The following is a 70,841-nucleotide window of genomic DNA, read 5'->3' on the forward strand; positions in this document are numbered from 1 at the left end:
GGAGCAGAGGGATGGATGCTCAGCCCACCCCACACACCCTCCACCTCATTCTTACTGAATGCTCTTGGGGTCCTGGTTGAATCTTACTAGGAACCCTTCTACTTTCATGCCCCTGTCAAGAAAGACAGAAATTGCCACATTTTTCTTTGAAAAATCTACTGTCCCACCCCATAATTTCCGTTTTTTCCCAATACTTCCACCATTCTTTTTCAGCTTGGTTCCTTTTTTCTCTTCATCTTGTATTCAAGATCTTTTAAGTAGATTGAATACGGGAAATATTTTGCCCTCCCAAAAATTCTGGGCACAGAAACATTCTTGGAAGGATGAAATACTGAACCTAATAAGGTAGCCCTAATTGGGCAGAACTGTGACAGATAAATGTTGTAAATAAATATTGTAAATAAATACATTCATGTTGTTTTCTGTTTCTCTTGAGGGATTTTTTTAGTGGGTGGGTTGCTCTGTTGCTCTGAAGTAAAACAGCAGGATTTTTAAGGTGCCACTGGACTCAAATCTCGAAGGACTTTGTGTTCCAAATCTCATTTCTCAATGGCATGAAAGGAAAATGCTCGTCCTACAGAGCTCGGGAATCTGGAAGGAGTGATAGTATCTTGTCAGGTTAAGGGGACAAAGCAAGACAATGAAGAAGCCATTTCATGGAATTATATTGTTTTTTTCTGTCTGTTCACTAACACAATCCTTGGCAGCCCTTCCCATGGGAACAAGTTCTGGAAAATTAGCCATGTCTTTCCAGATTCTTGAATCTTCTCAGGGACATCCAGGAAGAAATGCTAAGGAATTCTGATATGACACAGGCAATGGACAATATGACCCTGTCTCTGACAGAGACTTGGTTTAAAAATAGGGGTGAGATCAGAAAAAAAAACCTATGACAGGTCCAGATCCGGGTTTCATTTAAAAAAAAAAAAAATAAATCCAGGATTCCTGTAATCTTGGGCAGATTCACTGGTTCAGGTTAGAGAACCCCCAATTTAACCAGCCATTATCAGAAGATTATATACATACCTTTTGTCAAAGCCAAAAGTGACAGCTGCCCTGCCCCCTTTTCCTGTTGGGTGCCTGAGTGCCCCTAAGTCCTGCCTCCCCCCAGCACGTGGTGCTCTGCACCCCTCCCCCACTGCACCCCCGAGAATTAGGAGCATGTGCTTGAGTGCCCTTAGTCCCCCCTCCCCCCTCCATGTGGTGCTCTGCACCCCGAGGATTAGGAGTGTCTTGGGGGGTTGTGTTGGGGGATGGGGAAAGGGAAGGGAAAAAAATAAAAAAATGTCAGCCGTTGCTTTTTTGTGCCTTTGGGAAAAATGAAACAGGGTGCCTGGTGACTATGTCGGGGGTCTGTGAGCCTGGTGATTTTGCAAAACAGTGTTGGGGGAAGTGGTTTTCTTTCTCTCTCTCTCTCTCTCTCACACACACACACACACACACACACAGAGTTAGAGCAGAGAGAAAAAAAGTTTTTTTAACCCGTTCCCTCCCCCCTGCCTCTCCAAAAAAGAGAGAGAGCCGGCAGCATGTTTCAGCCGGCTTTTGCAAAAGCAGGGACAGAATTCTCCATTCCTCTCCACCCTTTTTTAAAAGCATGCAGCCAGTCTTCCAAAAGCACACACAAAACACACACACACAGACACACACACACACGCACAGTGTTTTAAAAACGGCTTAAAAACAGAAAGTGAGCGAGAGACAGAGAGAGATCCGGAAAAAGCCATTTCTCCTACAAAGCCGTTTTTTAAAGAAGCCCAAAACGTTTTAAGCACACAAAACTTACCAGCCAGAGTTCCCTCTCAGGCTCCTAAAGCCCAGAGAGATAAATTTCCTGTGCAAATTTGGGGAAAAAGCAGGTTTCCCTCCCCATTTTTGAAAAATCCCCTTCCCCCCAGCATGTGTTGCAGAGAGAATGAAGACTGCCTTCTGATATTCAAAAATAGAGTGACAAGCCCGCGCTGGTAAGAAGGGCGGGGCGAGAGCCCCTTAGCCAATGAGATTGGCAGTGTGTGTTTGGAGGGGGAGAAGGAAAGCCTATGAAAGGCTGAAAACGGGGGGCCATTCCACCTGTCTCCAAAAAAGCACCCCTCTTCTCTCTGAATGGGGCACACAGTGTGTGAAGTCTTCCGTTGCACCCCGTTTTTGCTTCCTGCCTGCTTCACACCCCTCCCCACTGAGAGTTGCTGAGTCCGGGAGGGACCATTAACGGTCACTTCCGCCACCCCTTCTGAGGCAGGGAGCTGTGTTCCAGCGGGTCCGTTTTAATCATGCACCTCCCCACACTCTTGCCTGCTTGATCCAGGCTGCATCCTGTTAAAAAAGCACCCGGATAAAATAGTAAATTTGCACCAAATACCGGAGATGTCAAAGACATGTTCAGACATGTATTTTATGATGAAATTATCCCCCCCCCCTTGCATTAGGATTACTTCTGAATAAAAGATACAGGGGTGCTTGTATTGCGGATAGGGAGGAAAAATGCCCAAAGTATTTTCTGTGTTGTGTTATAGAGGGGTGGCCTAGAGAGCCCCAATCTTCTCAAGAGAGGTGGGGGAGACCCAGGAAGTGATTTTGGGTTGGCAGGAACCATTTCGGCAATTTTGAGGCACGCCAACCTTGCAGGGTGGGACTGGTTATGGGGTAGCTTTTTGCCGGTTTCGGGGTATGTGTGAGGTGTCTATCAACTCGTCTCGATGAGAGGAACGTGTTGGTTCCCTCCCCCACCCCGCGGGACATATCCAGCGTCTTTTAAACGCACCAGTGAAGGCAGAGGGGCATGAACGGAGTTTCTCTTTAAAAATGGCAGCAGCATCCAGCATCCTGGAGGGCGTCTGCTGGTGTTGCTGCTGGGCAAGCTGTGCCATGGAAGAAAATGGAACCTGTGTTGACCACTCCCGCTGCTGTTTATGAGCTTGTGAATCCCGGGGCACCGGTGAAGAAGAAGACCATGTTGAGAAGACGAAAGCTTAGCAGGGACTCTGACAAGGAGAATGAACTGCCCGGTCTTTCCAAGAGGCTTTTTACTTCAGAGGATGAAAAGGAAGAGGAAGGAGTAGAAAGTCACGCATCAAACAAGAGAAGGTGTTTCTGGGATGCTGAGAAACCCACTACCTCGAATCAGCAATTGCAGGAAGCGTTCCAGGTGTGTATAAAAGAAGTTCTCACAGCTTTGGGTTTTTGTGTATGAAGAGGGTTTTGCGTATTGCTCACTGGTTTTTGTTGTTGTTGTTGTCTATCTTGTTTATTTTTTAGAAATGTCACCTCGTGGATTTGGCAGGGAGTCCTGATCCCATTCACGCAGCCTTGCAAAAATATGCAGGATTGGCTGAGGAATACATCTCTCCGGTAGCAGGACAAAACCAGCGATCGGCCATGAGGATGCTGGTCCTGGCGAGCGTCTGCGGAGTTGTGAAAAAGTGTTTCTACGATCTGTGCTACTCTAAATGTGAAGGCTGCGTATTAAATTGTGGGGGGCAGAAATCTCACGAGTGTTTAACATGGACCCAAGAGACCTATGACCAGAATTTAAAATACGTGTGCTGTAATCTGAACACAGGCCCCATGTTGTATGTGATAACTGTGATAGCGTGTTCCCTGCAATGTTTCAGTATGAACAAGAATCACCTTCTAACTCTGGGTAAATTCCTTGAGTCCATAGCTACAGCTGACAGCCCAGGACATTGTTTCAGAACCCTTTCTCTGAAATGTGACCCATCCCATACGCTCATTGTAGACCAATTTCTATCCAGTGCATTCCAGACTAGAGATCTTTTGTCAGTGTTTTTGTGAATCTCTGTAAAAAGATTGATCATAAGTTTATGGGGGGGGGGGGTTACTCTGTATATACAATTTAAGAAAATATTCAGAAGTCTTGTATTGATGTGTGAAAATAATAAAAAATCCACAGTCTGCTTCAAGTCCTGTGTTCTGTATCTCTGTAGAAAAAAGCATAGCTTGCAAGCAAGCATTTTTTAGACACCACTCTACATTCATGGGGGTGGAGCACAGTGCTCCGTGGTTGATAAAGGGGGGGGGCGAGTACCAGGAGTTAAGAGTGGGGGGGCACCCTGTTTTATCAGTACAGGTGTTAGTCTGGATAGGTTTTTACAAGAATTTTATCAATGGCCAGTATAACACTTTGGTCATATACCCATGATGCTGATAAAGAGCCAGGAGCCAAATGAGTGCTAAAGGAGGTGAAAAAATGATGCAATATACACGAGGACTGCAGCTCTCTGGAAAAATGTGTATAAAAGTCTTTAGAAGGCTTATTTTAATACAGTAATTCAACGACCACTAATCTGTTCAATATATGTATACAGGGGTGAACCACGAAACAGCTCTTGATAAGCCCGTGCTGCCTTAAAAGAGGAGAATGTACAGCAAAAAATCCCCCTATTTAATTCAACTAAAGCATACATCTATACAGCGTATCCCTAATTTTGCCAAATATTTTTGTGTGTGTGTGTGTGGTAGATCCCCCAATGAGGTTTTTTCTCAACAGGTGACAGCTCAAATGATGACTGAGTATACAGCTCAAGCCAGGCCAATGTCCCTAAGTATACATCCGGGTAAGATTTAAAAAATGGTCTTTTAAAAAGTAATAAGCAGACATTTTGTCCCCCCCCCCGTCTTTTCTAGCTTGCCCCCTTTAAACCAACTGCTAGTAATATAAGAGTGGGGTCAGAGGTTATGGGCTGTATACGAGCTAAGGTATAATTCTAAATCATGATATTAATAATGTCAGCTGTTGATTTTAGATATGCAATACACAGAGGTGTATTTTGATGGGGGGGGGTTATTCATATGTTCTGGTATATTTGAAACTCCCTTAAAATCCCTTGTAGAGGGAGAGTAACTTATTTAAATTTAATATCTACTAAGAGGAAATGGAGGGAAGGGGAAATGTTTATTGTTTCTATGGTTTTTTTTTTCATAGATGCAGTGCCAGGGACTTCTGGGAGACAGGGGGCTGGTAATCTGCAGAGGCGCCCGGCACCATCTAATGGACAGAAGAGTGGGCCTAATTCAAAAAAGAGGAAACCAGATGCAGCAAGAGTTGATGAAGAGGCAGACTATAAAGAGAGGCTGGAATACTGCAAGTGTATTGGCAAGACATGGAAAGAGATAGAAAAAATGGAGGCTGATATAGTGAAGATGCAGAAAGCTATTAAGGCTCATTATAACACACTTATCAACTATACTCAAGAACATGAAAACAAAATTAAACATTCTGGACCTTATTCTGAATGTACTGACCCCCTTGTGCAGGGTGGAGGGGCACTACCTGAGAACTCCTCTGAAGTAAATGAGCCCTCAGAGAGGTCTCCATCCCCACAAGCTGATAACTCTGGTGGGGAAGGAGAAGAGGGAGAGAGTGTTGTAGCCTCCCTTGCTGGCACCGATGGTGCGGGGGTAGAAGAGGAGGAGGGAGGGTTGTTAGAAGGGGGTCAGAACAGGAATGCTTCCCCATCTCTTCCTGAAGTGTATGTAGAACATGTCAGGACTTCAAGGGCATGAATGAAAGACTGAACCCTGTCTAAATTCACAAAGCGGAATTCCTCACTAATAACCAGAGAACGGAATCGGTTCTGGGTCTCTCCAATAATCTGTGTACTCAGTCATCATTTGAGCTGTCACCTGTTGAGGTGTTGGCACTGCTGGAACAGCCACGTGCTGAGGAGTTCTTTCTTCCCCCTCAGACAGAATCTCTGCCAGAATAAATAAAAATAAGAAAAAAAATTAATCATAACATCAGACACCTCTTTTATCACGTATTAAAAACATCTTCAATAAAGTTTACCTATTTCATCAACTGGTATGATATTCTGGGGGTTTGCATGAATTATGGCCTCAGTTTCAACAACATGCTGGAATTCTCCTACCATATTGCCATGGGAGATGGGCTGAATGGGCATATTTCCATCCATTTCTTTATTTAAAAATTCTGGGGGGGGGAAGGGGGGACATGGAAGAGGTCTCTTGTTCTGATATATATTAATATAAAGTATTTTAACATAATCTAGCTTCTTACCTGTCAGATCTTCTAAATCGACGGTATTCATTCGGGAATTCTTCTACACAAGGTGACAATGAAACCCCCGCTGCGTTTTCTTTCAAAATGCACCGTCTTCACATCCACATGGTGCTGACCTTTTATCCCTGAAGGCTATCACGTTATCTATTTTGTCCGGAAAGGGTGGGGAAACCCTTACTTATCCCCCTCCCCCTTTAAGAAAAAAACATCCTTTTAAAATCCATTAGAGCAGCCTCTGAATATTCCAGCAATGATCATAACTAAAAAAACCTCATTGGGGGATCTACCAGCTTTTAATTTTGGAATCCCTACATACCTAACCTCATCAACACACGCACGCACGCACGCACGCACTCTCTCTCTCTCTCTCTCTCTCTCTCTCTCTCTCTCTCTCTCTCTCTCTCTCTCTCACGGATATTTGGCAAAATTAGGGATACGCTGTATAGATGTATGCTTTAGTTGAATTAAATAGGGGGATTTTTTGCTGTACATTCTCCTCTTTTAAGGCAGCACGGGCTTATCAAGAGCTGTTTCGTGGTTCACCCCTGTATACGTATATTGAACAGATTAGTGGTTGTTGAATTACTGTATTAAAATAAGCCTTCTAAAGACTTTTATACACATTTTTCCAGAGAGCTGCAGTCCTCGTGTATATTGCATCATTTTTTCACTTCGATGTATTGTCGAAGGCTTTCACGGCCGGAGAACGATGGTTGTTGTGGGTTTTCCGGGCTGTATTGCCGTGGTCTTGGCATTGTAGTTCCTGACGTTTCGCCAGCAGCTGTGGCTGGCATCTTCAGAGGTGTAGCACCAAAAGACAGAGATCTCTCAGTGTCACAGTGTGGAAAAGATGTAGGTCATTTGTATCTACTCAGGAGGGGTGGGGTTGAGCTGAGTCATCCTGTAAGAGTTTCCCAGGGTGTGGAATGCTAATGGCGGGAGGCTTCACTGTATCCTGAGGAGGTTCTTTTGCATATGGATTGGTACTTGATGTGCTAATCTTCTCTGCAGGGCTATTGTCGGGTGTAGAGTGTTTTGTTAGCCTGGTGTTTTTCAGAACTGGAAACCATGCTCTGTTCATTCTTAAGGTTTCTTCTTTCCTGTTGAAGTTTTGCTTATGCTTGTGAATTTCAATGGCTTCCCTGTGCAGTCTGACAAAGTAGTTGGAAGTGTTGTCCAGTATTTTGGTGTTCTGGAATAAGATACTGTGCCCTGTTTGCGTTACGCTATGTTCAGCCACTGCTGATTTTTCAGGTTGTCCAAGTCTGCAGTGTCTTTCATGTTCTTTTATTCTTGTCTGGATGCTACGCTTTGTGGTCCCGATGTAAACTTGTCCACAGCTGCAGGGTATATGGTATACTCCTGCAGAGGTGAGGGGGTCTCTACTGTCTTTTGCTGATCGTAGCATCTGTTGTATTTTTCGGGTGGGTCTGAATACTGCTTGAAGGTTATGCTTTTTCATAAGCTTCCCATCTGATCAGTAATTCCTTTGATATATGGCAAAAACACTTTTCCTGTAGGAGACTGTTTTTCCTTGGTTGTTTGATTCATTCAGGGCACAGTATCTTATTCCAGGACACCAAAATACTGGACAACACTTCCAACTACTTTGTCAGACTGCACAGGGAAGCCATTGAAATTCACAAGCATAAGCAAAACTTCAACACTTGATGTGTGACTTTCTACTCCTTCCTCTTTCTTTTCATCATCTGAAGTAAAAAGCCTCTTGGAAAGACCGGGCAGTACATTCTCCTTGTCAGAGTCCCCGCTAAGCTTTCGTCTTCTCAACATGGTCTTCTTCTTCACCGGTGCCCCGGGATTCACAAGCTCGTAAACAGCAGCGGGAGTGGTCAACACAGGTTCCTTTTTCTTCCATGGCACTTGCTCCTAATTCTGGGGGGGGGTGCAGTGGGGGAGGGGTGCAGAGCACCACGTGCTGGGGGGAGGCGGGACTAAGGGGGACCCAACAGGAAAAGGGGGCGGGGCAGCTGTCACTTTTGGCTTTGACAAAAGGTGTGTATATAATCTTATGCCTTGTGGGGGGACTAAGGGCACTCAAGCACTTGCTCCTAATTCTGGGGGGGGGTGCAGTGGGGGAGGGGTGCAGAGCACCACGTGCTGGGGGGAGGCGGGACTAAGGGGCACCCAACAGGAAAAGGGGGCGGGGCAGCTGTCACTTTTGGCTTTGACAAAAGGTGTGTATATAATCTTATGCCTTGTGGGGAATAATGTTTAGGTCCTGGGGTATGTGTTTTAAAGTTGCACACTTTACTCTGGGAGATAAAAAATACAGATGTGTCCAGGAAGATGCTTTCTGCTTCCCTCTCTTCCTTATTCACAATTGAAAAATCGTTACCCACAGAGGTTACAGTCCTATAATTTTCTTTTGTGACTTCCCAGTAGAGAGCACTTCTGGCCACATCCAGTGGAGCCAATTTCTCCTGTATGAAGAAAACATTCGCCTCATCAAAGGACAGTGGAGGGGGGGGGGCTGAAAGAAGGCATTTCCCATTTAATCTTGTGTTTCTATAATGAAGTATTTAGGGAAGGCACAGACCCTAAAGGCTAGTAATTTGAGGACAAGGGAACAGACCAACTAATAGCAATAAAATTAAATGTGTTTTTTTCCAGACCACCGAAATATTATCCTTCAAGGACGTAGTGTCGTCATGCAGTACTCCAGCTTAAAATGTCTTTGTTTGAAGAGGAACTCTGTGGTAGTCTAACAATGCGATCCAAAGCAGTCACAACGATTTCAGAGCTCTCTTAGCCTCACCCACCTCACAGGTTGATTGTTGTCAGGATAACAATCCTCACAACAATTGTAAACCGCTTGGTAAGCTGCTCTGAGTGGGCGATAAGTCGCCCTGAGGGGTGGTATATGAACCAGGAAAAAAAGAACAAACGAACAATTTCCCCCACATGCTCTCTTCAGCCAGCCCCCCTGCCTTCTCTTTCGTGTTTATTCCCTCTTTTCAAGCAGATCTTGCCCAAGAGCTCTTTAGGAAATCTGGAATTCCCCTTTCCTGCAGTCAAACAAAAGCCAAACTCTCCCTCCATACAGTGACAAGGAAAGACCCTGTTTAATCCCTCCGATACAAGGGGAAGGTAGTCAGGGCTCCTGCGCTCTTGAAGGATAGCATTCAGTCCCCTCAAGGCGCCCATTGTGGAAACTACAATTCCCCGAAGGCACCGCGAGCATCAGGGAGGCCGAACCTGCGTCTTCCAGGTGGCGAAGGGGCGTTTTTTTTCCCAGAGAGAGGGAAATTGGGACGCCATGGAGTTCAATAAGGACTTGCCTCTTCCCCCTTTTCCTCGGCTGGAGGGAGACTTCGGTGCGTCTGCAGGAGAGGTGAGTTTAGGATTGCATGAAGTTTTGCTTTGGCAAAGAGGGCTGTTTCCCGCCCTCCCCGTCTGTGCTGCCTCCATCTTCCTGGCCTTTAGAGAGTAAACTATACACGCAAAATAGCGAGTGTGGGTCAGGATGTGGCGATTCCCTTTATTTTTGACACTGCCTGAAGCTGGTGGCCCATTTTGAGGCTCCTGATTTTCAGTTTATTATTATAGGTAAGAATAATGCCTCCCGAGTAGTAATGATTCTGGGAAGAAATTAAAACACGGATGTTTAGCCGCATGGAAACTCCCTAGTAGGCCAATACCTGCATCAGCAGGCAGTGCCCAATTAATTGCATAGTGTTCAGTCCTTGTCCCCACCAAGGCATCTCTATGAGTTATTCCAGGGCTTTTTTTCTGGGAAAAGAGGTGGTGGAACTCAGTGGGTTGCCAGCAGAGGGGGGGGGCAACTCCTGGCAGGAGGTGGTGCCCCTGATACCGAATATGTGTATGCGAAGTGCACACATGCTCCCAGGGCCAATGATGTCACTTTGGGTCTGTTGGAACGAGGGGGGGGAGTTTTTAAAAGTTTAACTCGCCCTTGCTGAAAATGGTCACGTAGCCGGTGGCCCTGCCCCCTGATCTCCGGACAGAGGGGAGTTTAGATTGCCCTCCGCGCCACAGTGGCACAGAGGGCAATCTAAACTCCCCTCTGTCTGGAGATCAGGGGCCGGGGCCACCAGCCATATGACCATTTCCAAGAGGTGCTAGAACACCCTTCGATCATGTTCCAGCTGAAAAAAAGCCCCGCTTATGAGACATGTAATCTGGGTAGAAAGCCCTCCTGGATAATTCAGTTTTGCATAGTGTGCATGGTAGTTAAAAGGCATGGATTTCCATGTGGCTGCCCTACAGATTGTCTTTACTGACTGAAGGATCTATGGGCTGTTGATATTGCTGCCCTCCTTAGTGAATGTGCCGTGACACCTTGAGGCATTTCTGGACCTCTGGCTTTCTATGCCACAATTATGTACCCCCTGATCCAGCTAAGCATGGGAATGGACACTGTCCCAAGGAGGACCTCTTGAAAGTCACAAATCATGTCTCAGACTTGCAGATCTATTTAGTCTTGTCCAAGTAGAAGTTCACGGCTCTGTGCACATCTAGGCATTGTCACTCCCTTTCCTTCTCATGCTTCGGATTAGGACAGAAGGAGGGCAGCACTATCGCTTCCATCCTATGAAAGGCACAGTTTACCTTTGTAATGACGGCTGGTTCGGTTCGTGATATTACTGCGTCATTTTGACAGCTTTGATACTTGTCTAGCTGGGGTGATTCCCGCCAGAAAAGATGGTCTTTAATAGTCAATTCCTTTAGAGCAGGGATCCCCAACCTTTTGGCACATGGGGGCCGCATTAGAGTGCCCAGTGCCTAAAGAGGGCCACAGCTTAACTCAAAATGCAACAAAATTGCAGGGTGATAGGAGCAAATAAGCAGGTTGGAGGGCCGCACAGAAAGAGCTTGGGGGCCGCATGTGGCCCGCGGGCCGCAGGTTGGGGATCCCTGCTTTAGAGGATGTGAGGCTATAGGCTCAAAGGGGTCTTTGGATAATGCTCTCAGTACTCATTTAAGATTCCACATCGGAAACCAGTGAACCCTTGGAGGATGAGGCCTCCTTTTAGAATTTCTTGATTTGAGGGTGATGTACTAGGGAATTTCCTAGAATCCCCAATTGTTAAAATGGCCCCACATGCCGTCTAACAGCATTGGTGCTAAGACTTTTAGCCAATGCTTCTTGAAGGAAGGATAGTTTCTTCCTAACTGGCACTGATAAGGGTTCCATGTCTCTATCCATGCACCACATCTGGAAAACTTGCCAGTTATTGTTAGAGTCTCTGTGGAACTCTTCCTGGAAGCTTACATGGTACTAATTATGCCCTAACCTAATTTAATTAGTTGTTCACCCTCAGGATGTGAGGTTTAGCATAGCTGGTTGAGGGTGTGGGATTGTTTCCTGCATTAACAGGTACTCCTTCAGAGGAGGCACCAAGGATTCATGCTTGATAACATCTTCAGGTCATGAAACCATGTTTTTCTTCTGTACATTGCTCTATGATCTTCTGAACAACTCTATGCAATAATTGTTTCGGGGGGGACTGTACAGGAGCTGTGGAGGCCACTTACAGCTCAAGCTGCCTACCCTGTGGCTTGAGGGTTTCTTCTTCTTGAAATGAATCTCAGGACCTGACAGTTTTGAGCATTTGTGAATAGGTCCACCTCTGCCTTGCTGAGTCTCTGGAAGATCAGTTGGAAAATGTTTCTGGATAGCATCCATTCCGATAGGTTAATCACTCTCCAGCTTAGCTAGTCCATCAGGGAGTTGTCCTGGCCTGCTCCATGGACTGCTTTTAGAGATTCGAGGTGATTTTCCACCCTTTTCACCATGATGCATGCCTCTTTGCCAGTTCACATATTCCTTGGCTGTCTTATTATCCATCTGTATGGTGACCTGTGAGAAGATCTTGGAATGCCACCGGACTCAGTCTGATGGCTTCGAGCTCCAAAAGGTTTGTACTGTTGACCTCCTTCTCACAGGTGCCCTATGTCATTCTTGCCTTGGCATGGATTCCCCAACCCCATAGACTCACCTCCATGGTCATCAATGTTCTCTTTGGTTTCCTGAGTTGGGTGCCATCATGGAGCTGGACAAGGTTGATCCCCATTTGAGGATCGCTGGCAACTAAACTCACTTGGACCTCGTGTGTTACCACCTCTTGTTATGGTAACAGGAATCTCTGTCGTGTACAAGCCTAGAACCTTGCCCACTGGAGGATACTTTCATCCCCAGTAGCTGAGCCAGGAGCATTACTTCTTCCTCCCGTTTGCTTAAGACCTCTCTTGCCATCATCTGACTCTTTGTTTCCTGTGACAGAAAGACTCTGTCTTGAGCCATGTCTATCAGAATTTTCTTGTTCTGATGTGGCTGTTTTATTTGACCAATTCTTTTGGATCTGGAGGAAAAGCCCAGGTGGCACAGAGTTGAATTCAAGTAAATACCCATTGGTCACTGTATCTAGCTGCCACCTGTTGCTTATTGACTGTTGCCAAAGGTTTGCAAAACATTGTAAGCACCCTCCAGTCCCAGCTGTGCCTGCTGCCCCAGCATAGTCACACCGAGGTTCCCATCTTTGGCCCCTTGATAGTCCAACCAGATTTGTCTGCTATTTTCCCTTGGATGAATGGGCGTATTCTGTATTGGAAGGATTCTTGGACTCTCAAAAGGACTGAAACTTCTTTCTCGAATTCCCTTCTTTTTTTTTAAGGGAAGGACCTTTTCTTTGTCTTCAAGCAGGTATTTATCCAAAGCTTCTCCAAACAGGTTAATGCCTTTGATGGGGATCATGGTTACTTTGACGTGGGCCAAAGGGTCTGCATCCCAGCTCCTAAGCCCAGCGTTGCTCCTGGCTGCCACACTGAAAACCATGGATCTTGCTGATAATAGCAGAGCCTCCAAGAGTGTGTTCACTGCAAAGGCTGTTACCAGTGCTGTTTTCTTGGTTCTGTCATTCCGCCCTTTGAGAACTTTGCTGCTCACTGCAGTCAGGTCTGAAAACCCAAGAGAATGCGTCTCTAGCCAAGAGCAAAGCTGCTGCCGATGCTCGGAGAGATCTAGCAGAAGCTTCAAATTGATGAGCAGAGCTAGTTAGATATGCCTGACAGAGGAATCCTTGGGCAGATTGTCCGTGTCAATGGGAAGCATGGGATTAGCTATGAGGCGGATCACCAAATGGTTCACCAATTACAGTATGATCCTCTTAGTATAGCCTCTGGAACCAGTGTACAAGAGAGAAAGAAATAGGGTGGTTAACTTTGGGTTTTGCTGGAGCTTCCCACTCAGGCTTCACCAAGGCATAAAAAACCGCTGGGAGGGGAAACCCTGAAGGAGTTGTTCCGGATTTTGGGAGGGGGGGCACTCTCCAACCCCTCTGGGAAATCTAGGTCTGGTTCCTCCTTCCCCTTGGCCTTATAGGAAATCTCTAGGATCCTCAGCACCTTAAGGAGCAGTCTAGTATATGGCTGCTGGGCACAAAGCCTTGTTCGCATCAGGGTGACTATGTTGTACTAGGGAATTTCCCCTCTTCTAATAGTTTTCCTAGCATCTGGCCTTCCTTGCTCTTTGCTGACCCTTTTGGGTCAGTAGCAGGTGGCTATTGGAGTCTCTCTGTTGCTGGGCGGGTTGGGGGCAGGGTCTGCCATGGGCTGCTTTGTGTAGTCTACCCCTCTGTGTTATGGGCAGGTTGCCTTCGAAGGCCTCTGCCCATTTGCCTGGGACTGGCTCAGCAGGGCCAAGCCAGGCTGTTGCTTCCCAGGTGGTGCTCGCTGGCACTTGCTACCCTTTTCAATGGGGGTGTGAGGCTGGTGTCCAGCAGAAACTTGTCTGTGTAGCGTCTGTAGGCATGGAGTTGGCATGCCACACAGCCTGCATTAATTGACTCTTTACATTCCTGGTCTCCCGGTCAGTTGGCATGCCACACAGGAAGAATCAGGGAGTAGTTTAATATGTTTCATCTAAGTCTCTCATCCTTCACAGAGCACAATACTCCCATACACTCTAAGTAATATTCTCATACACTTTCAAGCTCATGATGTACCTTTCGCCATGCTTCACAGATAAGACAAAGCATGTTCACAGCATATTTGCTTAGTGGGCTGTGACTGGTTTGGAATGTGTAACTGTTGCTATAGACATATTTGGGCATTGCTCTTTTCCGGGTTCCTGAAAACTTCTTAATTAAAGCTCTCGCCTCCATGTTGGAGGGCCAGACTTTGCATCTGGACCTCGGTCTCCTGTCGTCACTACAGCGTCAGGCTGGAGAAGCGGAACCCAAGTTTTGGCGAGCCGACGTGTGGTTCTTTAAACCAGCCCTGTAAATAGTGTGTGCAAGCACGGTAATGTGCAATGTTTGGGGGGTGTTTTAGGAAGTCCCTCCCCCTTTTGAAAGATATAAGCTGTTTTTGCAAAGCAGGGATGGGAGGGGGCCCTCGGAGTTTGCAGGAAAAGCTTATCCCAGTGTCAGTGATACCAGTTCTTGCATATCACCATTCACATGTCAGGACCACTTGAGAGTTGGGCATGTGATTTCTGCGAGAGGCTAGAAAAACTATTGCAATTGGTTTGATGTATTGGGTTATTTTAATCACTTCACTGCCTGATGGGATTCTTCTTTTTTTATATTTCTTACTTTAAAATGTATTGGGAAAAAAAGAAAATTAAAACAAGCCTGGTGGATTTATGAGTTAGGATCAAGGGTACCAGCGGGTTTGAATCAAGACTGGGCTCTTTCTTGTTTTATTTAAATGTTATCCAGCTTGCATTGATTTAGTGTACGGTCCCCTTAAGTACGTTGGTATTTAGACCTGTGTGTGCTTGCTTAGCTGCGGCAGAGGCATCCATCAGATGAAAGAGCAAGCGCATCTGGTGTATGAATGAAAGTACCTTAATGTAAGTAAATGAAAATCATCCTTTATAGTATGGTTTATTGGATGCAGTCTGGGTCATGCTTGTAGATAACTGCCCACGAGGAAGCTCATTAGAGCAAAACAAACATGGCTAGCAGTTTGTTGGGCAACTTCTGTCCTGGGTGGGAGTTCCACGGCTGGATACTAACCTTGAACATCTAAGATTACAAGAAAGAAGAACACAGTGTTTGTGAAGGACTTTCAGTCATACAAGGCCTTTATAGATTGAATGAAGCCGTGGAGCCACAGAGAGAAGTACCAGGAGTGACTGTTTAAATGTACACGGATTATATGCTGGTTTATATTTGGCTATTATGCAATTGATTTATTGATTAAAGAGTGGTTTGATGGCTGTAGATATTCATTATATAGATACTATTTATTACCATGTATTGTGCACTATTTATTCAAAGCACGCAGCACTTTCTACACTGTTTATAAAAATGTTCTAAAAATTTCCTCAAAATTTTTTGATACATATACAGTGCAATCCTAAGCAGGTCTACTCAAAATCCCACTTAGGTCTATTTAATGGGACTTACTCCCAAGACAATACATTTAGGATTGCAGTAATAGTGTGGGGGATTTTTTTCTAGACCTATAGGAGCACCTTCTCCAACAAAGAGCCTCTTTGTCTGATACAGAAGACACAGAATACCTGCAAGGGACAGCGAATCTGACGGTTAGATAGATGGTAGAGTGGGATCCTTCTTTCCTCTTCTTTTCTGTCCTTGCATATCTCAAGATTAGTATTCTTCGGCTACTTCCTGTTTCCTCCCAGATATTCCCTCCTCCCTGTTTACTGAGGTAGTTACATGTCTATTCTGTTTCTCTCCTTTCTGTCAAAGTTGTAGTTCCTGAATAAACTCTCTTCTTTCACTCCTTAATCAGGATCATTCCTAAGATATACCAGAGCCTGCAAATGGAAGACGGGGATTCTAAGATAAACAATAAAAGATGACCTGCATATAGGATACTTTTAAATTCCAAAGAGTTACGTACAGAGTAAGTCAGGGGTTACAAACACAGATCAAAAATAGGATGAGGAAGAGGACAACCTTGTCTGGGAGCTCTCTCAAGGGGGAATGGCACAGAAAAAACACCATTCGTTGGTAGGTCTGGCGGTATTCTAGTCCAAAAATTGGTGAGGAAAGCCAAGTGTATTCAACATAGCAAAAATAAATTCCCAGTATATTTTGTAAAATGTTTTACAGCATCATGTGAGAGAACAGAAACGTGATCAGACCTCTTCCTAGTTAATGCAAGTCACCTCAACTTCTCAGACTCTCAGACCCTTGACATGGACCAGGGTCCTTTTAACCACAATGTCAGTTAATACCTTGACATTTGTATTCATCAAAGAAATGGGCTGGAAATATACACACTGAGAGTGGTTCCTGCATCTTTTAGAATCACAATAATATGATCCTCATAAGGCAACACTGGTGTGGCACCAAACTCAAAGATCTCATTGAACACTTGATAAGTTTTGGAATTTAAAAATCTGAAAACAGGCAACACCTGAAGACTGCAAGACCAGATGCAATGCAATTTTCTTGACATTGGTTTGATGTTTTGCATTCTTTTAATCCATTGACTGGCCAATGGGATTCATCTTTCTTGTGGAGTGTTCAGGGGCAGGAGTAAATGAACTGGGCAATCTTTTCTTCTTTCAGAGATCCCCAGTGTCCTTTCAGGAGGTCGCCGTGTTCTTCACGGAGGAGGAATGGGCTCTGCTGGATCCAGGCCAAAGAAAACTCTACTGGGAAGTGATGGAGGAAAATTACAAGATTGTGTCCTCCCTTGGTAAAGATCTTTTCCCTTATATCGTGAATATGGAAGAGAAGCAAGGTGGTGGCATCTTCCCCTGACCCTTTTTGATTTCAGGACACTCTTTCATTTACCACAGAGGGAAAAATGGATGTTCCAGACCTGGGGATGCTACAGCTACTGAGAACGAAGGCATTAGATAAAGTGAAATGGGTTGATGAAGAGGGCCCTGTTCAGGAGAGAGGGAGACAACCCAGTTAGGTTCATCTCCTGTTCCCTTCTGCAGCCTTCCTGTCTGTGGATTCCATGGCAGTGTCCTGCGTATTTGAAGCAGGGTCCCGTAGCTGTTAATGGGACGCTCCAACCACGAGACCACACTGGCATTGTTAGCTCCGGGAAGTGGCTAAATCTCCTTTGTTTTGTATAAAGGATGATACTTTTCACCATCTGTGATGGTTTTCTCCCAACCCGTACTTGACAATTCTAGGTCTACCTCCCAACAGGAATTGCAGCAATACTGGATGAAGCGACAGCATCAGAGAGCATCCTTTCCTGGCCAATTAGCTGTATAAGAAACCCCATGCCCATTTTCTTTCCTGTGGGATCCGTAAGTGGCTTATGTTGTTCTTTCCTCCACTTTATCCTTACTGTGAAGTAGGCTAGGCTGGGAATGTGTTTGTGTCCCACGGTCAACCAGCAATTTTCAGTGGCAAACTGAGGATTTAAACCTGGACCTCTTAGAACCTAATCAGACACTCTACCCACTGAACTTCAATAACTCAGGGACATGCATAGACACCCCCCTTTGTTTTGTAAAGAAGGAGATATTTTCCACACTCCCTTTCTTTTTTTTGCTTCCTTTCTCGTCTATGGAGAAACAAGTGGCTTACATCGTTCTGTTTCTCTCCATTTCATCCACACAACAACCTTGTAAGGCAGTTCTGGATGACAGGATGGGACTGACCCAAAGCCAGCTAGTAACTTTCTGTGGCAGATCATGGATTCAATCCCAGATCTCCTTGATCCCAATCTGCCACCCTAACCACTACCCCACACAAGCTCTGACAATTCAGGTTGCTGGTTAAACCCCTTGAGCTTTTTCCACAGAGGAGATATTTTTACCCTCCCTGTCCATGTTGTTGGCACTTCACTGGGTTCTTGTAAGTAAACTTCTGCTTCTCTTGCAAATAGCAGAGGGCTCTTGTAGAGTGAATCTGTGTCCAAATGGTTGTCAGTCCTTGGCAGTTAGATCCCCAAGTCCCTCACAGCAAGCACTCAGGTGCATTGGTTGAAGTAACTTTATTAGAGATCCATTCAGTTCAAAGAGAGAGAGAGAGAGAGATTGGCAGAAGTGACCATTTAAGATGATCAGAGGTTAATATAGGGAAACTTCCCGCCCTTCTGGGCCGTTGCATTCAGGCACGAAACTTCCAGAAGTTACATGGGAACAGTTTAGTTCAATACAGAATGAAATCATCTCAGTCCCTGAGAAAGGATACCTTGGTTGTTGTGGGTTTTCCGGGCTGTATTACCATGGTCTTGGCATTGTAGTTCCTGACGTTTTGCCAGCAGCTGTGGCTGGCATCTTCAGAGGTGTAGCACCAAAAGACAGATCTCTCAGTGTCACAGTGTGGAAAAGATGTTGGCAGGTCATTTATATCTACTCAGGAGGTAATATCCTCAATGCTGAACGCTTTCCTGCCAGGTCTAATTTCTATGACAAATGGTTCCCTTTTCTTGAATTTATAGACATGCATGATTTACATCCCAAAATAAGAATTGCTCAGACGTTGACTCAGTTTTCTGATATTTGGTAATATTATGTATGCTTTGTTTAAAAGTTATTGTAATGTTCATATTCTTCAAAACTTGTAAACTATTATTGATTAGGTGTTGTGTTACAGTTGATGTTCATTGTTGATTTCTATTTGTTGTATGTTATAAAGCTTAATTAAAAAATTTTAAAAAGCAAAAAAGAAATCTACTCAGGAGGGGTGGAGTTGAGCTGAGTCATCCTGTAAGAGTTTCCCAGGGTGTGGAATGCTAATGGAGAGAGGCTTCACTGTATCCTGAGGAGGTTCTTTTGCATATGGATTGGTGCTTGATATGCTAATCTTCTCTGCAGGGCTATTGTTGGGTATAGAGTGTTTTGTTAGTCTGGTGTTTTTCAGAACTGGAAACCATGTTCTATTCATTCTTAAGGTTTCTTCTTTCCTGTTGAAGTTTTACTTATGCTTGTGAATTTCAATGGCTTCCCTGTGCAGTCTGACAAAGTAGTTGGAAGTGTTGTCCAGTATTTTGGTGTCCTGGAATAAGATACTGTGCCCTGTTTGAGTTAGGCTATGCTCAGCCACTGCTGATTTTTCAGGTTGTCCAAGTCTGCAGTGTCTTTCATGTTCTTTTATTCTTGTCTGGATGCTACGCTTTGTGGTCCCGATGTAAACTTGTCCACAGCTGCAGGGTATATGGTATACTCCTGCAGAGGTGAGGGGGTCTCTACTGTCTTTTGCTGATCGTAGCATCTGTTGTATTAGTGGACCGTGCAAGACGGATATGTGAGCCGCACTTTCTCAATGAGGAAATTAATCATCTAAACCACGCACTTCAGGGAAATCGCGGGAAAACTCCCATTTCTGGATACCTTGGTCATCCGCAAAGCAAACTTTCAGTTAGGTCACAAGGTCTACAGGAAACCAACTCACACTGATCGGTACTTACACAAAAACTCCAATCACCACCCCCGACAGAAAAGAGGCATAATGAAAACATTAGTGGACCGTGCAAGACGGATATGTGAGCCACACTTTCTCAATGAGGAAATTAATCATCTAAACCACGCACTTCAGGCAAATGGCTACTCCAGAAATGACATCCGAAGAGCAATCAAACCCAGGATGAATCAAACAACCAAGGAAAAACAGTCTCCTACAGGAAAAGTGTTTTTGCCATATATCAAAGGAATTACTGATCAGATGGGAAAGCTTATGAAAAAGCATAACCTTCAAGCATTATTTAAACCCACCAGAAAAATACAACAGATGCTACGATCAGCAAAAGACAGGAGAGACTCCCTCACCTCTGCAGGAGTATACCGTATACCCTGCAACTGTGGACAAGTTTACATCGGGACCACAAAGCGTAGCATCCAGACAAGAATAAAAGAACATGAAAGACACTGCAGACTTGGACAACCTGAAAAATCAGCAGTGGCTGAACATAGCCTAACTCAAACAGGGCACAGTATCTTATTCCAGGACACCAAAATACTGGACAACACTTCCAACTACTTTGTCAGACTGCACAGGGAAGCCATTGAAATTCACAAGCATAAGCAAAACTTCAACAGGAAAGAAGAAACCTTAAGAATGAACAGAGCATGGTTTCCAGTTCTGAAAAACACCAGGCTAACAAAACATTCTATACCCGACAATAGCCCTGCAGAGAAGATTAGCATATCAAGCACCAATCCATATGCAAAAGAACCTCCTCAGGATACAGTGAAGCCTCCCTCCATTAGCATTCCACACCCTGGGAAACACAGGTGAGCCTGTGGCTCCGGCTAAGAAGCGGTCTTCTTCTGTGCCGTCTGATGTTGTTAGGGCTGCTTCGGAGCCCGCGCCTAAAAAGGCTAAATCCAAGTCTAAACATTGGAAGCGTGGTACAGCCACTGTTAGTCGGGGGTTTTCTTCCCCCGCGCCTATTATTGTCGAAGGGGAGGCTGAAGAATTCCTCCATACCCCATCTCCTCCTTGCACTCCGCTTCCTGTCAGAGAGGACGAGTACGTTGCCATGCTGAGCCTCTCGGAACCGTTCCTTGCTTTTGAGCATTCTCTGCCTTCCGCTCCCGCTCTGTCGAAGCTGTTGGTTCCATCGCACCCCTGGCCTCCGAGACTGGCCCAGGATTCTTCTGCTCATCGCTCCGTTCCGATGCAGTGGCTGTCGCAGGCACCTCCCACCCCGCTGCCACCGTGGCAACCCATTCCCGGTGTTGGGAATCTGGCAACATGGCAGGACTTTGTCTCCTGGCTACAATCTTCGGCCGCTCTCCTTCAGCGTCCCGCTCCTCCAAGCTCATCGGTTCCGGGGCATTCGACCGTACCTGCCTATCCATCGATGCTGCCCCCATATTCTGCTGCCGCGCAAGGGGTACCTCAACCCTCGGTCATGCACCTCATCCAACCATCGGTTCCGACCGCACCAACGACCAACCTCGGTTCCGTTGCTCCTGCCTCCAGAGTTTTCCGGTTCCGACGATGATAAAGGTCTTGCGTCTCCTTCCGACGCTTCTTCCGACCTAGCCTCTGACCCTTCGCCCGAGGAATCCGTGGGAGAGACTCAGTCCTCTTCTCCCAATGATGATTATAGGATGTTTGCGGAGCAAATGGTTCGTATGGCGAATGCCTTGGAGCTCGATATCTCCGCTTCCACCTCCAAACCAAAGAGCAAGGTTTTGGAGGCTTTATATTCCGGTTCCCCGGCCTTGGTGGCTTTTCCTCCGGTGGAAGATTTCATGGATAACGCCCATTCCTTATGGCAAACTTCGTCTTCGGTTCCGGTGACCGCACGGAAGATCGATCGCTAGTACTGGCTCAAACAAGACTACTGTCCCTTCCTGTTCAATCACCCCAAGCCTTCCTCTCTGGTTGCCAAGGAAGTGCACTCTCGGTTCCGGCACGGTTCCTTATCTGCCCCGGCTGACTGTGAAGGGCACAAGCTTGACGCGTTTGGTCACAAGATCTGTTCCTCTGCGTCCCTTAACTTTCGTATAGCCCATTTTCAGGCCATCATGGGCTCATATAATCTCTTCCTGTGGAAGCGGCTGTCTTCCTACCTGTCTGATCTGCCTGAAGACCATCGTCCTCTGGTCAAGGCCTTGCAGGCTGAAGCCTTTAAGCTGGCCAAGCAGCAAATGATCGCTGGAAAGGATGCTGCTGATTGGTCGGCCTGATCAATGGCCTCCTCGGTGGTTCTCCGGAGGCACGCTTGGTTGCGTTCTACTGCTCTACCCCTTGATAAACGAGCAAAAATTGAGGATTTCCCGTTTGAAGGTACCATCCTGTTCTCCAAAAAGACTGATGACTCTCTTTCTCAAATGAAAAAGAATCACCAAACGGCAAAGTCGCTTGGAGTGATTGTGTCCCAGCAGCCTTATGCTTCAAGGTACCGTTCCAATTGGTTCCAGCCTTACCAGCCTTTGCTCAGCAGTCCTTCTCGGCTCCTCAAAGGCACGCGTCTAAAAGGTCTTCCTGGCCTAGGGGGAAGCAGAATCAACAGCATTCTCCGAAGGCCCCAGCTTCAGGACAGAAGTCACTGTTCTGGCTAGACGTGGACGCTACCCAGTTGGTCCCTTCGGACGCTGTCCAGATTGCTCCGTTCTGGGACAGGCTTCGGCCTTTTCTGCCTGTTTGGCAAGCTATTACTGATGACACTAGGGTCCTTAGAATTGTGGCCCATGGTTACAAGTTGTTGTTTGTTGAATTCCCCCCTCTTTCTCACCCTCCACGTTCATTTTCCTGTTCTGATGTTGTGCTGAAAAATAATGTTGTTGAGTTACTTAACAAAGGTGCTGTTCGTGAATATCTCAGAATCTCCTTATGGTTTCTGTCCGGGGTCTGAGGCACAGCCCCCGGCCTCAACAAGAGGAAGCAGGGGGAGGCAGCCAGGAGACAGCAGTCCTGCCACCTCAGCCAGCAGCCAGGGACAGAACCTGCCTACACCAAAGGGGGAGGGCAGAGGCAGGAAGAATTGGGACCCAGCAGCAGCCCAAGCAGGGCCCTTACCTGCAAAGGGGGAGAAGCAGCCACAGCAACTCAGAGCCACGCCCCAGCGTCCACCCCAGCTTGAAGATGGCAACCTGACTCAGGAGGTGCTCAGAAGCCAGCCCCTCCGGGTAGAGCTGCTGAGGGCACTCTGTGGGAAGAGCTGGGCAGCCAGCCAAGGGGCCGCAGCTGGGCCCACCTTCCCTAATCAGCTCAGCCAGAGAAGCCCAGTAGCCAGCCAACATGGTGCAGCTGTGGCTGATCCCGGCAGCCCAGCCAGCTACCCCTGCTGCAGCAGCTTGAGACAGCCCATGGCCACGCCAGGGCTAGAAGACAGCAGCCTGGCTCAGGAGTTGCTAGAAGCCAAGCCTCTACAGGGGGGGCTGCCACAGGCATTCTGCGGGAGGAGATGGGTAGCCCCGCCCCGCATTGCCAAGCAGGCAGCACGGAAGCTGGCTAAGGCAGCTCCTCGTGAGCAAGGCCAGGCAAGCTCAGTAGCTCAGAGGCTGGCTGGGGCAGCCCCTCATAAGCAAGGCCAAGGAGCCCTCAGCTGGGGATGGCTCACACTCAACCCCACCCTGCCAGCTAGGCAAAGGAGCCCAGAAGGGATTAGTGGTTGGAGGGAAACACCTGGGGGAACGCACAGCTGGGCCCGGTCAGGAGAGGGAACAAGCCTGGAAGGAGGGCGGGGTGGAGATAGGAAGCCCTATAAAGGGTGGCTGGGAAGAGCTCTGGGGTGGTGGGTGTGAGTGAGGAGTGATGATGTGGAATGAGAGCAGTAGGATGCAAGGGTGGAGGCTTGGAGGAGAGTTCTGGAAGGAGGAGATGGAGGACACAGAGGGTAAGCAGGCCAGGTTGAGCAGGCCAGCGAGTGGACTGAGAGGGAGTCTGGGTGAGGTATACCGCCCCTCCTTCCACAGAGCAGGGTCCTGCAGAGTCCCTGGCCCCCCTGTGACGTCAGGAGCAGACCGCCCAGTGCCACGCCCAGCGGCAGCCGCGGCAAGCCCTGACAAGTTGGTGGCCCGTACGGGGAAGGTCGTTCCAACGCAGGCGCCAGGCGAGGGGATGCACCCCAACGCCACGGTACAGCTCAGACCATGGCTAGAGGCACACCTGGACGAGATGTGGAGGAAGCTGGAGGCAACCTTCCAAGCAGCTCAAGTGGAGCTAGTGCAGGCGGTGGAGAACCAGATACAAGCCTGCACCCCTGCAGCCACCCCACCAGTGGTATGCGCATTTGCGTGGGAAATTAACCCACCAGCCGGCAAGGCGGTGCAGGGTCTGTGCGCCACCGTGAGAATAGGACGGCAGACCCTACAAGCCCTATTGGACTCAGGGAGCGCAGTATCAGCAATTCGTTCCCAACTCATCCCAGCTGACACCCCAGTGCACCGCTGGGTCCCAGTGACAGACGTGATGGGCCGCACCCAGCCGTACCCTATGGTCTGGATCACAGTGGAATACCTGGGAGCGCTCCGCCGCCTGGAAGTTGCCAAGGTAGCCCACTTACCGCTCCCTATGCTGCTGGGGAGAGATGCCCCGGGGTTCTCCAGGCTACTTAGGGAGGCAGCCGAGGGACTGGCAAACCCACAGGTGGCCCCAGCGCTGCAAGTGGAGGAGGCTCCCGACCCAGACGAGGGTCCCTCTACCAGACCAGGGGCAGGCCCGCGGGCCAAGGACCCAGCGGGACCTCCGGCCGACCGCCCCTTCTGCGAGGCCCAAGGGGCAGATGAGTCCTTACAGCGCTTGCGGGAGACAGCAGCTCGTGAGGAGGACCGAGTGCAGGATGAGCGGAGGTCCCAACGGCTTCCCCGCATTGAGAAGCAAGGAGGGGTGTGGGTCCGCCTAGCCCGTGCCCCAAACGGCCAGGGAGAGATCCGCCAGCTACTGGTGCCAGCCGCTTACCGGGCAGAAGTCCTCCGCACGGCCCATGAGCACGCTTGGGCCGGGCATCTGGGGCACCACAAGACCCTGAAGAAGATCCTCGAGCGGTTCTTCTGGCCCTCCGTGAACGCGGACGTGAAGGCCCACTGCCGCTCGTGCCCCACCTGTCAGCGGGTGGCAGCCCGGCGCCCACCGAAGGCCCCCCTCTCCCCGCTGCCCGTCATGGAGACGCCCTTCCAACGCATCGCGATGGACTTTATCGGCCCACTGCCACGCACGCCCCGGGGCCACCGCTTTGCCCTGGTGATCGTGGACTATGCTACACGATTCCCTGAGGTCATCCCGCTTAAGACGATGCAGACCCCGGGGATGATACGAGCCCTGTCCAAGCTTTTTGCCATGGTGGGACTGCCTGATGAAATCTTGACAGACCGGGGGGGGCCGTTCCGGGCCAAAGCCATGCGTCAACTCTGCCAGAATTTGGGGATCCGGCAGGTATTCACCTCGGCATACCACCCTCAGACCGACGGTTTGGCAGAGCGTCTGAACCAGACCGTCAAGGAAGCCTTGAGGAAGATGACACGGGACAAGCCTCGACAGTGGGACCTATACATCGACCCCCTCATGTTCGCCCTTAGGGAGACCCCGCAGGCGTCCACCGGCTTTAGCCCCTTCGAACTGCTGTACGGGCGCAAGCCGCGGGGGATGCTCTCTCGGCTGGCAGAACGGTGGGGTCCCCGCACCAGCAGCCCTGCTCCCCCCATACCGGAGTACATGAGCCAGCTCCGTGAGCGGGTGCAGCAGTCCCAGGCCGAGGCCAACCGCCAGCTGACCCACGCCCAGACAAAGCAGAAGGCGGCCTACGACCGGGGCACAAGGATGAGGACCTTCCAGGTCGGAGAGAAGGTCCTGGTACACCACTCGGTGTTCCCACGGGAGGAGGGGGACCCGTGGAGGGGCCCTTACCAAATTCGGAGGGTGCTGGGCCCTACCACCTATGAGCTGCAGTGCGGGCCAGGCCAACGCCGACAGAGAACCCTGCACGTGAACCTGCTCAAGCGGTGGCATGAGCGGCCAGAGGACGGGTGTGCCTTGGCTGAAGACCCCTTAGACCTCCCAGACAGCGAGCTGCCATGGACCGCTGACGCCCCGGAGTTCGAGGAGCCGAAGGTGGATCCACAACTCAACTCTGCACAGAAGGCCCAGCTACAGGCCCTGTGGAACCAAGTGCCCGGGGTCTTTTCAAGACGCCCTGGGGTCACGAACCTGGTGCACCATGCCATCCCCACCCAGCCGGGGCAATCTGCACGGGCAACCTGGCGACCCATCCCCCGGAAGCAGTGGGAGGCGGTGGATCGGGAGACGGAGGAAATGCTGCGCCTGGGGGTGATTGAACCGTCCCGAAGTGAATGGCGCAGCCCCATCGTGTTGGTGCCGAAGCCAGACGGGTCGACTCGGTTCTGCGTCGACTACCGCGAGCTGAACAGGGTGGCCAAGTTCGACGCGTACCCCATGCCCCGGGCGGATGTTCTGGTGGGGCAGTTGGGGCCCGCACGGTACCTATCCGCCCTCGACCTAACGAAAGGGTACTGGCAGGTGCCAGTTCGCCCCGAGGACAAGGAAAAGACAGCCTTTGCCACCCCCCGGGGCCTCTTCCAGTTCCGCCGCATGCCCTTCGGCCTCCATGGGGCAGCGGCTACCTTTCAGCGACTGGTGGACCAAGTCCTGGGGGACTGTCGGGACTTCGCAATGGCTTACATTGATGACATCGTCATCTTCAGTCCCGACTGGCCCACCCACCTGCAACATCTGGAGAGAGTCCTCACCGCGCTCCAGAAGGCGGGGCTGAAGGCCAACCCCAAGAAGAGCCACTTGGGGTTCCAAGAACTCAAGTACCTGGGGTTTGTCATAGGGGGTGGGCAGGTCCGCCCTCCCCCTGAGAAGGTGGCCTCCATCGGGGATGTCCCCCAGCCTCAGACCAAGCGTCAGCTCAGGCGGTTCCTGGGGCTTCTCGGCTACTACGGGCGCTTCATTCCCCATTTTGCATCCCGCGCAGCCCCCCTGACAGACTGCCTGAGGAAGGGCAGCTCTAGTCGCCTCAGCTGGACGCCAGAGCGGACGGCTGCCTTCCAAGATTTACGCACCGCCCTGTCAGACACCACAAAGCTCTGGAACCCCGACTTTGAGAGGCCCTTCATCCTGGCAACTGACGCGTCGGCCTCGGGCCTCGGGGCGGTCTTGATGCAGGAACGAGACGGGGAGAGGGTGCCCATCTTGTTCTTAAGCCGCAAGCTCCAGCCAGCAGAGCAGAAGTATGCCACCCTCGAGAGAGAAGCCCTCGCCATCAAGTGGGCCGTGGGGGCTTTGAGATATTATCTGGCCAATAACCCCTTTACGCTGGTAACGGATCATGCACCGCTCCAGTGGATGCACCGCATGAAGGAGCACAACCCCCGCGTCCTGAGGTGGTACCTGTCCCTGCTGCCATACCGATTTGCCATCACCTACCGTCGGGGGGCCAACCACATGGACGCAGACTTTATGTCGAGACTCTTCGAGCCAGACCCCCCGGAGGTGGCATCCAGGCTAAGGGGGGAGGTGTGTCCGGGGTCTGAGGCACAGCCCCCGGCCTCAACAAGAGGAAGCAGGGGGAGGCAGCCAGGAGACAGCAGTCCTGCCACCTCAGCCAGCAGCCAGGGACAGAACCTGCCTACACCAAAGGGGGAGGGCAGAGGCAGGAAGAATTGGGACCCAGCAGCAGCCCAAGCAGGGCCCTTACCTGCAAAGGGGGAGAAGCAGCCACAGCAACTCAGAGCCACGCCCCAGCATCCACCCCAGCTTGAAGATGGCAACCTGACTCAGGAGGTGCTCAGAAGCCAGCCCCTCCGGGTAGAGCTGCTGAGGGCACTCTGTGGGAAGAGCTGGGCAGCCAGCCAAGGGGCCGCAGCTGGGCCCACCTTCCCTAATCAGCTCAGCCAGAGAAGCCCAGTAGCCAGCCAACATGGTGCAGCTGTGGCTGATCCCGGCAGCCCAGCCAGCTACCCCTGCTGCAGCAGCTTGAGACAGCCCATGGCCACGCCAGGGCTAGAAGACAGCAGCCTGGCTCAGGAGTTGCTAGAAGCCAAGCCTCTACAGGGGGGGCTGCCACAGGCATTCTGCGGGAGGAGATGGGTAGCCCCGCCCCGCATTGCCAAGCAGGCAGCACGGAAGCTGGCTAAGGCAGCTCCTCGTGAGCAAGGCCAGGCAAGCTCAGTAGCTCAGAGGCTGGCTGGGGCAGCCCCTCATAAGCAAGGCCAAGGAGCCCTCAGCTGGGGATGGCTCACACTCAACCCCACCCTGCCAGCTAGGCAAAGGAGCCCAGAAGGGATTAGTGGTTGGAGGGAAACACCTGGGGGAACGCACAGCTGGGCCCGGTCAGGAGAGGGAACAAGCCTGGAAGGAGGGCGGGGTGGAGATAGGAAGCCCTATAAAGGGTGGCTGGGAAGAGCTCTGGGGTGGTGGGTGTGAGTGAGGAGTGATGATGTGGAATGAGAGCAGTAGGATGCAAGGGTGGAGGCTTGGAGGAGAGTTCTGGAAGGAGGAGATGGAGGACACAGAGGGTAAGCAGGCCAGGTTGAGCAGGCCAGCGAGTGGACTGAGAGGGAGTCTGGGTGAGGTATACCGCCCCTCCTTCCACAGAGCAGGGTCCTGCAGAGTCCCTGGCCCCCCTGTGACGTCAGGAGCAGACCGCCCAGTGCCACGCCCAGCGGCAGCCGCGGCAAGCCCTGACAGTTTCTACTCCAGGTACTTCCTGCTAGACAAAAAAGATGGAGGTTCCCGGCCCATTTTGGACCTTAGGGATCTCAATACCTATCTTATGGTCCAGAAATTCCGAATGTTAACCCTGGCGAAGGTGATAGAGCTCTTGGAGGTGGGTGTCTTGTTCGCCATCATTGATTTAAAAGATGCCTACTTCCATGTGACGATTCATGAAGAGCATAGAAAGTACCTCCGCTTCCTCTGCGGAGATACAGTGTATGAATACACGGCATTGCCCTTCGGGTTGGCTTCGGCCTCCCGTGTGTTTACAAAATGCATGTCAGCTGTGCTGGCATTCCTGAGATCGAGGGGTTGTTCCATCTACCCTTACCTGGATGACTGGCTCCTGATGGGGCCGTCTGCAGATTCCCTTAGGAAGCACCTTGCCCTCACCATTTCGGTGCTTTCTAAATTGGGCCTCCTGGTTAATTGGGAGAAATCTATCCTTTCCCCTGTCAAGGCCATCCGCTTTATTGGGGTCCACTTTGACTCGCCTCTAGGGAGAGCGTGTCTGCCCCTTGATAGGTTGCGTAGGCTGATCTCCCTGGCTCGATTCTTTATGTCGCATCACTACCAAACAGCCCTTATGATTCAGACCTTGCTTGGTCTCATGGCCTCCACTACCTCTGTTGTATTTTTTGCCAGGTTGCATATGAGGCCATTGCAAAATTGGTTTGTCCGGAAGTTCAACCCTTTAGCCATGAGCCAGCACAGAAAATTCTCCATTCCCAGGGCGGTCCTGAGATCCCTAACCTGGTGGTCTGTCCCCGAAAACCTATCTGCGGGGTGCTTTTTTGGTACTTTTGTGGCTGATGCCACTCTCTATACTGACGCCTCTTCCATAGGCTGGGGTGGGCGCTGTGGCACCTTAACTGTCCAGGACACTTGGTCTCCGGCTGAGGTTACTCTGCATATTAATGTGTTGGAACTTCGAGCGATCTGTTACTCCCTTGCTTCTTTTACAGATGTACTTCGCAACAGACGAGTTCAAGTCCTTTCAGACAACACAACAGCCTGTTACTACTTGAACAAGCAGGGAGGAACGGCTTCGCTCAAGCTCTGCACAGAAGCCACAGCACTCTGGAATTGGGCCATATGCAACAATGTTTATCCCCGGGCCATACACATTGCGGGGGAGCTGAATACCTCAGCGGACACGCTCAGCAGGGTGTTCCTGCCACAACACAAATGGTCCCTGAATCCTACTTACCTCCTGCCAATTTTCCGCCAGTGGGGATTCCCCGAGGTCGACCTCTTTGCTATGGCTCTCAACAGGAAAGCTCCCAGTTTTTGTGCCAGGGCAGGGATGGACCCTCGGTCCTTGGGGGACGCGTTCCAGATTCCCTGGGCCCCAGGGCTGTTCTATGCTTTCCCGCCCACGCCCCTCCTGCACAAGGTCCTCTGCAGGATTCGAGCCTTCCATACCCACTGCATCCTGGTGGCCCCACGCTGGCCCCGCCAGGAATGGTTTCCTCTACTACTCTCCCTCTCTTAGGGGAGATGCCTGTCACTGCCGCTTGTTCCAGACCTGTTAATCAGGGACGGAATCTGGCACCACAATGTGGAGGTTCTGAAATTGGCCACTTGGCTCCTGCACCCCGCCCCCCCCCCCCGGCGCAGCCCTGTCTTCCAGGGTCCTGCAGGTCATTTTGAATGCCTGAAAGCTATCCACCAGGGTATCGTACCACCGGAAGTGGTCTTGTTTCTCCCACCGGTTGGCCCCTAAAGGGATCTCCCCCTTTGTTTGTCCCTTGCCTCTGATCTTGGACTACCTCCTGGGTCTTCATTCAGAAGGCCACTCCTTTAGCAGCATTAAGGTGCATATGGCTGCAATCTCTGCTTTCCACGAGCACATTGATGGGAAGACTGTCTTTGCCCACTCGCTTTCCAAGAAATTTTTGAAAGGTCTGTTTAAAACCTTTCCGCCTAGGAGCCCACCTGTTCCTCCGTGGAGCTTGCCCTTGGTACTTTCCCAGCTGATGCTCAGGCCCTTTGAGCCATTAGCGACCTGCCCCTTGCCCTTGCTGACGCAGAAGGTGGCCTTTCTGGTTGCAGTGACATCGTCTAGACGGGTTGGGGAGCTCTCTGCCTTTCGCATTGACCCCCCATTTTTGCAGTTTTTCCCTGAAAAGGTTGTGCTCCACACCAGTATCGAATTCCAGCCCAAAGTGGTGTCTAAGTTCCACTTACAACAGAAGGTGGTCCTTCCTTCCTTTTTCCCAATGCCCTCTTCCCCAGGGGAACAAGCATTGCACGCATTAGATTTAAAACGTGCTTTATTATATTATTTGCATAGGACCAGGTGTATCAGAAAGTCACCCGCACTGTTCGTTTGTTACTCTGGCTCACGCAAAGGTCTTCCTGCTTCTGCCCAGTCCATCTTGCGATGGCTTGTGTCTGCAATTAAACTGTGTTACTGCCAAGCTGGAGTGCAGTGCCCTTTTTCATTGACTGCCCATTCCACTCGGGCTCAAGCTTCTTCTGCCACATTTCTCCGTGGGGTCCCTATTCAGGACATCTGCCAGGCGGCAACTTGGTCTACGCCAAACACCTTCATCAAACACTACTCCGTGGACGTGAATGCACGACGTGAATCCGCTGTTGGCATGGCTGTCCTGCATTCCTTATTCCACTAGTCACTCACACCCGCCCCCATTGGTGAGTAGCTCGCTATACTCCCAATGTGGGGCTGCACAGAAGTACGATGACGAAAAACAGTGTTTCTCACCTGTAACTGTTGTTCGTCGAGTATCTTCTGTGCAGACACACATTCCCTCCCTCCTGCCCTGCTGTGAGTGCTACTTTCTGCAATTTTTGTTCTCCGGCAGCTCAGGTGAACTGTGTCAGATCTGTGGCTAAATAACAATTGTAATCCAGACTACCTTCTGCAATCAGACAAGAGTCCGTTGTTTCCAAAAAGAGTTTACTGAAAAGCAATCATTATAGTCCACTGGGCCAGATGCAATATCTGGCCGGGTACATGTGTATTGTTACGAATGGCAGGCAAAGCATGAGGTACAAAGTAACAGATCCCAGCAGGCCCAACCTCCCCTCATAGTTCTCAAAACAATCCCTTTGAAGCTGAGAAAGCGAAAGTCTTTCAAGGCTGGAAAAGCGATAGCCAAAACAATCCTCCTCTGTGAGAAAGCTGCTGGGGAACGTCTTGGCACCTGTGAAGAAAGCACTCAGAACACTAAAAGAATTAAAATGGAGTCTCTTTGGTTATAACATACAGGAAAGCTTTCTGGACTTGACATTCTGCCCCCTCTAAGATGCCTCCCCCCCGGGCTTATGCGGATAACGGTTATGGAATGCCTTAACTAATCTAGGGGCATGAACATGTACAGAGTTCACCCATTCATCAAACCCAGAGTCAAAGTCCTTCCACCTGATGAGGTAAAACAGCTGATTTCTTTTAAGTTTAGAGTCCAAAATCTGTTGTACTTCATAATGGGTTTGATCATCAATTAATGTTGGGATAGGAGGGGCACGGGTGTGCCATTGGTCCGCTGGGGGAGCTCGTTTTAAAAGGCTGACATGGAACGTATCATGCACATAGCGTAAGTTCTTTGGTAGATCTATGGCAACAGTCACTTTGTTGATTACTTTACGAACAGGAAAAGGCCCCAGAAATTTCAGAGCAAGTTTCCGGCTGGTTTGTGTCACTTTTAAATTTTTTGTGGAGAGATAAACGAGGTCTCCTGGTTGTAAATCCCACTCGGCCACACGGTGGCGGTCAGCATATTTTTTATAATCCTGTTTGGCTTTGTCGAGATGTTTTTTAATTAGAGTCCACTGTTGAGCAGCTTCCCCCCACCAGTCTGTGACGTCTTTAGATGCTGAAGTAGGAGGGGGAAGCGCTTCAAACGGGTATGGTTTGAAGTGGAAGCCATAAACGACTTTGAAGGGAGTTTCTCTAGTGGAGGCATGCACACTGTTATTATAAGAGAATTCTGCCAGGGGGAGTAAATCGACCCAGTTGTCTTGTTGGAAATTTATATAACAGTGGAGGAATTGTTCCAATATTTGGTTAGTTTTTTCTGACTGTCCATCAGTTTGAGGATGATGGCTTGAACTCAAACCTTGCTCAATCCCCATAATTTGTAGAAGCTCCTGCCAGAAGTTGGCAACGAACTGTCCGCCGTGGTCCGAAATCACCTTTAACGGAAAAGAATGCAATTTTACAATATGCTTTAGAAAAATACCTGCTAGCCTTCGGGCCGAAGGTATGTTAGTGCACGGTATAAAATGAGCCTGCTTGGAGAATAAATCCACCACGACTAAAATGCAATTGTGACCCTTGGAAGGGGGAAGATTTGTAATGAAATCCATGGATATAATTTCCCATGGTCTACTTGGAGTTTCTAAAGGCTGTAAAAGTCCCGGTGGCTTGCCTTTGCGAGATTTGGCACTGAGACAGATGAAGCATGACGCTACATATTGGGAAATGTTTTTGTTCATGCCTGGCCACCAAAATTGCCGTTGTACTAAATGGAGTGTTTTTAAGTATCCATAATGGCCAGCTGTAGGGGCGTCGTGACAGTGTTGTAATATGTCTTTTCGTAAACTGCTGGGCACATAAAAACGGTCCCCCCACAGCCATTCTCCTTGTTCAGATTGCTGCAATTTTTCCTTGCGTACGCTCCCCCCTCCTTTTCCACCTAAGCTTTCAATTTCAGCCTCCACCCCTGATTGGGTTGGGGAGGATGGGTTGTGCGGCTGAGCATTGTTACCACTCCTCCTAATTGCGTAGGCGAGAATATAGTGTCTATAGTCTCCTCCCTTTTGCTCTTGTGTTGAGGCATGCGCGATAGGGCGTCGGCAAGGAAATTAGTTTTGCCCGGTAAAAAGTTCAGAGTGAAATTGAATTTAGAAAAATATTCGGCCCAACGCAGTTGTTTAGCATTTAGTCTCCTGGGGCTGCGCAGCGCTTCTAAATATTTGTGGTCCGTCCATACTTCGAACGGATGGTGGGCTCCTTCTAGCCAATGCCGCCAGGCGGAGAGGGCCGCTTTTACAGCAAACGCCTCCTTTTCCCAAACATTCCAATTTCTTTCTGGTTCGGAAAATTTTCGGGACAGCAAGGCACAGGGTTTTAATGCATCGTCTTTTCCCCATTGCAAAAGGACGCCTCCAATCACAGTATCGCTGGCGTCAACCTGTACAATAAATGGGCAATTCTCATCAGGGTGTTGCAGAACTGGTTCAGAAATGAATTGGATTTTGAGGTGATTGAATGCTGCCTGGCATTCGGGCATCCAGGACCATTTGGCGCTTGGTTTTTTGGCTTGGTCCCCCTTGTCTTTGGTTTTTAACAGTTCAGTCCGGGGGAGGGTGATTTGAGCAAAATTCGCTATAAATTCTCTATAGAAGTTGGCAAAGCCCAAGAAGGATTATAGTTCTTTACGGGTAGTGGGCGTTTGCCAATCTTGTACGGCTTGTACTTTGTCCGGGTCCATTTTTAAACCCTCTTTGGAGATGCAATATCCCAAATAGGTGAGTTCTGTTTTATGAAATTCACATTTTGGACAGTTTAATAGGCAATTTGTTACACATTAGAGTAGTTAACACTTTTTTCACGAGGTCTATGTGTTCTTCAGACTCTGAATAAATTAAGACGTCATCTAGGTACGCCACTACTCCTTTGTATAAAAATTCATGTAATACTTCATTGATCATGGCCATGAAAACCAACGGGGCCCCAGCCAGGCCAAAAGGCATAACTAAAGTATTCATACTGGCCGAGGGGTGTATTAAATGCGGTTTTCCATTCATCTCCTTCCCTTATACGAACGTGGAAGTAAGCATCTTTTAAGTCCAATTTTGTAAAGACCTTACCTTGAGCCACGACGTTGAGTAGATCTCGGATGAGTGGGATGGGGTAGGCGTTGCTGGAGGAGACTGCATTAAGTCCTCTAAAGTCCGTGCAAAGTCTCAGTCCCCCATCCTTTTTTTTTGACAAACAGTACGGGAGCCGCATGCGGGCTATTTGCGGGTTGGATGAAGCCTCTTTGAAGATTGGTGTCAATGAATTTGCGGAGTTCCTCTCGCTCGTTAGGACTCATGGGATAGAGTCTGCCTTTGGGTAAAGATGCACCTGGTAAAATTTCCACTGTACAATCCATCCTCCTATGGGGAGGTAAGGAGTTGGCTTCTTCCTCAGTGAAAGCTTGAATATAGGCCCTGTACTGCTTAGGTATTTGGTTAATTTCTTCTTGAGTTAGGAGGGCTTGCTCAACGAGAGTAGGGTTGTTACCCCAGTTTTGGTTCCAACGCTGATTTTTACATGTATCATGGGAAAAGGTGATACTTCCAACTGCCCAGTCTATATAGGGGTTGTGATCCCACAACCATCTGCTTCCCAGAATCAATGGATATTTGGCGGTGGTACTTATCACGAACGACCTTGTTTCCCAGTGCTGTCCCATGCCTGTGATAACCGGCACGGTTTCAGTAGTGACAGGATTCATATTAGTGCCATCCATTTGTTCAAAGATAACTGGAGTCTCCAGCTCTTTTATGGGAAGTACTAATCCATTAACGAGGGCTGGTGAAATAATTTCTCTGGAGCAGCCCGAGTCTATGAGAGCTTGGACACGAACATGCATTTTTCTTACTGGATTAACCAACGTTACTGGTATGAAGAGTATGGACCCATGAGGTCTGTTCGGAATAGGAACTGACTGACTTGTGACCTGCCGTTTGGGTCCTTTTACGACAGATCCATCTCGTTTCCTGAGGCAGGACTTTCAGGGTTCTCCTCCCCAATTAGAGCTGTTGAATCATAGTCCATAATTTCTTCTAGCTCTAATCCTCTCTCAGGAGGATTCCTACGAAATGCTCCTCTGCCTCTTGTCGCTCTTGGAGCAGGCATCGGGCGGGTTGGCGCAGGTAGAGCGGTGGGGGCTGGACGCCTTGGCAGGAACGGAGTTCTTTGCACAGGCCGGTACGGACATTGCGCCACAAAGTGACCACTTTGTCCACACTGCAGACACAATCCTTGTTGCCATCTAGCATCTCTCTCTCCTCTGGTAGCGTACCCAGCACCCCTACTTCCTCTCACCAGTACTGAAGAGCGCCTTTGGCCAGTAGCTTGCTGTTGTTCAACTAAGCGTACTTCTTGCATACGATTTTCTACTTCACAAGTTAGCTGAATCCATCCCAGGAGGGTGGGAGGATTATCTTGCATGAGAGCTCTGTCCAATAATTTGGGGTTCATGCCCTGTTTGAACAGAATTATCTTGGTGGACTCCTCACACCTAGGGCATTTGGCAGCCAGCTGTCGGAATTTTGTGACATAATCTCTAGCCGACATACTGCCTTGACGAATGGACTGCAATTCAGTTCTGGCTCTACTTTCCTCTAAGGGGTCTTCGTATTGGGCTCGCAGCGCATCTACTAGACCTTGTAGAGTGTCCAATTCGGGGGCCCCCAAATCATAAAGGGCTACATACCATTCTGCCGCTTTTCCTTGAAGGCGAGATCCCAGATGTTCGATTTGGCTGGCTTCATCTCCAAATAAATGACAAACTGAGGGAATGGCGGGGACGCTCGCCCTAATGGCTGCGTTTTTGGCGGGAACACAACCGCGCATGCGCGGTGGGGTCGAGCGTCCCCTTTAGCAATTCTAAAAGCTAGGATAATCTCTCCGCGGCTGGCCTGCACGTGCGCAGTCCCAATGTGTGTCTGTACAGAAGATACTTGATGAACAACAGTTACAGGTGAGAAACACTGTTTTTCTCCCACACCCAGTCCCCCCCCCCCCAAAACAGCAAGCAAGCAAACAAACAAAGCTATTTCAGCAAGGAAACAAGGTCTACCCCTTCCCAGTGTTCTATTTCCAAAATACAATGTGTAATGATAAAGTAACTGAAAAGTAAAATAAAATACTCATTTTTCCCTATTAAAGGGAACAGAAACTATTCCTTAACAGAGTAGCATTGATTGCAGAGAAAAAGTGATGATTGGTGGTTGGAGCATGCTGGTTGGTGTCAGTGTAAAAGAGAAAGAGAAAATAACAAACTTATACTTGCCTTAGTTTTAGAAAAGAAGTGAGAGGTCTTTATTATAGGATTTCTGTACTTTGATAGGAAAGTGGAGAGAAAATTCCTATCTACCGATCTATTTCTGAGGAGAAAGTTCTGAGATTAACAATCTACACATCAAAGGATTGTTGGGGGCAGTAAAGGAGTAAACAGATGCCCTGACCTGTCTATGTTTCTAACTCTCTAGTTTCTCCTCTTCTGAAACTTGAAGAAAAGGATGTTAGAAGTGAAGTCTTGTTGTTGTTATGTGCCATCAAATTGCTTCTGACCTATGGGGACCTCATGAATGAAAGACCTCCAAAACATCCTATCATTAACAGACTTGCTCAGATCCTGCAAACTGGAGGATGTGGCTTCTTTGATTGAGTCAAGCCATCTTGTTTCAGGTCTTCTTCTTTTCCTACTGCCTTCTACGTTTCCTAGCATTATTGACTTTTCCAGAAAGTCTTATCTTCTTATGATGTGACCAAAGTATAATAGCCTCAGTTTTGTCATTTTAGCTTCTAGGGGGGATTCAGGCTTGATTTGATGTAGAACCCACCTTTTTGTCTTTCTGGCTGTCTGTGGTATCTGCAAAACTCTCCTCCATTACCACATTTCAAATTAATCCATTTTTTTCCTGTCAGTTTTCTTCACTCTCCAACTTTCACATCCATATATAGTAATGGAGAATATCACAGTTTGGATTATCTTGATGTTGGTTCCCAGAGAGACATCTTTATTTTTAGGGATCTTCTCTAGCTCCTTCACAGCTGCTCTTCCAAGTCTCAATCTTCTTCTGATTTCTTCATTGTAGTCTACCTTTTGGTTGATGATTGAGCAAAGGAATAGAAAAACTTGGACAATTTCAATTTCCTCATTCTCAATTTTAAAATTGTGCAATTCCTCAGTAGTCATTACTTTTGTCTTCTTGATATTCAGTTGTAATCCTGCTTTAATGCTTTCTCCTTTAACTTTCATCAGTAGTTGTTTCTTCACTATTTTCTGCCAGTAACGTGGTGTCTTCTGCATATCTCAAACTGTTAATGTTCCTTCCACCACCTTCACTCCACCTTCTTCTAGATCTAATCCAGCTTTCTTTATGATATGCTCTGCACAGAGGTTGAACAGGTAGGGCGATAATATGAATCCTTGTCTGACATTTTTGCCATCTGGAAACCATTCTGTTTCCTGATGTTCTGTCCTTCCAGTACCCTCTTGTCAAGTACAGGTTGCACATCAAAATAATCAGATGTTATGGCACCCCCGTTTCTTTTAACAGTCACCATAGTTTTTCATGATCCACACAGACAAAAGCTTAGCTGTAATCTATAAAACACAAGCTGATGTTCTTCTGAAATTCCCTGATATGTTCCATTAGCCTTTGTAAATTTGCAATGTGATCTCTGGTGCCTATTCCTTTTCTGAACCCATCTTGAAAGCTGGCATTTCTTGTTCCATATATGGTAAGAGTCTTTGGTTTAGAATTTTGAGCATCACTTTGCTTGCATGGGAAATTAACACGATCGTTCAATAGTTGCTGCTCTCTTTGGCACCCCCTTTTTGGGGAATTATAATGTAGACTGAGCATTTCCAGTCTGTGGGCCATTTTTTTTAATGTAAATTGGAGCCAAGCAATTATGTTGCAATTATGTCCAAGAGAGGCCTTGCAATCTGACTGTTGCTACATTGAATGTGGGTGGAGCCAGCCAGGGTTGAGGCCTAAGCTACTTAGTGTTGGCCATAGCCATAGGCATTTTAAGGCAGTGCATAAATTCTTTTTTATATAAAATTTATTTTTATAAATATAAGCAGAACAGAGAAAATAAAATAAAAATGATAGCACAATTATAATTACATCAAAAGAAAAAGAAATGATAGAGTAAACATATAATAAACAATATAAATAACTCAGGGTTTTTTATATCCAGTATCTATCAATCCTTGAATGTGTTTGGCATCTGTCAGAAAAGAAAGTATAGTCTTCCATTTTCAGATTTTTGATCCTCCAAGCATCTTCCAATTGTAACATCCTATAACATAATTCTCTTAGCGGGTTTCGACGACTCACACGGATACGTGGAGCATGCGCAATGTGGATGCCTGAAGGACGGACTGGCAGACTCCCTTCCCTTCCTCGCTTTGATAGGCTGCGGCAAAGAAGGGGCAGCCTCTCAAATGGCTTGCCCCAATTCAAATAGCCAGGCTGCAGGAGAGGCTGCGCTTCCCTTTCTCTCGCAGCCGGGATGGGCGGAGGGAGGGGGGGACAAATACGCCCACCTGCAAGCCAGCAGCCGGCTGCAGGAGAGACGGCTGCTTCCTTTCCCCTCGCTGCCAGGATCTGTGCAGGGTGGAACAAGCCCTCCCACCTGCAAGCCAGGAGCCATAGGCGGCTACTTCCTCTCGCAGCCGGGATTGGCAGAAGGAGGGGGGACAAGTACGCCCACCTGCAAGCCAGCAGCAGGCTGCAGGAGAGGCGGCCGCTTCCCAGCCAGGATCGAGGGGTGGGGGACAAACCCGTCCACCTGTTAGGGAGCTGGCTGTAGGACAGGCAGCTGCTTCCTTTCCCCTCGCAGCCGGGATTGGGAGGGGGCGCAGACAGGACAAGCCCACCCACCTGCAAGCTGGCTGCAGGAGAGGCAACCACTTCCCTTCCCCTCTCTGCCAGGATCGTGCCCTGCTCAGGGTGGCTGCTCAGGGTGGCTGCTCGGTGGAGGAGCCTCGAACTGCCCCCCTCGCGCACCCTGGGCAGAGGAGCCTCGAACCGCTGCCCCCCTGCGCCTCCCACCTGCAGCGCTCCGATCAGGGTGGCTGAGCCTCGAACCGTCCCCCCCCCCCGCCCCGTGCACCTCCCGCCCCACAGCTCCTGAGATCGGGATCGCTGCTAGGCGGAGGAGCCTGGAGCCACCCCCCTCATGCTCTCTGCCAGCAGCGCCCCAATCCCTGTCCTCTCTTCACCAAAGCCAGGTTTGGGGAGGGGGGTCGAGTGGCCACATGGAAGCCTCCCTGTCCTCCTTTCCCCCCAAAGCTATGATTCTGGAGGGCGGGGTGGGGCGCGGAGGTGGACAAGCCTGGGTCACCTCCCCCCCCAAAAGCTGTGATTGTGTCTGGAGAGGCTGGGCCAGGGGGAGAGGAGGGGCCTCAGCAGCTTATGATCAGTCCACCCTCTGAAAGGGCTATTTTTCTCTCTCTATGGCCTTTTCTATCTCTATGGCCTGGAGATCAGCTGTAACTCTGGGAGATTTCCAGCTACCACCTGGACACTGGCAACCCTAGGGGCATGCAGCAGTGGGCATGCCTTGCTCGCCTGCACTCCCCACAAAGCCAGGATCATGAAGGGCGAGGAGGCTTGCCTGCCTTGCCCCCCCCCCCCAAGCCTAGAGTCTCCAAGTGGTGGCTGGAGATCTCCCAGAATTACAACTCATCTCCGGGTGACAGAGCCAGTTCCTCTGGAGAAAATGGCTGCCTTGGAAGGTAGGCTCAATGGCATTATTTCCACCTGAGGTCCCTCCCCTCTCAAAGCCCACCTTCTCCAGGCTCCACTCCCCCCCCCCCGCCCTCATCTCCAGAAATGTCCCAATCTGGAGCTGGCAACCCTACAAGTCCCAATGGGGAGGTGAGGGGGCCACGCAGGGGCAAAGGGGGTCACAGCACTGGGCATACCTCGCTCACCTTCCCCCAAGCTAGAATGGGGGTGAGGGCAGGGGCCCCAGAGGTGGGCATGCCACCCTGCCCTCCTTCCCCTGCCCCAGATCCGGGTGCTGGGGAGGGGGCAATGGCCAGCCAGGCCCCCCTGCCCTTTCTAGAGCCCGTTGTATTTTTTGCTACAATGGGCTTTGTTTCTAGTTTCCATATAATTAAATACATTTTGGGGAAGTTTGCCTTTGGTTTTTTTCACCTATCATTTTTTTCGATCCATTACCCCATTCATATCTCCAAAGATCATTACCTGCTTGAAAATCAAAAAAAGGATTGGAAAACATTTTCATAAAAATTTTCTCTTGCATTGTTTGGTGCATATATTGTTGCTGGTGTGTAAATCTTGCCTTCCAGGAGCCTGATTTTCAAAATCGTTTATCTTCCATCACAGTCTCTTAATTCTTCTGTAGCAATTTTTTGTAAATTGTTTATATAAACTGCAACTCCTTTTAAAAATCATTAATTCTTAATAAACACAGAAATACATAAGGACAAAAAAACAGGAACAAAGCCCCAAAGAATCATGGAAATTGTAATATAAATAAGAGGGGTGGACAGTCCTGTGCTTCATCTGTCATTATAACTGAGTCCCTCATATGAGTTTGTCATTGTTTGTTCCCTTGACCAAATTCAAGGAAGCTTGAGCCCCTCAGCCCCTATGTAGTTCACCAGTTGCACGGGGGAGGCTCAGCCCCTCCTGGCCAAATCCGGGGGCGGGCTCGAGCCCCTCAGCCCCCCCATAGTTTACACCTATGATCTTGAGTTACTTTGAGGTATGTAGAATGACCAGTCTTGTCTGTCCACCGCTCCAGTGTCTGGATTTAACTCTTTCCATATTTTTTTCCTTTCTTGTAAAAAAAGAATATCAATACAATTCATGACTTTTTTCAAAAAAGCATTTATTTCCCCATTCTCTCTATCTGGGTCCTAAATCACTGCAAAAAAACACGTTAACCTTTAGAGCAAAGTTCTGTAGCAGAACAAAAAAATCCCTCATTATCGCTTTGTAACATTCCAAGAAAACCCAACAATATTTCAATATTACTGAAGTTTTTCCACGTCTCTGGCTCTCACAGTAGAAAACACCCTTAACTACTGACTGAACCTGTGAACTAGTATTTTGTTCCTTTTCATTCTAATTGACTAATTTCTCTCTTTTCCAGTTGTAGATGGAAGAGAGATCACAAATGAGAATGAACCAGGAAGTTTGACTGTGAAAAGAGAAGATCTGCATGTTGAAGCAAAATTTGAAGATCAATTGGTAGCAAAAAGACAATGCAGATGGAAAATGAAAGCAAAGCAAAAGCAGAGGAAGGAATTGGTTGCCTGTCAGAGCAGAAAGATAAAGGAGGCCCCAGGCCAAGATGACAGGAAAACGAGAACGAGAAGGCAGATGGGTCCACCAATTGAGAAAACATTCAGCCACAAAATCAGTCTGAAAAAATATCACAATGTTGCAATATGCCAGAAAAAACATTTGGAGTGCAGAAACAGCTTTTCTCAGAAAGGCAACCTAATTGTGCATCAAAAGATGCACACAGGAGAAAAGCCGTATAAATGCTTGGAGTGTGGAAAGAGCTTCTCTCGGAATGGCCACCTAACTACACATCAAAGGATTCACACAGGGGAGAAGCCATATAAATGCTTGGAGTGTGGAAAGAGCTTCTCTGAGTCTGGTGTCCTAAGAAAACATCAAAGGATTCACACAGGGGAGAAGCCATATAAATGCTTGGAGTGTGGAAAGAGCTTCTCTGATTCTGGCGTCCTAAGAAAACATCAAAGGATTCACACAGGGAAGAAGCCATATAAATGCTTGGAGTGCGGAAAGAGTTTTTCTCATAATGGCAGCCTAAGTGCACATCAAAAGATTCACACAGGGGAGAAGCCATATATATGCTTGGAGTGTGGAAAGCGTTTTTCTCATAATGGCAGCCTAAGTGCACATCAAAAGATTCACACAGGGGAGAAGCCATATAAATGCTTGGAGTGTGGAAAGAGGTTTTCTCATAATGGCAGCCTAACTGCACATCAAAGGATTCACACAGGGGAGAAGGCGTATAAATGCTTGGAGTGTGGCAAGAGCTTCTATGTGACTGCTGCCCTAAGATCACATCAAAGAAGTCACACAGGGAAGAAACCATATAAATGCTTGGAGTGTGGAAAGAGCTTCTCTTGGAATGGCCACCTAACTACACATCAAAGGATTCACACAGGGGAGAAGCCATATAAATGCTTGGAGTGTGGAAAGAGCTTCTCTGAGTCTGGTGTCCTAAGAAAACATCAAAGGATTCACACAGGGGAGAAGCTGTATAAATGCTTCGAGTGCGGAAAGAGTTTTTCTCATAATGGCAGCCTAAGTGCACATCAAAAGATTCACACAGGGGAGAAGCCATATAAATGCTTGGAGTGTGGAAAGAGCTTCTCTGAGTCTGGTGTCCTAAGAGCACATCAAAGGATTCACACAGGGGAGAAGCCATATAAATGCTTGGAGTGTGGAAAGAGTTTTTCTCGGAATGGCAGCCTAACTGCACATCAAAGGATTCACACAGGGGAGAAGCTGTATAAATGCTTGGAGTGTGGCAAGAGTTTTTCTCGGAATGGCAGCCTAACTGCACATCAAAGGATTCACACAGGGGAGAAGGCGTATAAATGCTTGGAGTGTGGCAAGAGCTTCTATGGGACTGCTTCCCTAAGATCACATCAAAGAATTCACACAGGGAAGAAACCATATAAATGCTTGGAGTGTGGAAAGAGCTTCTCTTGGAATGGCCACCTAACTACACATCAAAGGATTCACACAGGGGAGAAGCCATATAAATGCTTGGAGTGTGGAAAGAGCTTCTCTGAGTCTGGTGTCCTAAGAAAACATCAAAGGATTCACACAGGGGAGAAGCCGTATAAATGCTTGGAGTGCGGAAAGAGTTTTTCTCATAATGGCAGCCTAAGTGCACATCAAAAGATTCACACAGGGGAGAAGCCATATAAATGCTTGGAGTGTGGAAAGAGCTTCTCTGAGTCTGGTGTCCTAAGAGCACATCAAAGGATTCACACAGGGGAGAAGCCATATAAATGCTTGGAGTGTGGAAAGAGTTTTTCTCGGAATGGCAGCCTAACTGCACATCAAAGGATTCACACAGGGGAGAAGCTGTATAAATGCTTGGAGTGTGGCAAGAGTTTTTCTCGGAATGGCAGCCTAACTGCACATCAAAGGATTCACACAGGGGAGAAGGCGTATAAATGCTTGGAGTGTGGCAAGAGCTTCTATGGGACTGCTTCCCTAAGATCACATCAAAGAATTCACACAGGGAAGAAACCATATAAATGCTTGGAGTGTGGAAAGAGCTTCTCTTGGAATGGCCACCTAACTACACATCAAAGGATTCACACAGGGGAGAAGCCATATAAATGCTTGGAGTGTGGAAAGAGCTTCTCTGAGTCTGGTGTCCTAAGAAAACATCAAAGGATTCACACAGGGGAGAAGCCGTATAAATGCTTGGAGTGCGGAAAGAGTTTTTCTCATAATGGCAGCCTAAGTGCACATCAAAAGATTCACACAGGGGAGAAGCCATATAAATGCTTGGAGTGTGGAAAGAGCTTCTCTGAGTCTGGTGTCCTAAGAGCACATCAAAGGATTCACACAGGGGAGAAGCCATATAAATGCTTGGAGTGTGGAAAGAGTTTTTCTCGGAATGGCAGCCTAACTGCACATCAAAGGATTCACACAGGGGAGAAGCTGTATAAATGCTTGGAGTGTGGCAAGAGTTTTTCTCGGAATGGCAGCCTAACTGCACATCAAAGGATTCACACAGGGGAGAAGGCGTATAAATGCTTGGAGTGTGGCAAGAGCTTCTATGGGACTGCTGCCCTAAGATCACATCAAAGAATTCACACAGAGAAGAAAGCATGTAAATGCTTGGAGTGTGGAAAGAGCTTCTCTTGGAGTGGCCACCTAACTACACATCAAAGGATTCATACAGGGGAGAAGCCATATAAATGCTTGGAGTGTGGAAAGAGCTTTTCTCGGACGGGCAACCTAACTGTACATCTAAGAATTCACACAGGGGAGAAGCCATATAAATGCTTGGAGTGTGGCAAGAGCTTCTCTGAGTCTGGTGCCCTAAGAAAACATCAAAGGATTCACAAAGGAGAAAAGCCATATAAATGCTTGGTGTGTGGAAAGAGCTTTTCTCAGAATGGCCACCTGACAGTGCATCAGTGGATTCACACAGGGGAGGAAGGAAAATGGTGGCTGACTAAGGACACACATTTGTGTACTCTTGTACCAGTTTTGTTTCCTCAGCTTAATTGCAAAGTCAGTCCATCTATTGATAGAAGGCACACCACGTCACATGCCAAGAAGAATATCAGAGGATTTTTGAGCTCTTTTAATTAGGGGTTGACGATCCTCTCTCCTCAGACATGGCAACATCAAAGTAGGGACAGATTGAAGCCATCCGGAAGGCTAAGCTTGCAGTGTAAATATCTATATGTATTTGTAATGATTTCGAGAAATGGGTGCATGTATCTTTAAATGCTGGATGAAATAGGTGAAGAGTGGGGGTGAGAGAGAGATGAGTGAGTGATATGATTGGTTGATGAATGAGAGTGTAGGCGGAGTGAATGCTGTTTAGACTGAGAGAGGCAAGAGAAAAATGTTTTGGGAGGGAGTAGAAAGCAGGCTAGCTGTGTGCTGCCTGAATATGTTGAAGTGGTTATGAGAGAAATATAATCTGTGAATAAGAGTCAGAGAGGCTAGCTGTGTGCTGCCTGAGGAGTTTTAAGCATTTTTATGAGAGAAATATAGAGCCTAGAGAAAGAGTCTGTGTGTGAAGACTTACAAGAGATCTGTGAATGAGTTTAAATGAAGTAACTTTAAGAACTAAGAACTACTTTTATGAAACCAATACGCTTCTTGAAAAATAAACATTTATTTTGTTTTGTTATATCCCAGAGTAGCTGTCAGTGTTATATCCCATTCCTATCCTCAGGGCCACATAGAACCACGAAGGAGCCTGACGCTTAAACAAGTTACCAAAGGGAAAACTTAAATAAAATATATTGGAATGTAATATTCCTGGTGGCAGCTAACTTACCCAGAGGGTGTGAAGGGGAAGATTAAAAGAAATATCTGCCCCAAGGAAAGTAGAGATCATAACAGGATTTTTGAGGATTTTGGACTCTTTCAAGAACTATTTTTCCTTCTCTTCTACAAGAAACTTAATATTAGAGCTACATTAATATGATTCTATTTTGCTGAGTTATGAGAGTTAGTAAAATCTACGGCTCTTCAAAGAAAAATTAAAACAATTGCTTACGGCTTATTGACATTGAATTCCAAAATATAACTTGGACACTAACCTAAAACTGTTTTGTCTATCTTGTTTGTTAAACCTTGGACTGATAAACTCCGTGAGATCTAATTGCGGGGGGGGGGGGGGACTTATGTATGAAATTTCTTCATACTTTCACTTTAGCATTTTAATAGATTGTTAAAGAAGTAGTTACAATACATCCAGTAACACTGCCAACATTTATACGCTATATGCATATTATTTGTTTTTGTTCTTTTTTCTCCTCTCACTAAAAACAAAGCCCGTTGTGCAAATAAATACAACGGGCTCTAGAAAGCTGTTGTGCTTTTCAAAAATTTTTATGAAACATAACATTCGGTGATCAATGCTGAAAGATTTCTTTATATACAATGTTTTTGTATATAAAGCACTTCCAGTTTCAGCTCTCAAAGTCTCCAGGAATTTCACTACCTGGAGCTGGCAACCCCACACGGGGAGTCCTGGTCAGGCTGTTAAATGACTATGCAGCCCCCCCCCTAGGTTCCAGTCACCCACAGGTTATCCCAGCCTCTCCTGCCTGATGGATGGTTCTCTGGATCTCCTGGGTTTCTCCATGCCCTCGGCCCTTCCCTTCCCAGGAAATTCTGCAGGGTGCAAAAGGTTGGCTGGAGCTGGGAAGGGCCCCAGCTGCACCCAAATTAGTGTGAGGAAGGGCTTGCAGCCTGCCCATTCATAGAATCATAGAGTTGGAAGGGGCCATACAGACCATCTAGTCCAACCCCCTGCCCAGTGAAGGATCAGCCTAAAGCATTTCTGACTGATGGGGGCTGAGGACATGACAGGCAGGAAACCTTCCCAATCCCAGCTGGCTGCCGGCTTGACAGGGGGGCAGGTTTATCCCTCCCCCTAGCACCGATCCCGGTGGCGAGGGGAAGGTGAGCGGCGGCCCCTCTTGCAGCCTGCCATAGATTTGCAGGTGGGTGGGTTTGCTAGACGGGGGCGGGTTCCCCCCGCACTAATCCCGGTGGCGAGGCCAGCGGCCACTCCTCTTGCAGCCAGCTGCCGGTTTGCAGGCGGGGTTTGCTCTGCCCCCCCCCCCCGCGGCTTGACAGAGGGCAGGTTTGTCCCTCCCCTCTCACGCTCCAGGCAGCGAGGGGAAGGCGAGCGCATGCAGCTGGCTTTACATTTGCAGGCGGGCGGGTTTCCCCCCCCCCTGCACCCCCCCCCCCCTGCCGGCTTGACAGAGGGGCGGGTTTGTCCCCTCTCACGATCCAGGCAGTGAGGGAAAGGCAAGCAGCCGCCTCGCTTGCAGCTGGCTGGCTGCAGGTGGCCGGGTTTGCTCTCCCACCCACCCCTCCCTGCGCTGGCTTGATGGGGGGGGCAGGTTCCCCCCCACGCCCAATCCCGGTGGCGAGGGGAAGGCGAGCGGCCGCTCCTATTGCAGCCTGCTGTCAGTTTGCAGGTGGCTGGGTTTGCTTTCCCCCAGCCAGCTTTACGGGGCGGGTTCCCCTCCCATCCTGGCGGCGAAGGGAAGGTGAGTGACCGCCTCGCTCGCAGCTGGCTCTTTGCAGGCGGGCGGGTTTGCTCCCCCCTGCGCCAGCTTGACGGGGGTGGTTCCCCCCCCCCTGCGCCGATCCCAGTGGCGAGGGGAAGGTGAGTGGCCGCCCCTTTTGCAGCCTGCCATCGGTTTTTAGGCGGCCGGGTTTGCTCCCCCTTGCGCCGGCTTGATGGGGGCGGGTTTGTCCCACCCCTCCCGCAATCCAGGCGGCGAAGGGAAGGCGAGTGGCCGCCTCGCAGCTGGCTGGCTGCAGGCGGCCGGGTTTGCTCTCCCACCCGCCCCCGGCACCGGCTTGATGGGGGTGGGTGGGTTCCCCCCGCGCCGATCCCTGTGGCGAGGGGAAGATGAGCGGCCGCCCCTCTTGCAGCCGGCTGCCGGTTTGCAGGCGGGCGGGTTTGCTCCCCCGGCACCGGCTTGACTGAGGGGCGGGTTTGTCCCTCCCCTCCCGCGATCCAGGCAGCAAGCAGCCACCTCGCTTGCAGCTGGCTGGTTGCAGGCGCCCGGGTTTGCTCTTCCCCTCTCCCCGATCTGGAAGGGGAGCGGCATCCCCTCTTGCAGCCTGGCCATCCGGATTTGGCCAAGCCGCTTCAGAGGCGGGCTGTTTGTTTCCGCAGCCTATCAAAGTGAGGAGGGGAAAGGAGACGGAAGTCCTTCCTTCAGGCACCCAAAAGGCGCATGCTCCAGCTATCTTTGTGAGTCGTCGGATAGATGTTATAGGATGCTTTAATCTTTTCTTCTTCAGCTTTCCTAAAGAAGAAATGGAGTTACATAATAGACGTTAATTTGCTCCGTTCTCTGCTCTGTTTTTGGATTACAAAACCACTAAATCTGACCCCCTCTTTTTTTTCTGAACTGTGAGAGCTATAATATACCAGGAATATATATTTGAGGGATTGCTGTTGGAAGTAGTCTTTTAAAAAATTGTTCTCATTCTTTTTAATTAAAAAAGAAAGAAAACGGCCGAAAGCCCAAATAAGATCTTTCAGGAAACTCCAGGACTGAACTATATTGCTACCCATTGGCCAAGAATGAATTGTGTAAACTGAAGCAGTGAACTATCTGGATTATTTCAGTTACATAATCAACAACTACTGGTTTGAAGAATGAACTGACTTTCCTTTTTTTACTAATCTATTCTAAGGACAGATCTGCCTTGGGATAGATCTTCTGAGGTATTTAGGTAAGGAAGAAGAAGTCAATTGGAAGAAAATGGCTGCAGCTATGGAAAAGGTTAAAGTTAAATTAAGCTCAGAAGATGCTTTAGATATACTAGCTCAAAAATAATTTCTTCCCTTTCAAGACAATTTAAAACTTACAGAATTAAAGCAAGAGTATAAAAACACTTTAACTCAGAAACACCAAACTGATGAGATTCAAGAAGGAGTGCTAGAAAACAAAGAATTACCAACCCAGCTACAGCAAATGGATCAGAATAAGGGAAGATTTTCAGAAGCTAAGATCTGAATTTCTCTCTGGACTACAAGAAATAAATCAGAAAACTCAAGGAAATAAAACATTCCAGAAATTAAGATACAGCAGAAAGAATTCAGAGAGATACAAGGAAAAATTTAATTAGTTACAAGTATTACAAGTAAGTGTACTGACAAGAGTAGACCAGAGAATGGAAATTTTGGGAAGGATCTCAGTAGTAATAACCTGGGGTTTTGCAGAATTTGCGAAACTTTGGTCAATTTGGATTCAGCTAATGTATTTCAAGGGGCCGTATGAGACTCTTTGAGGGTGTATGGCGATTTTAACCCAGGAGGCCCCTTTTAATGAGATGATCCAAGGATTTTACAGCTGTTTGGAAATTGAACAGATTACTAGAATCAATTCAAGGCATGCAAATTGGAAGAAGGCATGAAGGAAAGAAATACAAATGCAGATAGAGCGGAGATTCATTTTGAAGCCTATATATTCTGTTACTTATAATTATCGTCGATTTATATAACTATGTAATAGAATCTTTCCCCCCTTTCTCTCCTCTTTAATATCTTTCTTATTGTTGAGTTTCTTTTTTATGCATGGATGATTTACACACACACACACATGCACACAACAGCTCAATTTATTAAACAAGCCAACATACTGAATATAATGTTGAATACAAAATGTTTAAAGTTTTGTTCCAAATCTTAAAATTATGTTATTGGATATTTTACCCAGTAGTATTATAGTCTGAATATCCATCTGTAGCAAAATTAACTTTTTGGTATACCAGACCAATCTTAACATTTCAGAAAAAATAGAAAGGCTTCTGTAGTAACGACACGAGACAGGGTCTGGATGCAAAGTCTGTCCCTCCAAAAATGGAGGCGAGAGTTTTATTCACTTGTATTCAGGAAGTCCCGGATGCCCAAATATGGTTATAGCAACAGTTACAAGTTACACATTCCATTCTCAGCCAACTAAGCACAACATTGCTGTGTTCAGACTTTTGTCTTATCTAGGAAGCATAACAGAATGAAAGGTACATCATGAGCTTCTGAGCATAGAAGAATGTTACTTAGAGTGTATGGGAATATTGTGCTCTGTGAATGGTGAGAGACTTATTGTTACACATTTAAACTACTCCCTGAGTCTTTCCGTGTGGCATGCCAACTGACCAGGAGATCAGGAATGTAGAAATGTAAAGAGCAATTAATGGAGGCTGTGTAGCATGCCTACTCCAGCCTACACTTCACTCTGTTTTTATTTATTTAATTAAAGTGGCAACAAAGGGCCATTCTCTGCATCATTCCAAGAGCAGTCTTCCTCATCCTCATCATCAGAGGATGTAAACCAGGAGGCTGGGTAACTAGATATTGAAGTGGTAACTGAATATGCAGTAGGATGTGGTTTTGGAAGTACTAAAGCAATAAGTACATTGAATACATTGAATACAACAACAGCTTACAATAAGCGCTATTAGAGCATATGCACCATATTGTACAATGATATTAAAGAGGCCACTTGGCAACCAGCTCCATAGAGCTTTCCACCAGGAGGGTAAAACATCTTCTTTTATGGAAGTTTGTAAGTGAGATAGTTGTTGCAGTTGCTTGCTTATAGTTTTTGAATTATCAGACAAATTAAAACAACACATATTCTTTACAGATTCGCACCCATGATTATGGAGCAACAGGAGATAATCTATAGCAGCCCTATTATCTAAAACAGCATGGTGAAGTTCTTGTTGCTCAGAATTTAGTGCTGCTAAAGCTATAGAAGTGGCATTAATAGTTTTTGCTAAATTGCAAGCTAAGTGCCTTAAATTGTTAGCATTAAGTATAGCAAGAGCTGGAACCCCTATAAGCGAGGCTCCAAAAACAACAGTTTTAGCTTTATTAATGAGAAAGGTTTCTTCAGAGCATGTACCATCAAGAGTAACTGAGTGATATTCACGAGAAGCAGTAAACATGGCTTTGGAAGGTAAAGCAATAGCTAAACAACTTAAACAGCAGAGAGAGTCAGACAAATTAGCAGGTATGTAATTAAAAGTTCTTGAGCCACATGTAAAGAACCAACCTTGGGGTAATTGAGTATATGCAAATGCAAAGGAAACATTTTCTGTTTGTGAACAATTAAGAACATTTGGTCCTACAGAAAGACAGTGAGGTTTGGATTTGTGCTTGGTGCAGTTTACTATTTGAGCACAGACAGTTTGATTTTGTGATGAATTGGAAACTACATAAGGAGTGTAAATAGACATTGCAAACAATGGAAGTCAGGGCACAGTTGGACCCCAATCATACATTTGAGTATATTTCATGTTACTACTGTTTAAAGATGTACCATTCAAAAGCAAGGCAATAAGGGTACACACAGGAATAATGCAAGAAACTAGTAATAAGTTCATGTCATTCGTTTGCTGTAAACAAAAGTTGGAACTGTTCATTTGTGCAGCAAGCCGTTTCCACAAATTGTATTGAAGATAGTCCTGCAGAGGCTGGGTGTCAGTGTGTACAGTCATTGGCAAAGAACAGAGAAGCACACACAGAATGAGTGTAGAATTTGCAGTAATGTCCACAAAGAGGGCAGCATGATTGTCCAAAGCAGCATGTCTGAGCTCTATGAGTTCAGCATTCAGGGCAGCAATTACAATTGAAGTTGGATTCACTGTCTTAGTCAGGCTACAAGCTATTTTGCTAAGAGTTTGATGGTTCACAATGGTGAGCACTGGAAGACCAACATAGAGAGGCTGCAAGGAACAAGGCCTCTCATCACTTAGGAGATTCACTATAGAGTCACAGCTGGAATCTAGCATAGCACTTTTCAACAGAGGAGCAATTAATCAGTAGACTTCTCAAGGCAAAAGGTGAGACATTAAGTTGCAAGGAAGAAAACAGCACGGCACACAAGGAATGAGAAGTGAATTTGCAGTCTGAAGCTTTTTCCATCTGAACTTGTTCCAGGCTGACTTTTTTCCATCTTGGGTTGGCATGAGCTGGCTGGTAGGGCCCCACAAAGGACCTGTGGATAAAACAGAAACACACCCTTTTCCCCACGTTAACAGGGGGCTGGCCCCTGCCAGGTCTTATCTAGCAGGCTTCGATAGTATACCTGCAGAGTAGGTAACTCTGGTTTCTGCCAGAAATGTCTATCAAAGGCAGAAGCATTTGGGGAGGCAGCAGCTTGTGGCTGCAAAAATTAAGCTGATTGTACATGAACAAACATTTAACAAACATTTATGAATTTGCTGCATAGTCATTCCCAGCATTGGTAGTTGGGACCCTCCTCCCCCCTTGTTTTATTTGTTTAGAGAGGAGGGTTTTAATAGAGCGATTGGCATGTTGTACAATCGCCTGACCTGTAGAATTGTAAGGGATTTTTTGAGTAAGAACAATGTCTGAGCTGCTTGGAAAGAGTGGCTGGCAAGCTGAGAGTCAAGCATCTCCCACCTCAGGAATGTTCACTAACTTAGCTTTGTTTGTGGAAGTGAGGGGGAGAGGGGGGGTGAGAAGAAAGCAGGCTGGCTGTGCGCTGCCTGAATATGTTGAAGTGATGATGAGAGAAATGTTATCTGTGAATAAGAGTCAGAGAGGATAGCTGTGTGTAAAACCTTATAAGTGATGTGTGTGAATGAGTTTGGATGAAGTAACTTTAAGAACTACTTTTATGAAACCAATATGCTTCTTGAAAAATAAACATTTAATTTTGTTTTGTTGTATCCTAGAGTAGCTGTCAGTGTTATATCCCAGGAGATGGGAAAGAACAAGAGAAGCAGTTTTTTCCCCTTTGAGGAGTGGTCTAATAGAGAATTCTAAGTCTATTCCATGAAGAATAGAGACTCCCCTTTCCATGGTGGGAATCCTCACTAGAAACTAAGTGGTTACATGCAAATAAGTAACACAAACAGTTGAACTTTTATTTCTTTTGACTGAAAGTAAACACTTGCTAATTCTTAAAACTAGGCAGGGTTAGCTCTAGTTAGTATTTGGTTGGAAGAATGCATGCATAACCCTTATGCTTCAAAGCAGTAACCTTTTGAGACTTTAAGAGAGGAAGGAAGAGCTGCTTTAGAGATTTAAGATTTTAAGGAGAACTTACAGACCCAAGCTGTAATTCACTTGGAGTCTCAGTGAGAAAGACAAACTAGAAATAATGTGAATAATTAAGGAACAGACAACCAATCAAACCAAAGAAGTTTTTGAGGCAGATGACAGCTTTCAGAAAATTTTTAGGCTTTATGTACTTTGATACCAGGATCTCTGTTGATCCTACAAGGCAGAAGATTTTTAAGATAGAATGTCACTTATAACAGTGAAAGAAGGAGTGTAGAAATAGAGCTATAAGATTTAGAATTGATAGGGGGTGCTAAATAAGCACCAGGAAGACAGCTGATTAGTTTATAAACATAATGTGAGTTAGAGATGAGCTTGAAGAAAATATTTAGTAATTCAGTGACCTTCGTTCTGAAAAACTTAACTCTTCTTTGGAGCGGCTACTGTTAGAAAAAAAACTGTGCCTGATGTGGCTGAGGAGATTAAAGGAGAACAGGCACTGATTGTAGAAGAGAGAAACTATTATCTTTAGGTAACTGAAAAAAGACATCTCCCACAAAGTTTGCAAGAACAGTCTGAAACTTGCACAGAATTACACAGGTGAGTGAAATCATTTTTTGGAAAAAAGCAGAGTTTATGAACAGCAAAACATAACTAGAGTGTGTAATAGCATGCTCTCGTGCCATAGCACAGAGATCAGCCGTGGCATGAACATTTTTGTGAGCCATGAGAGAGAGATATAATCATTCTACAAGAAAGACATTCCCATGATATTCCCAGAAGATGAAGGCCATCAAGCCCCACAGGGATTTTGTTAGCACACTGCTGAGCTAAAATCTCTTGTACTTGTTGTAAAGGCTGCCTGGGTTGGCAGGGGAGCAGTGATAAGATTGCTGGGATGTTTCGTGGTAGGAAGCAAGGAAAACATTGGACTCAACATACTGATAGACAATTAAGGTTGCCTAGGAGTTGCTGCAAAGCAACGGGGGTGAGCGGAGACAGGAACTTTGAACAAGGAATTATCAGAGCAGCAAAGGAGTGATAGGCTTCACAATTTGCACCGTTTCAGGAGCTACAATGAAGCCATAAGGTTGGAGAGACTCTTGAGAAATTGCTAAAACTCCTGTAGGAGTCTGAGTGGTAGGAAAAATGCACAAGGAAAATCCTGAATTCATGGAAGGAATCTGATTGACACTCTGCTGAGCCAGAATGCCATTAACTGATTGTAAGACTTGAATAACATCACTTGGATGTTTCTTGCAGTGGTCAGTGAAGAGAACAGGAGTCTTCAGAAGACTGGTAGGAAGAGCAAAAGAGGGATTGACCCAATTTAGAGTACCCAGAAGCTGCTGTAAAGCTACAAGTGTGGGGGGGTTTCCATTTCCAGTCGGGCTGGTAGGACTTTGTTTTACACCTGTACCCCCAGGATCCTGACAAAAGTCTTGATGAAAGGGATTTTCTATCTCTTGCCAAGCTCTAACCATGTCTGCCAGGTCCGGGGTTTTTCCCAGACCTGCAGTAACCCTTTGGTACTCAGAAGTAGCATTCTCTTTAGCCAAGTTAAGGAGCAACTTTTCTTGAGAGCCAGTGTTATTAACTTGTTGCTGGATAAAATCTGGATAGGGCTCTGTGGTTTTTCTCAACTCAGTAAGAACAGTATAAGAAAGAGGCTGATATTCCACAATCTGGTGGCTCTGATCAGTAACTTGATTTGTTAAATGAACTGTCATTTCAATTAATTCTGCCACATCCTCAGATTTAGCCATTTCAGTTAATTCTGCAGCATCCACATTCCCCGTGAAATGCACTGAGCTCACTGACAGCATTTCCGTTGGTTCTGGAATGCTTTCAGTGGGATCCTCGGCTAGAGCAGCCTGGAGGCAATCTTGTTCCTGTACCTCCCTCACAAGACTTGCTGAGATTTTTTCAGCAGAAGGTGGAGGATTGAAATCTTTACTGGGGGGTGCAGAATGTTGTGGAGAAGAGAGAAAGCTGAGCGGTGCTGGAGGAAGCAACTGCACCTCGGCATACTTTGGTGGACATTCCTTAGATAATTGAGCTGAAAGAGCAGCAGGTGCCAAAGGAGGCAAGAGATGCCAGGGGGAAGATGAAGGGGGGACATTTAGAAGGGAAGCTGCTGGAGGTTTTGAAGGCCAGCTAAAGCACTCCACAGCATAGCGACATTGGTGCCAAGTTTGTAGCAATTCCACCGGAGCTCGTGGCTCCATGTGCAAAATTCTCCCTACTTTCTCCCAGTCCCGTAGGTTCAGGGAACCTCCTTCCGGATATGCCGGACAATGGAGGTGAAGACGTTGAATGAGACTTGCTATCTGAGCTGAAGTGCTGGTCCTGCCAGACTTCTTGACTAAAAAACACAATTTTTCCACATGCCTTTGCTGAGCAGGCATGTAGAAATGATCAGGAATGTAGAAATGTAAAGAGCAATTAATGGAGGCTGTGTGGCATGCCTACTCCAGCCTACAGCTTCCTTTTTGAATAAAAGAGTAGACCAGAGAATGGAAATAGTGGGAACGGAACTCGGAAGGAATAACCTGGGGTTTTGCAGAATTTGAGAAACTTTGGTCAACTTGGATTATTCTACAGCTTTTCAGAAACTCAACACATTGCTAGAATCAACTCAAGGCATGCAAATTGGAAAAAGACAGACATGAAGGAAAGAAATACAAATGCAGATGGGGAAGAGATTCATTTTGAAACCTGTATACTCTGTTACTCACAATTATCGTCAATTTATATAACTACTAGCTTGGTACCAACTGGGTTAAGGTGTGGGGAGGTGGGCATTGTCATCTGCTCCACTCCTAATACTAGCTGTGTTAAGGTGGGGGTGGGCATTGCCACTTGCTCTGTTCCTAATACCAGCTGGCTAAAGTTGGGTGGTGAGCATTGCCACTGGCCTCACTCCTAATACCAGCTGGGTGAAGGCAGGAGGCGGGCAATGCCACCTGCTCCCATCCTGCTCCCGGCCTGGGCTTCCCACCATGGCACATTTTCTGGAGGGTCATGGTGCCTTGCCTAGGCTTCCCTCCATGGTAGCACCCTCTGGTGGTGCACCAGGGTATAAAGTGAGTCATCTGAAATACGCTTACTCAATTATATAGTAAGAAGACTAGAAACAAAGCCCATTGTGCAAATAAATACAACGGGCTCTAGAAAGCTGGGGCTGGGGCAGGCAGGAGGCGGTCTGGGAAGGGCTGGCGGGCAGGCAGGGGGTCTGGGAAGGGCTAACAAGCAGGAGGAATCTGCGGAGGACTGGCAGGTGTAGGGGCAAGGGGGGTCTGGGGAGTGTTGGCAGGTGGAGTGACAAGGGGGGGTCTGGGGAGGGTTGGCAAGTAGGGGGCATGGGGGGGTCTCAGGAGGGCTGAGACCCAGGAGGGGTCTGGGAAGGGCTGGCAGGTGGAGGGGCAAGAGCAGGGTCTGGAGAGGGCTGACAAGAAGGGTCTGGGAGGATTGGCAGGAAGGGGGCAAGGGGGGGTCTAGGGAGGGCTGAAAGGCAGGGTGGGGACACGTCTACTGCCCTGTGAGCCCCACTGGAGCCAGGGTTTGCCGCTCTCGTCGGAGCCGGAGTGATGGGAGTGATGCTGCCTGGCTGCAGCAGGGTTCAGAGGGCGGCGGGCGGTTCCCCCCCCCCTGCCCCTGCTCAGCCAAAAGCATGCCTGCAAGCTCTGCTGGAGCCAGGGTGTGAGTGAAGCACCCACCATCCTCTGAGCCCTGCCGGAGCCATGCTACTCTTGGTGGAACTGGGGTGATGGGGTGGGGACAAAGCTCCCGCCACCCTGTCGGAGCCGGGCGGCACCGCTCCCATTGCCCTGGCTCCAGCGGAGCTCACGGGGCAGTAGACACCTTGCTCTGGCCCCATCGCCCCGGCTCCACCGATAATGGCTTGCCTCGGTTCCAGTGGAGCTCGCAGGGCAGCAGACGCTTCGCTCTGGCCCCATCGCCCAGGCTCCGCCGAGTCCAGCTCACCTCGGCTCCACCAGAGCTTGCACGGCAGCAGATGCCTCACTCTGGCCCCGTTGCCCCAGCTTTGCCAGCAGACGGACGGGCAGGCTTGCCTGGACCTCCGCCGCCAGCGGCGCCCTCCAGAGGCTGGGTTTGATGGTGCCCATTTTATCCTGGTGCGCCCGCACATGCGCACTAGGATCAATGTGCGTCATCGGAAACCCGCTAGGAGAATTATATTATAGAATTATCCCCACAACAATTACCCTGTGAGGTGGGTGGGACTGAGAGAACTCTGGAAGAGTTGTGACTGACCCAAGACCACCCAGCTGGCTTCAAGTGGAGGAGTGGGGAAACAAGCCTGGGTCTGCAAATTAGAGTCCTGCTGCTCTTAACCACTACTCTAAACTGGTTCCATCTGGTTAGATTTCTTATGGTTGCTGACTTAGGTGAGAGAGGTTGGTGTTATCAGTGTTGATCTCTTTAAAGTGCCGTTCCTCCTTTGTCACCCCTCTTCACATCAGGTGCTCCAGTTCTGGCCCACACAGCACCCCTTCAGTTTTACTTCAGGCTGCTCCACTGAGTTAAAAACCCTCTCTAGATACTGGGTGTGAGTTATACTTATATCGAAGCTATAACCCTGTTCCTTTGGCAGAAAGGGAGACGCCTTTCTACCTACTTCTTCCTGGGCCAACTATAATTTCCCAGATCTCTTGAATCTCAGTAAAATTTAGGACTGGCCTACTCTAGTACTTAGACTAAAAGTGGTTCATAAATTTTGTTTTCACAGTAAGGATGCGCCACCACTTTTTTAATTCCACGGAGGACTTTGACCCTCTCTTGTCACGACTACCTGGTCCCGCTGTCTCAACCCAGCTGAGGGGAAGAGCTGCGCAGAGCCTGGCAGACCAGTTACAAAACTTACAGAACTAGCAATGAGAGAAAAGCCTCACAATTGCCCTGGTATGCTGCCACCATTCCCTTGGTCTGTCCCAAGGTGCAGAAGTAAAGAGACAAATCTCCAAGCCTGTCAGGGAACTAAACAGAAGTCTACCTTGCAAGGGTGACTTGCAAGCAGAATTCACAAAGTTTTAACGCAGTAGGTGGTCCAAAAGGTTCACAAAGTGGGTTCAACAACGATTTATAGCTTTGAGGCTTCAAAGTAAAGAAGCACACAAAAACAAAAAAATATGATTTATTTAAGGCACAAAATTATTCTAAATTCACAAGACAGACTGTGTGTGTGTGTGGGGGGGGGTAAACAATAAGTCCTATAGCACATTAGCTCTGGCTAATACATACCACATTAATTCCGAAGGCAAAACAAGATGTTGTCAAAGATGCAGAAGTCAAAGTCTCTTTTCAAGAGGCGCAAACAGCTAGGCATCACAGCAAAACAAGAATGGTTGCATGGCCATCCATCTATAGAATCTGAGCCAGGAGTGAAGCCATAGGTCAGTTACAGTCAAACTACTGAATCCCAACTAAAACTTGAAGCTCCATGTTGGTTAGCTATTTTTATGCCATTTGGGAACCTAAGTGGCTCAGGCCTGTTAGCCGATCGGGTGTCCAAATGCTGATGTCCCTAAAGGTAGGTGCATATTTGAGGGGAGGAGGCGCGAGACCAAATTTGCAGTTTTTGGCACCACCCATCCGTCCTCGCAGCTGCAAATAGTTTAAGTAGTCAATAATGTTAATTGGCTCAGAGAAATTTTCCACAGAGGTCCACAAGCGGAACACGTTATCTCCAAGGCCACAGTGACCTGAGAACTGAAGCAGTTCCTTTCTCAGGCAGGCTTCTAGCAAAGGGGGGTTTTACAGCAAAGAGGAATTTTCCTAGCAAGAGGTTTCTTTAGCACAAAGCCTCTTGACCAAAGTTTCAAAGAACAATGGCTCCCATTTGAGTTCGAAAAGGAGTGTTTTCTTCACAGATACCTCTGGTCAGGCATCACCCTTCAACTCCTCTACCCTTAATTTTTTTTTCTCTGTCAGCCCTCTTTCTGTTAGCACCAACTATCATCATTCTATTGCCAACTGCCATTCTCTCTCTAGCTAGATCAAGATGGGTAGCCATGTTAGTCTGTAACAGTAGAAAAGAGCAAGATTCCAGTAGTACCTGTAAGAGTAACAAAATTTTGTGGTAGGGTATGAGCTTTTGTGAGCCATAGCTGAAGAAGTGAGCTGTGGCTCACGAAAGCTCATACCGTACCACAAAATTTTGTTACTCTTACAGGTACTACTGGAATCTTGCTCTTTTCTACTGTTACAGACTAACATGGCTACCCATAGAGGCATAGAGTCTCCTTAAGGCATCCCTGCTGGAAAAGCACAATTCCCAGCAGGAGCGCAAAGTGCAATAGCAACAAACCCGGGAGATTTGGAGAGGTTTCCACCCCATCAGCTCCTCTCTCTCCTGCCGCGGACCATCAGGTGAACCTGCACAGAAGAGCCAAAAAACCTCTTCCAGGTTCCCAAATACTTCGGGTTTATTGGCAGTATTTGCAGGAAACTACAATTCCCAGAAGGCTCAGCGAGCAACTGCGAGGTTTACTATTTTTTTTCCTAGAGTGAGGGAAATCGGGGCGCCATGGAGTTCAGCGGGGACTCTCCTCTGCCCCCTTTTCCTTGGCCGGAGGGAGACTTTGGCTTTTGCGCGTTTGCAGAAAAGGTGAGTTTAGGATTGCATGAAGGGATCTTTGGAGAGAAAAGAGGGAGGAAAAAAATACGTGTGAATGGGAGAGAGGAAGGGTTGGAGTTAGCGCAGAGAAAGGGCGTCTTCCCGGGCAAGATGTCTGCAGGGGCACCTGTGCCCCCCCCCCTTGTACTCCGTGCAACCAGCCCGGGTTGATCTTATTCTGGGCAGCTGGACGGACCGCTGCTCTGCTCCGGAGGGTCCCTTGTTCTCACGGGCCCCGCAGCTCGCTACACTCGCCGTGTCGGTTTTTAAAGGAGCTCTTTGGCCTTGCGAGCTCCGCGGATTAAGAAGCCCTTGGCCGCATTTGGCTCTTACAGCTGTAAGTCCTTCCAAGACATACAGGTCCTTCCTCTGGAGCGCGATAGTAAAGTGCATCGCCCTGCAGGAGCCCTCTGAATCGGCAACTGGTCCGAAGGTTTCCTTTGGGAAAGGGGGGATATTCCCTGACCTCCCCCTCAGCGCTGCCTCCACCTTCCTGGCTTCTAGGGAGAAAACCGCCGCTGCAAAATAGCAGAGGGTTGATCTGGAGGGAGCGTGGGTCAGGGTGTGGCGATTCCCTTCATTTTTGACACTGCATCTCCCATAATCGGCCTGTAGCTGGTGGCCCTTTTTGAGGCTCCTAACTTTCCGTTTATTGTTATAGATGAGAATATTGCCCACCCCAAATAGTAATATTACTGGGAAGAAAGTAAAACACACGTTTAGCAGCAGGGAAACTCCCTAGTAGGCACTTATCTGCATCAATAGGCAGTACCTAACAGCATAGAGTTTAGCCCCTGTCCCTACCAAGGCATCTCTGTGAGAAATTTCTTTTAACACAGTTGTGTAATCTGGGTAAAAAGCCCTCCTGAATAAGTCAGTTTTGTGTAGCGTGCAGAAAGGCAGGAGAGTGGGAGCTTTCCTGACCACCTCAGGCAGGCCTTTCCGTAAGGTGAGGCCACCTCAGAGAAAGCAAGTATGTGGGTAGCTGTTGATTTTGCCCAACTGCAAGGTGGTGTCTGCAGAAGGCCCTGACCAGATGTGTGAAGTTGCCCTGGTGGAACATAGGGGGAGAGGCGGTTGCACAGATATGAGGGGCCAAGGCCATGAAGGGCTTTGAATGTTGTAGTTATGACCTTGAATTGGGCCTGGTAACTGATAGGCAGCCAGTGCAGTGACTATAGAATGGGAGTGATATGCATGCTGTGTCTAGCTCCTGAGAGTAAAGGAGCTGCAGTGTTCTGCACCAGCTGGAGTCTCCAAGTCAGCTTTGAGGGGAGACCAATGTAGAGTGGATTACAGTAGCCTAGTCCCAATGCTACTGTGACATGAATCCATCTGGCTAGATTGGCTGTGGCAATATAGGGGCCATCTTCCAGGCTAGTCTGAGTTGTGAGAAGGCCTTTTGTGCAGCTGCCTTCACTTCTCTAGCAGCAGTGCAGGATCTCCCATTCTGCTGTCACTCCCTTGGTTTCCCATCAGAGTACCGGGCTCAGTTCATGCTTCTGCCTATCACTTACAAAGCCCTCCCTGGCCTTGGCCCCTCATATCTACAGGACCGCCTCTCTCGCTATTCTCCACCATGGCAACCTGAGCAGGGCCTTCTGTAGGTGCCACCCAGCATATGGGCAAAATCAATGAATGCCTATTCGTGCGCATTCTCTGTGTTGGCCCCCGCCTTGTGGAAGGGCCTGCCTGGGGAGGTCAGGAAAGCTCCCACTCTCCCGGCTTTTTGCCAGCTGCAAAACTGAATGAGTCAGGAGGGACTTTGCACAGGTAGGGGGGCTGTGCTCTAAGGAAATGGTTCAGAGAGACGCTGCATACTGTCTGTTGCTGTGAGTGTGTTCAAACTGGGTGATTTCTGCGCTGTTTAATATGTCATGTTTCATTATTTATGCTTTGTTTCAGCTCTGTATATGATTTCTACTTGTTTTCAAACATCTGCAAGTTTTGCCTTTGCAAACCCAGTTGTTTTGTTTATCTGTTTACATGATATCTTTTAGTATGGTATGGATTACCATAAGAGCCTTATGCCTCTTTGCATAGATGTTTCCTGAATATTCTTGGCTTCTTTGCTGTTAGGAGATAGCCTTGATACTGAGTTTTCTGTGAATTTAAATGGCAAACTGACTATATGCACTCCTTCCTCCTTTAAAGTCACATGGCCGCCATTCCTGTCTAGGCTACTGCAGTACGTCTTTTCCTTGTTCCAATAAGATGTGTTACAATGTTTGATATACAAATGTTTTGTGGGAGAAAATATTCCCACAACATCCTGGTACATCTAAAAAGTATGTTTGGGTGTTTGCCGTGTGCATTTTATTATGGATACCATTTCTTCTGTTATTATAGTTATTCTGGAGTAGCCTGTACTTTCATAGGTAATGCATTGTGTAGTCATATTTCTTAATCTCCTTCTTGAAATGGCAAAGCCCGTTTTTCCAGCAGGATGTGCAATCCTAGCTTCTCTTTTGATAACTCATGCCTTTTTAAAATGTCAGTTATTTCTTGAAGTGCCAGGTTGTAACTTTGTGGTGAGGGTGTTTTTCTGGCAAGGTCTTCACAGGGGTTATTTTTGAATTTTTTTCCACTGGTGAGTAGCATCGCACAGTAGTTGAAAGGCTCAGATGTAAGCAAATATGTGGCTCAGATGGGAATTCATTTTGAATGTTGTTGCTTCTTCAGTGGCCCTGTCCCGCTCTGTGCTTTGAGCCAGAAGTCCTCTGCTTATTGTTGATGACTGGGGAAGGCAATGGCAAACCACCCTGTAACAAAAAATTTGCCAAGAAAATGTCATGATGCGACGTCCCCCCATGGGTCAGTAATGAGTCAGTGCTTGCACAGGGGACTGCCTTGACTTCTTTTTAAAGGAGTAATCTTAAGCAGAAACATTCAGTGTCTCATGGAGACACAGCACAAACCCATGTCCAACTCAGTCTTAGGCTGACCTTCCCCTACCCTGAGGTAAAACTTCTCCTCTTTAAGCCTATGAAGCTGTATACTGGGCTGGGAAGCCTCTGGTAGCGTAGTTGATGTTAAGCTTCAACTTTCCTTCTTGTCCCACCCAAAAGGATTATTAAAAATGGTTACCCAGCCGAGTCTTAGTAGGGAACAGATCAGGGGTTTGTGCTTCCCTTTAGCAGAAACTGGCACACAAGGCTTGGGGAGGTTCAAAAGGTAACAGAAGGTTTATTTACAGTAGGTTAAAGTAAAAAGGCAGGTAGGCAGGTGTTTGAAGTGAAGAAACAAAAAGGGTTTTGTACAGGAATTTCACTGGTGTGAGGCACAAAACACTTGGTTTAACACTAGGTTGCTGGCTTCTTTCAGAGGTTGGCACTGCTTCACAAATGTTTCCCTTTCAAAGCACAGACACAGCACGATTTCCCCTCCTCTCCATATTTAAGGGTGCTCCACTGAGACAGACCCTTACTAGATACTGGGCAGGGGTTTAGTTATGAGCTATAACCCTGTTCCTGGCACTGAAGGGGAGACTCCATTCTACCCATTTCCTTGGCTCACTATAATTCCCAGATCTCTCCAATCTAAGCAGGAGTTAGTGCTGGTTTTTCCCACTTTAGTCCAAGGACTAACAGTGCTTCACAAACATTATTTCCTCTCACAGAGGATTCTCTGGCTGACCCTCTCTGGTCAAAAGCCAGACTCCAACTCTCCTTCACTCTCTTGTTTACTCTCCAGCTCCAACTGACAGCTTCCCCAACACTCCATCCCCAACTGCCATTTCAGGCTAGCCATATTTGGGGGGGGGGAACCTGTCAATCATAGCTCACTGACTGGAAATCTCAGCATCTGAAGCTGAGTCCGTCACACCTGCCTCTTCTTGTTCCTGCTTTGGCTTTATTTTTAGGTGCTGTAGTATAGTGGTTAAGTGATTGGGCTGTGAATCACCATTTCTCTGGTTCAGATCTCACTACTTCCATGAGCTCAGTAGGTAGCCATGGATAAGCCACTCCTCTTAGCCCCAGCTGTATTGTGAAGATAATAATAACATTGACTTTGTTCACTGCACTGAGTCGGGCACTAATCTGTATTGGAGAGCAGTATATAAGTGCTGTTGTGATTGTTGAGTTCCATTGTTTTTTGCCACATGCCATTTGTAATCTTTTGGCATATCCCAAGCCCTCCTGGTTCCACACAGACAGCAGAGATCATGGGTTGGTCAGAGCAGAACCTCAAGTCTGTGTCAGCAAAGCAGATCAAACCCCAGTTGAATGTGTTGCATAGCCCTCAACTGGTCACGCAGACTCTGGTTTTCAACATTAGTGGAATTATTGATAGAAGACCCCCAGCAGATTCCAACCTGCCCAGATATGCTCCAGCAGGGGCCGCCGTGGCATTCACACACAGCATGGCTACCTACACCTGACGGCATGGAAGTTGAAAGGAAAGATTCTTGAATAGGGATTTTCCTGCAAGAGTCACAAACCCCATGCTAAGTATCCAGAAGATCTGCTTTGAGTATGTGCAATTCCCCGTGGAAGGTATACGTTGGGTGGTGCAAAAAGAAGCCCCTGGACCCAAAGCAGAAACAGCAGTAGGCAGCATGGTATGAAACTACAAAAGTTCTCACTAGGTGCTGGAAGCCTTGAGCAGCTGCTGCTGTTGTGATTCCCTCTCCTTCCACTGCCAAAGATCCCGGTGCAGCCTTGCCATGGAGTCTTCTGTGGCCACCGAAGTCCCAGTTATGGAGAATCACGGCATGATTTTGTCAGTTGGGGGTGCCTTCTCAACCTTCAAAATGAGGATTTGTGTAAACACTGAGTGTTGGCACCCAAGGGCAAAGGGGGAACTGGAGGGGGCTTTAAGGATGAAGTATAGTGAGCTGAAAGCAAGAAAAGGGTGGGCTGCTGAAGGGTGGGGAAGAGAGGTGTTTTGGAGGGCAAGTGGCCAGCTACAGGAGACTTAATGCCATGGGTAGTTCCCCCAACTGGTCCTTTGTCCAACACCCTCTGAAGTTTGTGGGCAAAATTGGCTTGGAAGACGTGCCCCTGCCCCATTGGCGGTGGCTGAGTTGGAGGGACCAGCCTTCCTTGCTCTTTGCTGTTCATTTTGGAGGGAGCAGGCGGCTACCGGAGTCTCTCTGTTGCTGGGCAGATGGGGGGCAGAGTCTGTTGTTTCCTCTCAATTTTTAAATCTCAGTTGGCCAATAATGTTAATTTAATATGTGAAAATGGGTCAAATTGATATTGCAGTGTCATTACGCGCCACAGTTCTCTGATCTCAGAAATTACTGGAGGAACATGATCCATCTTAGTATGAATAGACCAAAATGCCCTCCATTTAATGTGGAGGCCAGACAAAAAGCCTCCAAAGAGGTCAAGATGGATGATCCACATGGGAGGAGCAATCTTAACAATAAGTACAAGTTAACAAGTATGCCTGGTGATATAAACTAAGATCAAGAGAGTAAATCCTTCTCCATTAAATAAAAGTTGCATCCCCTTTAAAGAAATCGAACAAGGTAAGGAGCCCATATGAATTTCCAAAATCAAGTATTAAGTTTTCTGAAGATATCTGCAAGGTATAAGAAATGGAATTCCACATAACATATGTAGTTCTACATATAATATTCATTTTTAGTGTATTTACTTTACCCCGTAACGGCAGGTTGAAAATTGCCCATCTGTCCAGATCTAATGACATACCGGCAATCAACTTGTTGCAATTAAGCAAAATCATAAATTTAATATCTTCAGGAATCAATATTCTGAGATAAGTGATGACATCAGGGCACCCTCAAAAATGTCTATTAGCAAATACACTTGGTGATCTGTCCCCCCCCCCCGAATCCAGTCAGAGTAGTCCAATTAATCAAATAACCAAAGAAATCACCAAAAGTATTGATTCTGTTCATTAATACTGGGTGGAAGACTGAAGTTCTGAGATAAACAAGAAAAGATGATCCGCATATAGGATACTTTTACATTCCAAAGGGTTATCTACAGAGCCGTGAATATTATTGTTTTGTATAATGGTGCAAGTCAGGGGTTCCAAACACAGATCAAAAATAAGGGGAGGAAGAAGACAACCTTATCTGGGAGTTCTGTTGAGGGGGAATGGCACAGAAAAAACATCCGAGTCGGTACCTAGATCTGGCAGATGAACAAAGAATTCTAAATCAAAAAGAGTCCAGTAGCACCTTTAAGACTAACCAATTTTATTTTATTGTAGCATAAGCTTTCGAGAATCAAGTTCTCTTCGTCAGATGCCTGATACAGAGACTGTATCAGGCATCTGACGAAGAGAACTTGATTCTCGAAAGCTTATGCTACAATAAAATAAAATTGGTTAGTCTTAAAGGTGCTACTGGACTCTTTTTGATTTTGCTACTACAGACTAACACGGCTAACTCCTCTGAAAGAATTCTAATTCACTCCAAAAATTCATGAGGGAAGCCAAATTTACTTAATGTGGCAAAAATAACTTCCCAGTATGTTTTGTTAAAAAGCTTTTCAGTATCATGTGAGAGAATAGAAACTTGATTAGACCTCTTCATAGTTAATCAGTCAACTCAGCGACCAGTCTGAGATTCTGAAACCCTTGTCTGACTCATATGAACCCTAAGAGGTCTACGTGTGCCAGAGCTGAAACAACCTTTTAACCACAATGTCATTTAATATCTTAACATTTGTATTCAACACTGTCAGGGAACAAGACTCCGAGATCTCATTGTACAATTGATATGATTTGGAATTTAAAAATCTGAAAAGGTTTTATACTCTTCAACAGGCTGCACTGTATTGGAGATTGCAAGACCAGATGTATTCCAATTTTCTTCCCATTGGTTTCTTGCCATTGCAGTCTTTTACTCCATTGATTGGCCGATGGGATTCTTCTTTCTTTCTTGAGTGTTCAGGGTTGAGAATAAAGGAACAACGGGGAAATCTGTTCTTCTTTCAGAGATCCCCAGTGTCCTTTCAGGAGGTAGCCGTGTTCTTCACGGAGGAGGAATGGGCTCTGCTGGATCCAGGCCAAAGAAAACTCTACTGGGAAGTGATGGAGGAAAATTACCACACCGTGGCCTCCCTTGGTAAGGATCTTTTCTAGTTTATTGTGAATACAGAAGAGAAGCAAGGGGGTGGCATCTTTCTTTGGCCCTCTTTGATCTCAGGACACCATTTCATCTGCCACAGAGGAAAAAACAGGCATTCCAGACCTGGGGATTCTACAGCCCCCGAGAACAAAAGCATTAGATACATTCATGCTGGCTGTAAAGAGAAATCTGTTTATGAAGAGGTCCATGTTCAGGAGAGAGGGACAAATACCCAGTTAGGTTCACACTAGCAAATCCTTGCACCTTCTGTTTCCTCTGGCCTTTCTGTGTTTGGATTCTACAGCAGAGTCCTGAGTATTCGAAGCTGTGTCCCTTAGTTGTTAGTGAGACACTCCAACTACTAGACAACCCTGCCACTGATAGCTCAGGAAAGTGGCTAAATTCCCTCTGTTTTGTATAGAAGAGGATATTTTCCCCATCCCTGTTTCTACTGCTTCCTGACCTCTCATAAGTAAACCTTAACTTACACTAGAAACAGCAGAGGAATGTTCCAGAGATAATCCTGGGCCCTTGACGTTCCTGTTCCCTTGACTTTTAGCACTGCTACTCCATGACGTCCTAAGGCTTTTGTGAAATTTTCAAATGACTAGCCCTGTTTCTGATGCCAAAAAAGAGACAGACAGACTGGACCCCACCCACCCACTCCACTCACCAACCCCACAGTATCGCAGAATTGTTTCACAGAGGCTCTGCCCCCGCACCCTCCATGGGTTAACCCCCAAAGTGATGTCTAGTCATATTTTTCTCTCAACAGCAATAAGTATTTTCAATACAACTCTTCCCGCTAGATCTTCCTTTGCTTCTTCCTCTAGAGTATGAGTCCACTGTGCAGAAGGCTCAAGAAGACCTCTCAACTGAAAAGTTTATCCTGGCCCTGATTAACTTTTGACCCCCTGCCTTTTCCTATTTCCATTTCCCGGCCTTCCTGCTCTGTTTCCAAACCCCGTGCCTTGCTCAATTGCAATATTATTTTACACTCTTGATACTTAAGCACAGTCGGAATACTGAATGGGCAGCTCTGCCTAGGCTTGCCATCCTGCAGGTGGGGCCTGGAGGTTCCCCAGAATTACGACTGAACTTCATACAGAGTTGAGTTCTCCTAGAGAAAATGGCCCCTTTGGAGTGTGGACTGCCTGGCATTATGCCCTGCTGATGCCCCTCCCCTCTTCCAAACCCCACCCTCCCAGGGCTGCCCTCCCATATCTCCAGGAATTTCCCAACCTGTACTTGACAACTCTAGCTCTGCCTCCCAACAGGAATTGCAGCAGTACTGGATGAAGCCAACTGTAGGCACAATTAGATGTACAACAAATGCCAGACCCCTTTTCTTCCCTGTGGGGACCCGAAGTGGCTTACATTGTTCTTTCCTCCACTCTATCCTCACAACCACCCTGTGAAATAGGTTAGGCTGGGAATGTGTTCGTGTTCCTAGGCGAACCAGCAGTGTTCACTGGCAAACTGGGGATTTAAACCTGGAACTGCAACATCCTAGTCAGAATCTCTACCCACTAAACTACAGTATCTCAGTGTCTAGACCCCGTGCCCCCTTCTCCTATTCCTGGGTGCTGAACACAGCCTTCCCAGGACACCTAGGAGCTTCCAAGGGCTCTGGGTATCTGCTTGTTGGGGCTTTTCAGCCTCTGGGTTTGTTCTGAGGGTATCTATACTTCAGCAAGTAACTCTGGACATGGGCAGGTAAATATAATATAGTTTATTAAAGACAGAATTCCGGAGTGAATGCTGAGCAGGAACCGCTCTTCAAATACACGTTAAAGCAAGCACAAACTCAAATAGGAGCTTGACTATTCTAAATGCCCTTAACTAACAAAAATTCTGCAAGGTAGCTATCAGGCAATCTCTGGCTTCATGGCTGAGGAGGTCCTTACCAAAGACTTTAGCAATGGAGTCCAGTCCATGCCATGCAGTTCTTGTCTTGGTGGAAAGCAGGAGGCATGGAAGCAAAAGCCTCTCTCATACATGCTGGTAAACAGGTATTGACTGGAGAGGATCCACAGTACAATCCAACAGTCATTCTTAGGCCTGTGTTACATCAGATCGCCAGAGCATGAAGCAGTCAGGGCTTAGATACTTAACTGGCAGTGCTGGCCTGAGAAATATGGAGAGTATTGATTGATAGTGACCCCAGCTCTGCCAGGAATCCCTCCTCCAAGCACCCGCATTAACCTCACCTTTCCTTGCTTGCTTCCCTTCCACCGTCCAGCCTGCCTTTATCTGCCCCCGTCTTCAGCTTTCCCTCCTCCTCTCCCCACATCATTCTCTACTACGGAAAAATCTGGCCCAGTTTTGCTGTGTCAGCCTGACTCCTCGGCCAAGTGCAGTGTGAGGAACCGGCAAGGACTTGTGGTGAACACCTTACTTGCCCCTTTATCCCCTTCCTTGCATTGTGCTGCTTCTCCTGGCAGCCTCAGCTTTCCCTGTTTCCTTCTCCCCGCTCCAACTAACAATAAATAAATACACACAATAAATATGGCTCAGCCTGGGGAGCAAATAAATCTCGTGTTTCTTTACTTTATACTCCACCTTTTTCTGCAAAAGGGCCCAAAGCAGTTTATACAATTGTGCTGTCCTCCATTGTTATCCTCACAACAACCCTTTGGGGTAGGTTTGGCTGAGTAAGTTAGAACCAGTGAGCATCCTTGGCAAAGTGGAGATTTGAACTGGGTCTTCCAGAGCTCAGTTTGAAACTTTACACTGGATTTTTTGGTGTGGCTGTTATTAAACAGTAACAAACATCCAGTCCTGGGTGAGTCATTCAAATTGTGTGGTCTCAAGTCACCCAGTGGTTGCAGTTGGCCCCGATGAGTCCTCCCTCAAAGACAAAACTGTTGGCGGGTTGCACAGCAATAAGATATAAGTTTGCAGGGTTTGATAATAGCGCAATGGAAATAAGTAGACAGACTTCTGTGATTCTAGCTCTATAAAAATACTACATAATAGGGTAAAAAGGGTACATTTGGTAGGTAAAACAACAAACAGCTTGTGACTATATCTTGTTAGTCTCAACTAGGTACTAGAGAGAGAAAAGCTTAGCATGGTCTAGTGAAGTAGTAGTAGCGGAGTAGCAGACAACTGAACAAAGAGCAATAAAACCTTAGTATATGTTGCTAGCTAATTGTCCCCCAGTAAACTGACTCATCCAATAGACATTCCTGGATTCTCTCATTAAGACTAAAGACACCCACTTTCTCTGGTGGGAACTTCTCTCGAAGCCTAAGTGGTCCTATCCTAACTAGCTATCTGACTAAACAAACAGAACAACAATTTAACTCTTTCATGACTGAGCGTAGGACATGTGCAAAAATTCCAACAAAAACCAGCTGTGGAAAGAGTCATGCCCCATCACTGTGGTTCTGTCTGACAGAAACCAAGGCATGAAGATTGGCAATACAGTGTGGTTGCTTAGCAACAGAAACAGAGGACATTTGTTTCTTATAGCCACAGGGACTACTGCTATGATTTGGTCATGTTTTAACTCCCCCTGAAGGTATTTCTTCATTGTATTTCAGCTTCTTCTGCAAACTTGAGTTTCTTTCAGCTATGTAGATTGTAGACAGACCTATCTTGTCTGTCCACAGCTGCAGTCTTTCCATATTTTTTCCTTTCATACAAACAAAAACTATTTAAAATATTCAAGATTTTTTTTAAAATTACTTTTCCCATTCTGTCTCAGTCTGCACCCTAAATCAATTAAAAAAAAACAACATTAATCTGAAGAGCAACTTTCTGCAGTAGAACAACCCGTGCCCCCCTTGTTATCTCTATCTCCTGGCACATGGATACATAATAGTTGAAATTATTCCAGGTTCAAGGTTCTTGCTGTAGAAAATGCCATGGACTACTGACTGTACCTGCTCACTAGTATTTTGTTCCTTTTCCTTCTGACTGACTCTTTTCTTTCTTTCCCAGTTGTAGATAGAAGAGAGATGGCGAGCAAGGAAGAACCAGGAAGGGAGACTGTGGAAAGAAAGGAAGATCTGTATGTGGAAGCGAAATCTGGAGATCAACTGGTACCAAAGAGACAATGCCGATGGAGAAAGGGAGCAAAGCAGAAACAGAGGAAGGAATTGGTTGCCTCTCAGAGCAGGAAGATGCAGGAGGCCTCAGCCCAAGATGAATTGCAGATGAGAAAGAGAGGATGGAAGGGTCCTGTGATTGAGAAAAGGTTCAGATACAAATTCAGTCTGAAAAAATATCACAACATTACAGCACGCCAGAAAAGATACAACTGCTTGGAATGTGGAAAGAGCTTTCACTGGAGTAGTGAACTAACTGCACATCAGAAGGCTCACACAGGGGAAAAGCCGTATAAATGCTTGGAGTGTGGAAATTGCTTTTCTCAAAGTAGCACCTTAAATAAACATCAAAGGATTCACACAGGCGAAAAGTCATATAAATGCTTGGAGTGTGGAAAGAGCTTTTCTCAGGCTGGTTACCTAGCTGCACATGAAAAGATTCACACAGGGGAGAAGCCATATAAATGCCTGGAGTGTGGAAAGAGGTTCTACCGGAATGGCCACCTAACTGCACATCAACGGATTCACACAGGGGAGAAGCCTTATAAATGCTTGGAGTGTGGAAAGAAGTTTTCTCAGAATGGCACCCTAACTGCGCATCAAAGGATTCACACAGGGGAGAAGCCGTATAAATGCTTGGAATGTGGAAAGAGTTTCTCTTGGAGGAGGGAACTAACCAGACATAATAGGAATCACAGAGAGGAGAAACCATATAAATGCTTAGAGTGTGGAAAACACTTCTCTTGGAGGAGGGAACTAACCAGACATCACAAGATTCACAGAGGGGAGAAGCCACATAAATGTTTGGAGTGTGGAAAGAGCTTTTCTCGGAATGGCAGCCTAACTGTGCATCAACGAATTCACACAGGGGAGAAGCCCTATAAATGCTTGGATTGTGGAAAGAGCTTTTATCAGAATAGCAACCTAACTTCGCATCAA

General features: G+C 47.3%; 2 protein-coding genes across 3 annotated transcripts in view; both read left to right on the forward strand.

Annotated features, from left to right (window-relative positions):
• Window positions 1-9,314: 9,314 nt before the first annotated feature.
• LOC129328665 (zinc finger protein 420-like) lies at window positions 9,315-44,772 on the forward strand. 2 transcript variants are annotated; one of them, XM_054977880.1, is made up of 3 exons: window positions 9,315-9,392; window positions 16,570-16,699; window positions 40,991-44,772. In XM_054977880.1, exons 1-3 carry the CDS (start codon window positions 9,318-9,320, stop codon window positions 44,218-44,220), a joined length of 3,435 nt encoding a protein of 1,144 aa, XP_054833855.1. In that variant the 5' UTR covers window positions 9,315-9,317; the 3' UTR covers window positions 44,221-44,772. The 2 variants fall into 2 exon arrangements, with proteins under 2 accessions (XP_054833855.1, XP_054833856.1); XM_054977881.1 differs by lacking the exon at window positions 16,570-16,699 and having other exon boundaries at window positions 9,371-9,392.
• A 13,935-nt stretch (window positions 44,773-58,707) lies between these two features.
• The window catches only part of LOC129328687 (zinc finger protein 345-like), a 14,645-nt gene continuing 2,511 nt past the window's right edge, over window positions 58,708-70,841 (forward strand). The window contains exons 1-3 of the mRNA XM_054977913.1: window positions 58,708-58,790; window positions 65,715-65,844; window positions 69,796-70,841. The exon at window positions 69,796-70,841 is cut by the window's right edge and continues 2,511 nt beyond it. Coding sequence (XP_054833888.1) covers window positions 58,710-58,790; window positions 65,715-65,844; window positions 69,796-70,841 — 1,257 coding nt within the window. The 5' untranslated portion in view covers window positions 58,708-58,709. The remainder of the gene's footprint in view (window positions 58,791-65,714; window positions 65,845-69,795) is intronic.

The sequence above is a fragment of the Eublepharis macularius genome, chromosome 4, assembly GCF_028583425.1.
Source record: "Eublepharis macularius isolate TG4126 chromosome 4, MPM_Emac_v1.0, whole genome shotgun sequence".
In the NCBI taxonomy this organism is placed as follows: Eukaryota; Metazoa; Chordata; class Lepidosauria; order Squamata; family Eublepharidae; genus Eublepharis; species Eublepharis macularius.

What these genes read in the sequence shown, in the direction of transcription:
- LOC129328665 (XM_054977880.1), top strand. Translation starts at nt 9,318, where the DNA reads ATGGAGTTCAATAAGGACTTGCCTCTTCCCCCTTTTCCTCGGCTGGAG. An exon ending in TCGGTGCGTCTGCAGGAGAG is followed by an intron (nt 9,393 to 16,569) that starts GTGAGTTTAGGA and finishes TTCTTCTTTCAG; the next exon opens with AGATCCCCAGTGTCCTTTCA. An exon ending in CAAGATTGTGTCCTCCCTTG is followed by an intron (nt 16,700 to 40,990) that starts GTAAAGATCTTT and finishes TCTCTTTTCCAG; the next exon opens with TTGTAGATGGAAGAGAGATC.